The following is a 72,089-nucleotide window of genomic DNA, read 5'->3' on the forward strand; positions in this document are numbered from 1 at the left end:
CTTACATTGCCAGAATGAAACAAGTACTTTAAAGAGGAACTGCTCCAGGTGTGCATGTTCACTACTCACTGATCCTAATGTGTGTGCACTCTACAAGATACAGGACAAATTCTGAGTATCACAATTTCTGCAGATGGTGTTTTATTTATTGGTTACTAATACCACCATCTGCTTGAACAACTTGATGTAAAACACCTAATTATAGTTTCTCTTTGAAAGATTCACATCACATTTGGGTGAAAATTAAAATCTAATACACAGCAAAACCCAGCCATTATGTAGGCATGCTTTTAAATATGTATATTTAAAAAAAGACCCAGGGAATACAATGAAACATTTAGATGAGGCATGTAGCCTGGTTTAAGGCTGCATGGCACCTGCAGCAGTGAGACTGGGGTTTAAAACCAGTGTAAAAGGGTTTAAAATACCACAGGAAACAACATTCCCATTAATGCAATTTATTGATTCAAGTTACATTTATAAAAAGCACACCAGATTTATGACATTTAGCACTGACATAAGTCCAAGGTACAGATAAATGTATAAGACAGTCCATTAGCCCTTGACAGATAAAAAGTCTCTCCAGGAGCGCCGGGAAGGTTTCTGGCCATGAGTGGAGTCTGTGGGGTGTTGAACAGAACCAACCAGGCTAGGAGACATTTGTCTACTGATAGAGCCTGAAGCAGCCTTTGAGGAGAGCATAGAGGGTCCGAGTCCTACACCAGAGAGGCTTGAGGTCCTCCAAGAATTAGAGCTAGAACTCTGGGCCACAGAATCCACAGGAAGGCTCAGGGCTGCCATGGAGGAGGAACCACTGGTAGATTGTCTAGAAGAGTCAAGGAGTGAAAAACCACGCTTGGCATATGCAGGAGACCCAGGGTTATGTTGAATTGAGGTACTTTGAGACTGGCTGGACAAGCCACTATATCTGACAATTCCATTGTGTGTGGAGAAAGTGTTGCCAGGACTCACTGCTGTGGTAAGGGTAGACAACCTACTGGTAGACTTGGAGCCTTGAGATGGAGAGCTACTCTGTGATGCCACTGTACCAGAGGCCTGAAAACCTTGGGACCACCTTGAGGTGGAAGGCTGCCATTGAGACGGTTGGCTCAGAGACGAGGATCCACTTGGAGCAGCCGGTTTATACGGAGGAACTTTGGAAACCAAGGAAGCAGGAACATACTGGCTAGAGGCACTTTGAGACTGGCTAAACAGACCACTATATCTGCCACTTCCATCCTGTGTGGAGAAAACTTTGCCAGGACTTGCTGCTGATGTAAGGGTAGACAACCTACTGGTAGACTTGGAGCTTTGAGTTGGAGAGCTACTCTGTGATGTCACTGTACCAGATGTCTGAAAACCTTGTGATGCCACTGTGCCAGATGCCTGAAAACCTTGTGACCACCTAGAGGTGGAAGGCTGCCATTGAGACGGTTGGCTCAGAGACGAGGATCCACTTGGAGCAGCCGGTTTATACGGAGGAACTTTGGAAACCAAGGAAGCAGGAACATACTGGCTAGAGGCACTTTGAGACTGGCTGAACAGACCACTATATCTGCCACTTCCATCCTGTGTGGAGAAATGTTTGCCAGGACTTGCTGCTGATGTAAGGGTAGACTTGGAGCCTTGAGTTGGAGAGCTACTCTGTGAAGCCACTGTACCAGAGGCCTGAAAACCTTGGGACCACCTAGAGGTGGAAGGCTGCCCTTGAGAATGTTGGCTCAGAGACGAGGATCCACTTGGAGCAGCCGGTTTATACGGAGGAACTTTGGAAAACAAGGAAGCAGGAACATACTGGCTAGAGGCACTTTGAGACTGGCTGAACAGACCACTATATCTGCCACTTCCATCCTGTGTGGAGAAACGTTTGCCAGGACTTGCTGCTGATGTAAGGGTAGACTTGGAGCCTTGAGTTGGAGAGCTACTCTGTGAAGCCACTGTACCAGAGGCCTGAAAACCTTGGGACCAACTAGAGGTGGAAGGCTGCCATTGAGACGGTTGGCTCAGAGACGAGGATCCACTTGGAGCAGCCGGTTTATACGGAGGAACTTTGGAAACCAAGGAAGCAGGAACATACTGGCTAGAGGCACTTTGAGACTGGCTAAACAGACCACTATATCTGCCACTTCCATCCTGTGTGGAGAAAACTTTGCCAGGACTTGCTGCTGATGTAAGGGTAGACAACCTACTGGTAGACTTGGAGCTTTGAGTTGGAGAGCTACTCTGTGATGTCACTGTACCAGATGTCTGGAAACCTTGTGATGCCACTGTGCCAGATGCCTGAAAACCTTGTGACCACCTAGAGGTGGAAGGCTGCCATTGAGACGGTTGGCTCAGAGACGAGGATCCACTTGGAGCAGCCGGTTTATACGGAGGAACTTTGGAAACCAAGGAAGCAGGGACATACTGGCTAGAGGTACCTTGAAGCTGGAGAGAGGAGCCATCAGCAGATGCAGAGGACAGTGAAACAAACCTACTAGGATATTGAGAGATGCTCTGCGATGCACCAGATGTCTGAAATCCTTGCAACACTGCTTTACTAGATGGCTGAAAAACGTTGGTCCTAGAGGTTGAAGGCTGCCACTTCTGAGATGACTGGCTTAGAGACTGAGAGGATCCACTCAGAGTTGCGGGATAGGACTGACTGGACACCGGCACTTTTGCACCCAAGGAAAAAACTGGAGCATACTGGCTAGTGGTACCTTGAGGCTGGGAAGATGAGCCAGAACTACTTTCCAGTGTAGGCACATATTGACGGGAAGCTGCCAGCAGATTTTGAGGCCAGGCCCAGGAAGCAGAAAGAGAGGAACTTGGTGCACTTTGGGTGGGAGACATAGATGCATGGCTGCTGGAAGTGCCACCTTTTACATACTGACGTGAAAGGGAAAAGCGAGACCTGCTGGCATTCAGGCTTTTCTTAGCAAGCACATTAGAGGCCACTTCTTCAAAAGGAATGCTTCCAGTCACTGGAGCCTCCAACACTGAAGACTGGGCTCCCCAAGGTGAGGCAATGTTGTGGTCATGCCTTTTCTGGTGAGGCAGAACATCATGAGAACTCCAACCTACAGAACATGAGCACAGCAAATAAAGAGAAATTAGGTGACATCTTAATAAAATAAAATTCATTAAAAGGATACCCACCTTTCTCTCCAAATGCATGTTTCAAGAAGATCAATAAGATCAATAGCATAGGGACCCTTGGGAGAAAAAAAAACAAACAAAAGAAAGACATATATAGATATATAACATTTGCACATTCAACATATGAACATCAGAAACACTTCAAATAAAGATTTAACTCACCTTTTCCACCCCACGTCCATAGCAAAATAATACATTAACAGAACTACTTTAACACTAACAATTGAGTCTGTTGCTCCAACCCAAACCAGCAAAACATCTATGTATACTTTCAAAATCAGGCATTTGTTTTTATAGGCCTATTTGTCCAATCAGCTCACATTTATAATTACATAAAATACTGTTCACCTGTGAACACTTAGTTGGATATTCAAATTTGTCAAAAAGTAATTATAATCACCTGTCTCATCCTATACCAGCAATTACTTATCCCATCAGGCCTGCACCATAAAGCATATTTATGTGGCTAACTGTAAAATAAAATTAAAATGTGAAATTAATGTTATACATTGTAATGTTTTGAGTCATTAGTGCAGGAGATTGCACACACATTGCAGGTAACATGGAACTGATTCCCTCTGAAAAATGTACACCTATTTCAGCTTAAAAATGCACATTTGTACCCAAAAGTTTTATTATGTGTTGCTTAAAAAAAAAAAAAAAAAAAAAAAAAAATTACATTTCAGTATCTCTTTAACATATTCCCCTTTATATTAAAACACTGAAAATCCATTAATTGGCAATCCAGCTGCATGGCCTTCTCAAACAGGACATTGAAAGTTTATTTTCACTTGAAGTAAAAATAATGTACTGGTTAGAATTATATTGCAGGCTAGGGAATCACACAATGACAATGGTTTGTACAACCACAAGGCTAAGCTGCATTGTTTGTTCAGGGAATAGTTGAACTACTTTTTTTTTTTTTTACCTTGAATATGGTGGCTTGTCAATAATCCAATAAAAGAATAGACAGACATAAAGGTAATAAAGAGGGCAATGCATTTTCACATTCAAATGTCTTTCATGCAAGCAAGACTGCAGCTAGTAAACAAATAAGGTACTTTAATTAATATACTGCTAAAAGCAGGTTATTCTTAAAAATTCTGTAAACAAATTTGTATTTAAACTATTGTAAGTGCAATTAATTAATCTTAAATGCTATCATAGTAGACCTATATGCATTGAACTATGCATATGAAGATATTTTTATAACCTTTATTTTCAGAATAGACAAGAAAAGGCACTTTTTTTCCTAATTATGAAGTGTCTGACTTAATTTTAAACACTTGAAATGACAATGTGTAATACCGCTATAGTTCAACCATCAAAATTTAACCACCAGACCAAGAATTCTAAAATAATTTAAATAAGCCAAAATGTCAGTAATAAATGCGAATATAAAAGACACATTTTGGAGACCTACTACTGTCATTACTGATGCCTTATTACCCACAGAAAACAAATCAAATTTAAAGTATTTGTAGTAGTGCGCATTATATTTATAATGACCTTCACAATGTGTGTACTTATAATAGTGTTGTCTGGAATGCGTTCCTGCTCTTTAAGGCAGTGTGATGAGCCTGTGCTAGTGTGTACCTGCGGTGATTATGCGTGACTATGAACAGTGGTTGCCATATGTTTCAGTTCATGCATCAATGAATATTTGAGCTTGTTATTGTGGAGAGATGTGTTGAAATGTTTAAAAGGTTTCCTCAGCACAACCATCAGGTTATCAAGGGAGTGCAGCAATTACCCAGAACCACAGGTGCATGTGTGTGTGTGTGTAAGAAAGAGGAACATAATGGCCACTTTACACTCTCGGCTCAAAGCCAGATGAGGTGTGGGTCGACTCCCCCCCCCCGACCAACCGACGACTGCTGCTGATTAATATTTATGGATCTTTAAATCACAATAAGAGAGTTCCTCCTGTCCCCAAGAGCTTGGCAGTCACTGTCTCAAAAGCTGAAGAATCACATTAATTAAAGCAAGTGGACGTGATCGGGGTACATCCATCATTCCCGTACTCATTAATGGGGTCACATATCCAGGATTAAAAACTCAAATAAAGGCGGAAAAATTGGCGTAATCTAACAACCTGCAATGAAAAGCAGTTAGTTGAGCTCTTTAATTAGGGCACAGATTCACACAAGATGGTTTTACATGCCAAATCATTGACTCTGAGACATTAAAGAAAAACAGGATTTATGTTAATGGAAATGCACACTGCCGCATCCCAGAAAACAGCAAAGGACTAACACGTAATCATTGCATTTAAATAGTAAATTACTAGCAAATTTGAAAGAAAATTCCCATACATAGACATGTCTATGACTTGGATCATGCCCAGTGCCATTTTTATTGAAAATGGTTGCAAGGGAAGGGACATTCTCATTCAAAAAGCATTTGATTGGGCTTAACTTGGTCACAGGAGACACAGACACGTCAATATCAGGTGTACATTTTAATCTGTCTCGACTGACCACTTGTAATCAGATCACCAGAGACGGACATAAACACCAGGTGTGCACAAGGTCTAAAATATGTTTGGAACACAATTGGATTTATTGGATTTACTACAGCAAAGTTTCAAACTTGGATGGAATAAGTCTAATCCGAGTTCTCCAGTCCTGAGGTTGTGCAGGTTACAGGTGTTCTCCAGTGCTGGAATAGTTCAGTTTTCTCCTTTCAAGACAGACACCAGCTCGCCGTTCTCTTTCAGCTCCTGTTTAATGAAATAAACACATTTTCCATCCATTCATCTGGAAGTATGATACAGTAAAAATAAAACAGAACAAGTCTCAATTTGCATAGTATCCTTCCCCTTTAGCAATGGTTCCCCACTGGAGTGTCATGATCCAAAAAGTACTGTGTACATTTTATGACAAAATATCCAAATACAAGTCACCAAATACAAATTTTTAACAGTAGGGTGGTCCTTATCAAGTCCATTTTTTTTTTTTTTTTTTGTGCAAAATGTTAGTGTCTTAACATCTTAAACTGTTCCTTTTAACTTCAAAATTGGAAATATGCAAAAATGTTGACAAAAAAAAGATATTTAGAGGTAGCTCAATCATGTGGAAGATTGCCTATGTTAAGCTGTGCGGCATTATTGTGATATGCAAGTAATATTAAAAGTTGCTGCAAATGAACTACATTTTATTGAAATCAGAGCAACACTGACATGACAACAATCTCAAAAAAAGCACAAAGTTTTCAACAATCCCTCATTTCTGATGCTCAGCAGCCAGTGTTGACTTTTTGCAGTCTGGATCGATCCGTCAGTGATCTTCCAACACATGAAGGAGAAACTGCAGTTGTTCTTCAGAGTGTGTGAGATAGCCATTGTATTCTTGAATCAGAGCCACTCCTCTCTCGGCGTGATCATTGACTACTTTCATTGCATGTATAATTGCCTGTGCCTCCTGATAATCTGCTTGATTCGGCCAAAGTTCCGGGTCAATTTCAAGGAACGTAATGTAATTTTTTAAACCCAAAAATGTGCTCTAAACCCAAACAATAACCAAGGTGATCATCAATAGAAATATGTATTGATTCCACCAGGAAAGGTAAATCTGCTAAACCGGGTCATGGATGGATTAATTTGGATTTAGTTTCTACAATAAGTAAACTGAGATATGCATCTAAAATACATATTAAGGAATACATGGAGCATATGGAATATGTGGAGATTTTTTGGGAATTTTACTAGCCAGGTACAATACCAATTCAAATGATCGTTTGTTACGAAAATCATGAAAATCTCAGAAAGTTTAAAGCTATTGAGCTACCAGTAATTATTATGTTACTGCCATAAAAATTGGCATGCTGTATTTTCTTATATAAAGGAACAATTTGAAGGGTTAAGAGCATGACAATTGGAGACTTTAAAAATAAGGACCACCCTATTTAACAGTTCAACAACTTTTACTAACTTCTTTATGTAATGCATTTGTGCTATATTTTGTGTTACATTTATTTTAAATAAATATCACTTTGGAGGATAATGGATCTAATGCATTGGCCAACAATTGAAAAGTTGTTTTGTTTTTTTCAGGTTCAGAGATAGCATTGGCTGTAGAGCTCATTGTAAGCTTTATCTGCCCTCTGCTGGAGAAAAACACCCACTGCAGCACACAGTATATCTCACTTTTATAACGTTACAACAGTTCTATAGAGTGGGGCAGAGATGAGTATTTTTGTAGGCCAAAACCCGGAAACGAGTTAGCATCGTCCTGGAAGTTTTGCTTGAAATAAGGTCTGTGGTGAACAACTCAAGACATTATCATGTTTTATTTTACAATATAAAATACATCCGTAATACCCTCTTGTGATTTTTTTTAAAGCTTCTACTTGTCTTGTAACAGGCGGTTGCTAACAAGTGACAATGGGACTACAGAAGTTGTCGGGGGGCATTAAATGTCATCAGCCAAACAGGTAAACTCATCTACTCATTAGATCCCTTTCCCAGCCTTGTTGTGTTGAAATGACATAATTTCCTCTTTTTCAGGACGTCTATTCTTGTTTGGTGTGTGCACCAGGGTTCAGATGGCAGTTCACACTTATTCAAATGAACCGCACTAACAGAGCAATCAAACCTAACATGACAAGTGTGAACACACCCTAGTACTATATTATTGGAATCTATAATCATTTACATTCATTACAAATGCAAGGCTATTTTTAGTACCTAATCCTACATTTATTTGTATTGTTGTTGGTATGCGTTTCACCTTGACTATGTCCAGTCCTCCGATGAGATCCCCTTTAACATACAGCTGTGGGAAAGTCGGCCAGTTGGAGTACGTCTTGAGTCCTTGTCTAACCTGTGGAGACAATCAAAAGTACATGTTTTGGCTAAAAACACCAACAAACAAATTATTAATTTAGGGACATGTCCACAGTAAAAAAAAAAAATCATATTCGAAACATAATGTTTACATAGCTGCCAACTTTTGAGTTTTGCTTGGAGTGAGATTTAAGATATAAAAAAAATATTGCATCACAGTAAGTGTGTTGTGATTAGTGACAACATGGAACCATGTTTACATGGTTCAATTTCTGGTAAGCTGCGCTTTTTTATTATTTCAATTCAATTATTGTGATTTGATTTAATATTGGATAAATATTAGGTAGGCTACACAAGATAGGCATTCTTTTTGCTCAAGAAAAAAACAACTCACCTAATGCTGTAAACATACAGAGAGCCCTATTAGCTGACCTAATAGCTGGCAGTATTATTTAAGGTTAAAAATAACACAAATTAAATATATTTGCGTTTTTTTTTATTATAATAACAACTTTATTTAATGATATAAGTAAAAATATAATAAAATATGCAATATAGTACACATATTTAGCAAAATACTCTATAGCTTTTTTCTAGCCAACTAACGTGCTATAGCATATTATGGTCATTAAATGGCTTTCCTGAGGTAAATGTTATGTGACATAATTGTTCTCCAGCTGTTTTATTGACCCCTTTGTTTGATTGATTGGTCTGGCTAGGGATCTGTTGCGTCACATTTACAAGCGCCAAAACGGTATTTATTGTCTGAATTTCGTAATGAAAGTGACAGAATCTGAGAGCTGAGATTTTTTTTTTATATCATAAGTAACCTGCTCTGTCTAGTCTGTCAGTCTCCGTGTCCTCTTTGCTGCGCGATTTTTCTGTGCACGAGAAAATGGATGTGTGGCGTGAGAGCGTGTGAAAAGTGTCAATTGCGTGTCTCACGGTGAATGCTGAGAGTTGGCAGCTATGTGTTTACATTTTTGTTCAGTTCTCAGTATATAGGGAGCTCACTAGGTTTTTCAGTTCTCAGTATATAGGGAGCTCACTAGGTTTTGGAACACAGTCTTTCATGAAGTATTTTCCGAGAAAATAAATAGAAATACAAACTGATGGAACTCTCACCTCTTCATCTTCCAATATGTCAAATGTATTATATTCAACACTGAAATGTTAATAAAAAAAAAAAGTTAGTTTAATAACATGCATTTAGGCTTTTAATAATTCCTAAATGTTAAGAACATTCTCTAAAAAAGCTTTGTTAAATTACACTGTATGTGTAGACTAGTGAAAAGTCTCTCACCCGGAGCTGTTCATTATTTCAAGTATCTGACGGCTGAATCCACACTTGGCAGTCTGAGTATTCACAAAGACATGAGTTAAGAGGGTAAAAAAAAAAATGCTAGAACATTTTTCATCTCATGAAAGGCTGCAGTGAAGTGATGCCCTGCGCTTGAAAGCCAATCAGAGGAAGCAAGGTTTTAACTGCAAAACACACGCAGACTACTGGAAAAGCTCAAAGCACAGAGTACATAAGACTCGACTGGCTCCTCTGGGCCCAAACCAGCACAGAACCAAACTTTCATTTAGAAACTTACAACTGCAACCGCCTAAAAAAAAAAGATATTCTGAAGTGCGTCTCAATAACTAGGGGAGAAAGAGGAGTTAATAGAACAAGAGAGACAGAGAGAGAAGCCAGTCAGACGAGAGGAAAGGGAGATCTCATGGGGAAAGACTTTAAACTACTGCAAAGAATGTCTTTCATGTGTGAGTGTTAAAAGATCAATACAGTTATGAGGAGAGAGGTGAGGGGTCTTTCTCCTCCATTAAAGAAAGACAAGTAGCTCTATCAGTGCTGGAGACGCCTGACATCGATTTCCAGAACCTCTTTACCCCTGCACGCCTTCGCTTACTGTACGCTGAAGGAAAAGATCACCCCAAAAACCGTCTCTTACTCACCTTTATGTCATTCCAAACCCACATCATTGGAACCCACTAACTAAAATTAAATTAAAACTCAAATAAAATAAACTAATATTTAAAAAAAAAAAACTAATAAAATGACAAAAGCACATAAAATTACTAAATCAAAATATTAAAAAGCAAATCTAAAATATTAATAATACTATATGAATAAAACTAAAATAACACTGAATAGTAATAATAATAATACATTTTTAATATGATATTTGCTAAATAAATGTTGCATAAATGTTCAGTTCATCAAAATTTACCTTTACTTTCGGTTGAATAAATAAGAGAATTTTTATTTTTGGGTGATCTATCCCTTTGACAACCTCTGCTTTCTCCTCACTCTTTTAAACTGTGTTTCTGGAGAGAAAAGATGAGAGAGAGAGAGAGAGAGAGAGAGAGAGAGAGAGAGAGAGAGAGAGAGAGAGAGAGAGAGAGAGAGAGAGAGAGAGAGAGAGAGAGAGAGAGAGAGAGAGAGAGAGAGCGAGAGAGCGAGAGAGAGAGAGAGAGAGAGAGAGAGAGAGAGAGAGGAGAAATTTAAAGGATAAAAAAAAAAGGAGTATTTAAGTTCACCCACCTCTTTATTGCCTTTCATGAAGAGCATGACGGGTGATTTATTGATTAGAGATTTCAGCCTGTCAGAAGAGAGAATGGTTAAACAAGTCCAGTCATTCAGAAGCAGGCGATTGAGCGTGCATGTATCTGTCTTTACCGGTTTTCCAGCGAGACGGTCTTGGGGAAAGTATTCTCAAGTTCACCAGACTCGACCAGCTCCTGTGGAGGATAGAAAATATCTTTGAATCCAAACTCCCTTTCAACTCGACACACACGTCCACGCTCAAACAGCTCCCTGCTGAGATATTTTACCTCTCTGTAAAGGTAAATTCACTATCTTAATGAGGAAGGGCCTCTAGGACTCCTGAGAGAAGATGGAGGCTAATCTAGCCCTCCTCTCTCAGCAGGGGCGCTCTGCTTGCTTTAAGCAGAATGAGCTCGCTGGGAATGTAAGCAACATACAGCTACTAACGGCTAGCCGAGAACACACACACGCCGTCAAAAGTCCTGCAAACACTTACCATAATATACACACGGGATTAAACGCATAACATCAAGTGATGACGAAACTGGTGTTGGGAAAATCACGAAAATATCTAAGGGTGTGTTCAGACTTGGCGTGTTTTGTTCGATTAAAACAAACTCTGGTGTGATTGTTCTGTTAGCGCGGTTCATTTGAGTAAGTGTGAACGCTGCCAAATGAACCCTGATGCGCACCAAACAAGCGGACTGAGACCAAAGATGGGTCTCGATACACTTCCAAACGAACTCTGGTGCGGCTCGACTGAAATATGAACGTAACACGGAACAAAGACATGTAAACGAACCGAAAACAGGGCATGATGTCACAAGATGCAACCCTGCTAAAGCATACCTGTCTTTTTCTCGTCATAGTCACAATGTTGCCTGTTACAGTTCGGCACAGGCATCAGAACCGCAGATCTTCGTTTGTGTGTGACGGAGGGATTCCTGCCACTGGTTTATAAGCACTCATGAGTTCTCAACTGGTCAAAATACCATCATATGTCGGCTACACGTATACAACGAGCACATTTAGCCCAGCACACAGCATTGTTTTGGGTGTCCAGTAAGTTCTCTCGTGAAATATACTTAATAAAAGCTGACCAATCAGGTTGTGAACATATACCTATGCCTTTGAATTCGGTGTTAAAATGCCAATGTGAACACTAAGCGGACCAAGACACAGACCAAGAGTATCGAACTACAAATGTGAACACACCCTAAAAAACTCTACTATGCTCTTATTTTCATTGAACGCAATCATATTGTCATTGGTATATGATTGTTCTCATATCGCACCTTCATGATGTCCAGTCCTCCGATGAGATCTCCCTTGACGTAGACTTGTGGATAAGTGGGCCAGTTGGAGAAGACCTTGAGTCCCTGTCTGACCTCTTCGTCCGAGAGGATGTCAAAACTGCTGTACTGTACACTGTGGTCCTTCAATATCTGAATAATCTGACGACTAAAGCCTGCAAATAAATACAAAAGTTAAATAAAGACAACAAAAGGTAAAACAAAATATTATTACAGCACTTCATCCCGTTTAGTTTGTGTGATTTTTACTAGCTTACACTTATTTAGAAGCTTTGAAGAAACTAAAAATGATTTAATGAAAGCAAAAAGTAAATAAACCTATTCATATTATATTTGACAAAAGTTGTCATTTGTCACTGCAAAAAAAAAAAAAAAAAAATTGTATATAAAACAACATTTTATTAAAAGCACTATTTTAAAGTTTTGAAGAAACTTGTTTGCTTTTATAAAAAAACGATACATTTAAAGTAAATACATACATTTATTCATTTAAATATTTAATATGATAGTGTTAATTTAGTATCAAGGTACTACTAGTGGTTATTAAAATTTTGACTATTTTTTATATGAATTTTAATTTGTTAAATTTTAGATTTATTATTGCTTTTTTGTCCATTTTATTCGTTTTTTAAATGTCTATATAGTTTTTTATTAAGTTTTATTTCATTGTTAGTTATTTTAGCACATCAAGTTAAATTAAATGAAAAAGAGAAATGTTTCCTTGCCAACTAGTTGAAATAAAGATTTTTTTTTGTTTTTTATTATTTCAGTCAATGTTTATTTCAAATAACATTTTAGTTTCAACTATAATTGTAATACATTTAACTATAATGACAACAAAAACGGCCATCCATTACTGAAAATGTAAAAAAAAAAAAAAAAAAAAAAAAGCCATACAGTCACAGTGGGTTAAATTTTAAGTGAAATCATGATTACAAATTTTTAAATACTACGCAATATTGGGCAACACGACTAAAAGCTGGAACTCGCAGAATAAAATTATGATTTCTGAATTTTAAATAGAAGTTCTGTTCATATGAGATGACTACAAAAAATGAGAGAAGATAAAAGAAAAAGAGAGAAAGAGAGAGAGAGAGAGAGAGAGAGAGGGAGAGAGAGAGACAGACAGAGAGAGAGAGAGAGAGAGAAAGAGAGAGAGAGATATTAGATGGGAGGAGACAAAGAGAACAAGACACAAGAGAAACGGCACACAGGGAGGAGGAGTGAGCGAGAGAAAGAAAGAGAGAGATAGATGTGCAAGGTGATGTGTAGAGTCTGTGTAGCCCCTGCAGTAAAACACCCATTTTCATCTTGTGTGGCTCATGAGGGAATTCATTATAAAACAGCTTCAGGCGTCTCACTTGTGCTTATGCATTTGCTGGTATATTAGCTCGACTCTATCAGAGCGGGCAAACAGGCGGGCAGCTGCTTTCTCTGGCTCCGGGCGAACTCCACCAGACATGCTGCATTGATTGCCGAGTCCTTTACCCCTCTCTGCCTGCACCTACAGGGGACGAAGACCGCTCGCTTTGGCCCGCTCTGCTCCAGGAGAGGGGTGATGTTACAGCCTCGTTCCTCTTTTGAAGGACAGCCCACTCAGAGCGAGAAAGGCTAAGAGATCTGAATTGCTATACGGACCTTTAACCTTTTAATTTGACATGCATAACTGCTTTAAAGTTAGCGTTAGCCGAACACTTGTTCATTTGGCTCGACGCTCTTATAGGAACGAAAGAGCGCGTTTACGTTTAGAACCCAATGCACGCCACCGACAGGCATGGCTTGCTCTCTGTGCATTATTTCTTGATTTGGATATCAGCCAAGCGAATGAGAACATCAATAAGTTCCAACATTATAATATCTCCGAGCCGGGCCGACCCACTGACACCTAGCATGGCTTCAAATAACATCAACGGCGCCAAGCAACAGGTTTCGGGCTCAGAGACTAAGCAGCGTAAACTCCGAGGATCTTCTATTAATAAAGCAGAGCTGGAGGAGCTGGCAGCCGTTGAAAGCCCAACATCACGTTTGAGATTAGAGTTCGATATGGTTTTTATTTTGATCTCAGGATGGCAAGCGCCAGCCTTCCCCCAGACCTTCCTCTTTACACAGCCAAAACGTCAAACGCTAAACTGCGCCTCAGTCCATGACGAAATATGCTCTTTGAACTATCAAAAGTATTTTGTTTTGAATGGGTGAAATTAATATGAGGATATTTTCCAATGCTGAACCACACATCTTTGAAATGAGGAGGAAGTGTTAGTAGGAGGGAAAAATCAGCAAATCAAACAGGACAGCCTGAAGTTAAACACAAACTAAAGACTAACGTACTATTAAGTTATTAAGCTGTCACTGTGAAGATTTAACTTGGATGTAAAAAAGCAGAACGAGTTCCTTATTTGGAGTGACAGCTTATCGGCCAATTGTTGATTAACCAAAGTGGTTGTTCACTCTTTTGACAGCTTCAAAATGCACCAGCATCCTTTTCAACAGATTGTTAAAAAAAAAAAAAAGCTAATAATTAAATCGTGAAAATGACAAATTAAAATCTGCTGTAGCTCAAACAGGGAATGCATGAACCGATAAGGCGTGCACCTTGAATGCAATGCAAGTTGCTTTGGATAAAACACATTAATGCAATATTTGAGAAATATTTTACTTGTTTAACTGCATGTCGTGACATAACCGACTTCAGTGAACAGTGAACATGTGAATGTGTTGTTGAAATATCAACTTAAAATCTCAGGGGGGACTTCAAATAAACATTTTAGGTAAAAAAAAAATTGGGAATCCCTGCCACACGCACAGCGCGAAACACATAAACCGTGGAAGTAGCTGTGCAACGTGACAAAAACAAAACTAGAACGTATCCTGTCAAGATCAACAGGTTAAACAGGCTGTTTTTCAATTAGGGATTTGAATATGTGGACTCATAAAAAAATGAATATTCGATTATTTGTCCATTTGAATGAACTTTAACGAATTTTTTTATCATTACGTTTTTGTCACCATTCCTAAACAAGCTTATGTTTAGGCAATATACACAACAAGCTTACAATATATCTTGAGTTTTTCTTTTAGACAATGTGTGTGAACAAAAAAACAAAAGCATTAAAGCTCAAGCTCAAAAAAAAAACACACTAATAAAGATGGGCCAGTTATCACACAGAACGTACATACACTTAAATCGGTATATGGTAAATATTGTTTCACATGTTCATGTTGAGAAAAACAAGAATATCCACATGCTCGGGTGAAAGTCGGCTCCTCAGTCTGATAATAATAAGACAAAGATAGCAGTGTGCTAAGCTAAGTTTCTTACAGCGCTTACTATGTGTTTTCTGTTCTTAAACCCATGTCCCTCGACGAAACTTAAAGGAGGAATGTCTCGAGATCAGATAAGTTATCTTCTCGGCCCGAGTTCACCTGTCGTGATGGACAGCTGTCTTTCCTTATTCGACTGGTCAATGACGGATGGTTCGGTGTTTGGATTTTATGTGATTTCTCATTGTGGTTGTGATATTATAGTAACTCAAAATAGTTTCACTCGACAATGTTTGCACACGTTATCATGGATTCACTGCATTTAAAATATTACAGATTGATTCATTCGTGTGCATCCCTATTTTTAATCAGTGAAAACTTTAGGCCAAACCGAGCCAGATTGGACACCAGCCTCAGCACTCTTTTAGTATAAAAGGGGTAGCTGGGATATAGCGGCACAACCAGACACGTGTCCTTTGCGCTCAAAACAAGTCCGTCCCGTTCACTCCACCACCAGCGGTTGGTCTAACTAACCCCCTGACCCCGTGTTAATTTATGCGAGTGTGTGTTTGCGGGTGTGTTTACCACAGCGAGGCTCCTGGGGCGATCCCTTCATGAAGAGCATGCAGGGTGCGGCGTTGATCAGCCTCTTCAGTCTCTCGTTGAGATCCTCTTTAGGGACGTCCCCCACCCCTGCAGCCCCGCCCCCACTGGACCCCAGCCGCTGCACCTTATTGGTCAGCTCAGGGGCATGCGCACCATCCAACCTGTCAATCTTCTCACCGCCCTGAGGGGTGACGGTAAACAAATAAATAAATAAATAAAAAACACTCAAGAGTGAGTAGTGATAGATTGAGAGGAAAAAAAAAAAAAAAACAGCATTAATTTTTTAGGATGCTTGCCAGTTTGTTTAGATTGTTTGCAGGGAGAGAGAGAGAGAGAGAGAGAAAACAGGCCGCAGGCTCTCCTGGTTCTTTGACATGTTACGCCAAGAGAGGGAAAGTCTTGCCAAGCCGTGTGTTTGTTTAACCTCCGATTATTTATCAGTTGCTTGATTCTAACACGAGGAGATTTTGCAGCTCACATTACTTGATCGTTAAACTCAACCTTCCCAACAGACTCCGTTTTTCTAACCTCGCCTCCCTCTGCTAAATAAACACAAATAACTATCGCAGCACACCTAACATAAATGAAAGCTGTGTGTACAGAAAAACCTAGACGAAATCTGGCACAAATCAGCGTGCTTTAAGAAACATAAAGAACACAGTGTATTAGTGGACTTCATGCTGTACAGAAATGAAATAAATTCTGAAATTAAGACACTTACTTTCTTAATAAATTTAGCTGCTTTTATTTATTCATGCGTGGTTCATCAAGTGCACTTTATTGTAAAGAAAACAAATGGACCACTTGGCACTAATCTTTTTGAAATAGTACAACTAAATTTGTTTCCCGTTATGTATCTTTTCATTGCGCTGTAGTCACCTAGTTGACTAAACGCCACCTAAAATGATTGTCCGCAAGATTAATGAAAAATCCTCCTACTCATATAATCATTTTAGGTCAATATGAGCCCAGTAGACGTCAAATGTGTGAGTTTTACCTTGAAGAAGAGGAAGGTGGGAACTGAAGTGATCTCATACTTCTCAGAAACCTCCGGGACTGCCTCTGCCTCCAGCTAAAGAGAGAGAGAGAGAGAGAAAACTACTGTACTAATGATTCTTTATAATTCACATTAATAAAACATCACACACATCAACATGTCAAAAATAACACACACAACTGAAAGTTTACAAGGAGAATTTTTTTTTTTTTTTTTTACATTGAACTGAGAACTAAAACTATCTAAACTCAACTGCTTCAGCTCTTACATGTAGTGATGACAGCCGAGTCAAAATTTGGACACGGTTTATGTTGATTTTACGTTTCTGATGATCTTAAAAACATTATGAACTAAAAGCTTATGGTATAATGGTTGAAAATAGTTTTGTAGACACATAAATTGCGCATTAATTTCTTAAAAGAACTAAAACATTAAGCAAAGACAAATGATCATATTCCATGCTTATTTTTAAGGAATCCAACATAATTTATACAGTACCAGTCAAAAGTTTGGAAACATTACTATTTTTAATGTTTTTGAAAGAAGTTTCTTATGCTCATCAAGCCTGCAGTTAAAAAAAAAAAAAAAAAAAAACAGTAAAATTATGAAATATTATTACAATTTAAAATAATGGTTCTCTTTTTTAATATACTTTAAAATGTAATTTATTTTTGTGATGCAAAGCTGAATTTTCATCAGCAAGTACTCCAGTCTTTGGTGTCTTATGATCCTTCAGAAATCATTCTAATGTGATGATTTGATACTCAGTTATTATCAATGATGGAAACAGTTGTGCTGTTTAATATATTTTTTTGGAATACTTTTTTCAGGATTCATTGATGAGTAAAACGTTAACAGCATTTATTCATAAAAACAGCATTTATTCAAAATAAAAACATTTCTAACAATATAAATCGTTACCATCACCTTTTATCAATTTAACGCATCCTTGTTGAATTAAAGTACTAATTTCTTTAAAAAAAAAATAGTTATTGTTCCCAAACTTTTGAACGGTAGTGTATATTGTTACAAAAGATTTCTATTCTAAATAAATACAGTTCTTTTTAACTTTTTATTCATCAAATAATCCTGAAAAAAGTATCTCAGGTTATAAAAAAAAATATTAAGCAGCACAACTGTTTCCAACATTGATCATAAATCAGCATATTAGAATGATTTCTGAAGGATCATAAGACACCAAAGACTGGAGTACTTGCTGATGAAAATTCTGCTTTGCATCACAAAAATAAATTACATTTTAAAGTATATTAAAAAAGAGAACCATTATTTTAAATTGTAATAATATTTCATAATATTACTGTTGTTTTTTTTGTTTTTTTAAACTGCAGGCTTGATGAGCATAAGAGACTTCTTTCAAAAACATTAAAAATAGTAATGTTTCCAAACTTTTGACTGGTACTGTATAGAGTTGTTGCTTAAAGAACTCTTCTGCTCTGTGTGATGAAAGACAGTATTAACCCTTGACAGAAGGTAAAAATCCTCTCTGCTGGTTTGAGAGCCATGAGGAAGGTAAAGTCATTCACAGCCTGAGGCAGTTCAATGCACTCCACTGGGAAGCGGAGCAGAGGGAGGAGAGCACACAGGAAAATTTGCAAGAATAATGGCCATTTTCAAACAGGTATCTCAAACACTCCCTGCAATCTGTGGTTGGTCAGTGTAATGGATTTTATCTAGCGTCTGCAAATCGACACTTAATAAATAAATCTTTCGCGTCTGCTGATCGACACCGAGCGTCTACAAATCGACACTTAATCGACACTCTCTGCGTCTTCCGTAGACAACTGGCCGAGTCTCTTACCCTAACTTCTTTGCTGCGCTGCATAAATAACAAAGAGAGACGGACTTCAGTAAATGTCCCTCAGATGGTTTATTCAAACGGCCGGGAGTTCTCGAGCAATACTCAGAGAAACTCGACCCAACAGAAGAATACAACAGGCTTTATAGGATAAAGCCAGACACATCCAAATAGAATCATCATGACTAACATGTCAAGCTCTATCAATATGATTGGTTAAATTGTTTAAAGGGATAGTTCACCCAAAAATGAAAATTCTATCATCATTTACTCACCCTCAAGTTGTTCCAAACCTGTATGAGTTTCTTTGTTCTGCTGAACACAAAGGAAGATATTTGGAAGAATGTTTGTAATCAACAGATCTCAGTCCCCATTGACTTCCATAGTAGGAAAAATATATACTATGGTAGTCAATGGGGACCGAGATCTGTTTGGTTACAAACATTCTTCCAAATATCTTCCTTTGTGTTCAGCAGAACAAAGAAACTCATACAGGTTTGGAACAACTTGAGGGTGAGTAAACAATGATAGAATTTTCATTTTTGGGTGAACTATCCCTTTAAAGCAAGTTCGTCTGATGGCTACATCCTAAATAAAAGGAAGTAAGAATTATTTTGTTTCGTTGTAAGATCTGGAATGGAAAGTTAGTCACCATCAGACATAAAAAAGGGAAGTGTGATAAAAGTTTATCATAAGTTTAAAATCTAAAGTCAGATTTCCATGGTTAGTAACATAATTAATCTTATCTATAAAAAAATCCACCGCATCAGTCAAACAGAGAGTTCTAACCCAAACCTCAGCCATTGGTTGAGCCATTACTGGTGGGCTGGTTTAGATGCTCAAACAAAAAGAGCAACATTTTGAACACAAAAAAAAAAAAAAAAAAAAAAAAACCAATTCCACTGGAGCCTGAGATCAGAGAAAGCATTTAATTTAATAAATACATTTAAAAATAATGAAATACTAAATTATTTCCGAAAAAAAAGAAATTAAAAAAAAAAAAAAAGTCAGCTGTGAGCATCTTATCTTCAGTATTGTGACGCACATATGAGTGAAATGGCTTCTGAAAATGACGGAGAAAACCGTAGGTTGGGACTTGATTGGATCGTTATTGTTTGCTAATTGCTGCAATCTCATTTTAATTAAAGATTACAAGTGCATATGAATAAAAAAAATAAAAAAATGTTTGGGCACGGATAAATCCTTTATAATAAACACAGTGATATTCCACAAAAAAAAAAAAAAAAAGAATGATCACTTTTGATTTCATGGTGACTTAAAGATCTAATGGAAATACTTTATATCTAATTTATTATCTAATTATTATAATTTATGCGAGAACTAAGTCATAGGTGTACCCATTTAAAAAAATAGACCTTGAATGTTATTATATGAGCATTTTTGGTTTGAAATTAAAATAAAATGTTTACATTACAATTTCATTCAAAGCAGACTTCAGTTTAGAGGTGCAACATTTGCCTTTCTGCAAACTGGCCAGATAGCAAGCAAAAAAACAATAACTTTGCAATGAGAAACAAAATGCATTATAACAATATGGCATAATCAGAATATGGTTCTGTTGCTTACAGCAGCCAGACATGTACATTTCTGGCAGCTATTGGTGTGAGTTTGAGCCTGTTATTTTCTGGCGAAAATATTGCCAGACAATAGCAGCTATTGAACTACATTGCTGTAAGAGTCAATGGTCCCCTTTACCTTCACAAACATGGTGTGTTTGTGCTCTTTGGCTAATTCTGCCATCACGTCGTTCATCTGTGAACACTGCGGAGCCCATGGCGCGTGGAAATGGACAACGGTGAGGGACCTGAAAGGTAGAAACGAAAATGAGCTTTCAGGAAACCTGGATCACAGTCTTTGAGATCTACATTTAGGAAGGATTGTCTCAGGGAAATACACTTTTAAAGCAAATCCATGAAGAACTGAATTACTAGTTTCATTTAAATGTGCATTTTATACTGTAACGTTGAGAAAATGTTTTTTGTTTTTTTACATGACAGTGAAGACAAGAAGCTAAAAAAATACCACAGTAGTAATGACCAATCAAATAAAACATGAATACTTACTTATTTGTCTTTTAGCTAACATTATAAATGTCCTTTTAGAAACATTTTCGGTTTTAATGGTACAATATGTAAGAATTTTGTATCAAAATATCCAAAAACCACTTGCACAGTGTTATATTTTTCTTTCAATCGTGTGCTTACATTATCCTTAATGTTTCCAAGAATTTGTAAATACAGAAATTCACAATTTTAAATAGTGCCCGTCCTTTGTAACTTGTCGCCTGTCAATGACGTAATATCCGCGTTATCCCTGGTTTCCGCTTGTACTGCCATAGTAACCATGGCGACAGACGTGGACAACTGCGTTACGTCTAGCGGCACGCTCACGCTGTTGTTGTTTCGTTCAAACATTATGGACCACGGCAAGCAGACTTTGGGACAAAAGGAGAAATAAAACGAGGATCAATATCGGCGTGGCGTTTTCGAGATGCCGAGAGCTAGCGTCCGCGACTAACTTCGACTTGACAGAGACGCCACTCTCGCATGTACTTTATTAGACAGGTGAGCAAATGTACATAAAACGAATCAATGTTATATAGCTCAAAATGATGAAACGTTAGAATATGATCAGTATGTTATTCTAATGTTGATCTAGCTTACTGCTAGTCTCATACAGCCAACAAACTAACACATATAATAACATTATAACTTTCAACACACTCAAATGCAGTTTAGTGTGATAGTTTAGACCAAGTGAAACAGCGCTGCGTTACCTCACAAGTTTAATTTGTCAAATAAACTGACCTGTGCGAGTAGTAATTCAGCACTTGCGGGTAGTTCGGTAGAATTAAACTCATCCATAAACATTATTAGATCCATCGGCATGACGGCAAGTTCCATGATTCCGCTTATCACTGCGTCATCAACCGACGCCTTTGTTATTGTAAGAGGTTAGCGACCCCTAGCGGCAAAAAAATATATATATTGTAGCTTTAAAGCTACACTGTGTAAGATTTTCTAGTGGTGAAATTGTATATGACTACCAACTGAATATTACTTTCTAGCCCCTCCCATTCCGAGGGCGTTTTAACTCCTACGGTGGCCGTATTATTCCAGTCGCGAGTAATCGCCCCCTCGCATTCGTCACGGTGCCACTGAGTGTAAAAGCGTGAAAGGCGAAGCTTGAATCTCCAGGTATGTCCCTCTTTGGCTAATGTATTTTCAAGATGGAGGCGCAACATGGCTGCCGCCATTCGAGCAAGGGGATAATCCAGCACCCGGAAAGCATACCTTCCCTGGGGGCCGCCATTGGTTAGCAAGCCATCTACTGTTAACTCCCATTCATTTTGGCATCACTTTGACAGTGAATAACTTTACATCTGAGGCGTTTACAGACTCTATTTGTCCATTGTTTATTTCTAAAGAAACACGACAATGTATAAAAGGCTCCATTACCTTGTATCTTACGTAGAAGCCCCACAGAAGCAGTTTTTGTAAAAATAGGCTAACGATTGCGTCATAACCACACGACTCTCTGTCGCACAGTAGAGAAATTACCGTATAGACAGGAGGAGAAGAACGCAGGCAATCGGGGGGACGTGGAGGCAAAATGACAAAATAATTAATCAGAATTCTTAGCAAAAGTTGCTCCTGCTCCTAGCTCATGGACAGCTCCTACTCACGCTCTCCGTCTCTGCACGTTTGGGAAGGGAATGATTCAGATTTCTCTTGGCACAGCTACTAGAAGACAGACAGGTTGCTCACGTCACATCTACGTCATCAAGCTCAGTTTGAGTCTGCACAGTACGCTCAGCCATCAGGAAGTGAGAGCTTCTAATTGACTTCACTTTTCTCCGTTGAAGTCTATGGGGTCGCTGAGTCCATTTCTTTTACTGTCTATGCATTCGAGCGACTCGCTCGTATGTATTCTGAATGGCAGATTCTACGCTTACGAGAATACTTGATTAGTTGGTGGAAGTAATTACACATTAATGAGCACATATCATTTTTAAATAAAGTGTTTTTTGCTAAGAATCAACTTAAAAAAAATTACACAGTGTAGCTTTAAGTGCTTCACACAATGGTGGTAGTTCATGTATAAACACTTGCAAGGTTTGAACCTCCTCCTTTACTGAAAACAGCAATTATTATTATTATTATTAAGTCGTATTCGCTGAAAATATGTCAAATACCCATTGAAAAATTAGTTTTGGCATACAAGTTTGGAATGACAGGAGCTGACATTGACAACAAAGTACAAAATAATTAATTGAATTAGTATGTCAAATACTGTCAAACAAAATATGTCAAACTCTGACTAATAATATTATCCATACTCTACCACCACTTCTACTAATAGTAATAATAATAATAATAGACTGACTGTAAATGAACAGCATGAATTTCTCAAAGCTCCCACAAACCAAGCAGAAAATTATAAAGGACAGCTGACACAATATATTGCTATATTAAAGCAATTAGTCGATGATCCTAATCTATCTAGATCAGAAAAATCCATTCATATGGATTTACATTATATGTTTTTGTGTTTATCTAAACAGGCCATCGGTTATTTAATTCTGTTCGTTCAAAAAGGCCTCTATAACCGATCTGTGCCCGTGTATATGTGTTAAATTAGCTAAAGAGCAGTGCGAATTGGATTATATTTAACGAGAGACTTGACAAATTGCAAATACTTCACTTACTTGCTGTTATTTTTTAATAATTCCTCAAACTGCTTCAGTGATGTCGCGTCCGTGAGGTTCGCCATGCTGCCAGACGTTATTAAGCGATCACCGAACTCTCCATCAGGACATTCTGTAGTGATGCAAGACTTTACTAAACGATAAACGATACCCCTAACATCGAACACATACCACACAAAGTTATATGATAAATATTGAGTTAAATATAAGATATTAGTTTAACATATAAACGTTTTTGTCATATGTAACATATTAAGTTTTAAGTCACTTTTCTTACACTTTCTTTCAGAGGTGAAATTGCAGTATGTGGAAATAACCTAATAATATGAATCAGTACTGCATCTTTCACTTGAATATTTGTATTAATAATTACAATAATCACACAAAGTTATACATATTACCACACACAGGTATCTTATTATTTAGAATACTTGAAATATATCACATGAATCAAGTATGAAAACTACTTTTATGAACATTTTGTGTCATTATGCAACTTGAAAGTTTACTTTAATTCACTTTGATTTGAATCAAGAATGAACAATGTTTTCATACGTACATTGGGAAATCCAACAGTGAAATGCAACAATAAGCAGCAAAATTAAGAATGACCCTAGGTTAACAAATGTAAGTGCGAAAAGTCCAAGGGTGAGAATAAACAATAAAAGTTATTATTTTGAGTGAACTATTCCTTTAAATTACATTGGCCGACTCATTCGCGCTCAATACTCTCTCGTCGAATAATAATGCTCTGTTTGACGTAGCCCCGCCTCTGTTCAAGCGTACTGTTCATTGATTGGTTGGCCCACACTGTAAGTCACTCATCTTGAACGATACAGGAACTATATTTCGGAATAAAAGCAGGACGTGAAGAGTCACACTAGGGAACTACAGCATTGTTTTGATTTTCGAAACCGGTATTTTTAGAATTTCTGTTTGTGTTTATTATATATTTTATAATACTTGTGCAAGAGCCTCGATGTGCGATGGATAAAAGTACCCGGCTTTGGCTGGTGAAAACAATGGGATTTTGATTTTGCACATTGATTCATATGGGAGTTCTGAGCGGATTCTATTAATTCAGTGTTTTGAACTAAAACTCTGCGAGCTTAAGTACTGTAAAATAAACAATGGATTGCATAAGTCCCATGCAGAATAAGAGAAGACATGGTGGAGAGTTTGAACAGTTGCACAAACAGGCGGTAAATTGACTTATTTACTAACGTAAAATATTTTACTAACCCCTAATTCATGCTTTAAACGTTAAATATGCCTGTAACAGTTATGTGTCTGCTTTGGATAGCATTTGTTTGACCTTCTGTCTCATTTGCACAGACTGTTGCCCTTTACAAAAAGAGTTGTATGAGTTATTATTAGTACATATCTATAAACACCCAGCTGATCATCACTGAAAATAGCTGTTATGATTTATAGAAACAGTGGGCACCATGGCATGACAGCTGCTTTTGCTCTCATTGCCATCTTGTTACACAATTAAGCTGAATATAGTTTTAATGCATCTCTCTGGATTTCACAGAAAAGGCCGTGTAATGGACTAGGAGGCAGTGGGCATGTTGACTGTGGTGTGGTGGTGGTGGACACTCCAATGGACACATGGGACGCCCCAAATCACAGCCCTCAAAATGGACACAACGCCAACGTCCCCGGAATGGTATATGTTCTCACACGTGCCTGTTCTCTGCCTAGTCGAAAATCCTACTGGAATTTATAACGTAATTTGGAAGCAACTCTTGACGGATCCTATGGGATGGTTATTTTACCGCTCTTATAGGATTCCAAATGCACTTAAAATAACAACTAGCTATTTTTGACACATAGTTCCCAATAGGGTTTTATTTCTCCAGGAATTTAATGAAACATATATAGCCCATTATTCCAATTTAAAACAGATGCAATATCCAGTTTGATTAAAAAAATAATAATACTAATAAACTTCCTTCTTTCCTTTAGGATTGGTTCCAAATTGTGATATACTGTATATATATATATATATTTTTTTATGCACTAGAGCGCTCTCTCTCTCTCTCTCTCTCTCTCTCCTTCTCTCCCTCTTGTTTACAGTGTTGTGATGAACATGTATATTGCTCTTATCTGATGTTCTTGTGTTTATGGAGCATGTGGAATGCAGGGGTTAAAGGTCACAGTTTATTATGTGGTCTGTTTTACGGCACTGTAGAGACACAGCGAATATTTGTATTTTTTTATTTCACTCAAGAGCTAAAGTTTACCGTAAAGTGATGTTTTTCATTTAAAGTAACATTGTTTTGTACCAGTATCCTTAACAAAAACATATCGTTAGTCGTATTAATCTTATGCTCATTAATGGTGCAATCTATTTGCAAATCTTTATCTCAATCTCTAATGTGCTTGGGCTTGTCAGCAGGTGTTACCCGCCCCGGGACGTGGTGCAGGACAGCATTGCCCCAGATGTATGGCGGGTGAACCTGTGAGTAATATTTGATATTGTTCTGTGTGGGTTGCAAATAATATTTCCCTCTTCTTTTATGTCATCTAAGGGTTTGACAAGGGAAAGAATGTGTGGATAACATGCCACTTTTTTTATAATATGACACATTCATCAATTTCTTGTGCAGTTTTTTTCATGCGCACACTCAGTCTACCTACAGCACTTTCACTGGACGGCGTTGATGCAAGCAATATGATTGCCTTTGGAAATTTTGTACTTCCTGCAAATCAATATTTATTCATGACAAGAGAGAAATGCACATTTTGAACGGTTTTCCCCCAGGCCAGAGTACCTACCAGCTGATCTAACCACTACGACACGGGAACAGTCAGCATATATGAATATCAATTTGCGTAGGGTTAATGAACATTATACATACAATGCATTGGGTGTTGAGTGAAGCTGACCTGTGTCACATCAATGTTGCTCTCTGTCTCTGCCAGGGCCATATAAACCACATCGTGAGGTATTGATCAGCATTGCCGATGACTCCTGGAGAAAATGAATTGACTGAATAAACGGGGAAGGGAAAAGCGCTGCAGAGAAGCAGTCTGCGGTTTATCCGGACCGTGTGGGGTTTTCCCGCGTTGCTTTGTGCCTTTCATGCATTTTCCAAATCACCTCACCTAGTACTGTTTTATCTACAGTAGTACCTTTTTTTTTATTTTAGCAATGAGGTTTAAAATAGCAAGAACATGCACTCCAGTGACAGAATGATGGTTTAGATTACACTGCACTGAAGTGTGTCGACATCTTTGCACTGTACATTTCCCAGTGTTGCTCGGTCTCGATTTTCAAGAAGGAATTACTGCTGTCGTCAGTGAAACTATTGCATAAATATTTTTTTAGACTATTTTTCTAAAAATTTAAATAATGAAATAATTCTCAATACGTTTTAATTCAAATGTAGATTTGTTTTCTTTAATTATATTCATGGTTTAACATTTCAGTTTAATTTTATTTGGTTGTTAAATGTTAGAAAAATGTACTGTATGTCAGCTTCATTTGAAATGAAGGATATTTTTGTGAATATATTGTCTAGGTTTTGTTTTATCTCAATAGATTTCCCTTTTCTTGTTTTGTTTCCTTTATTGTAGAAAACATTTCAGTCTATTCACTGATGTATAATTTTACATCTTTCTCCTCCTTTTTAACATAATCCAGAATATTTTGTATTAAAGTCTAATTTGGTTAAATGTTTTGTATGTTCTTGGTATCAATTCAGGCTCTCTATATACAGTATATATATATATATATTTAAATATATGGTTGCTGTTCTCCAAAGTGAGCACAAGATGGCAGTGTCCCATTCCGTTTCTTTTCCAGAGAAACTGGGACCAGTCACTAGTGCTTAAAATCCAGCTTTTGAATATTAGATACCACTATACATGTTTTTGTGTTTGATCCATTTGAAATATTCTTGGCGTGTTTTTATTTCAGAATATATACAGTTTTATTAGTCCTGTTTGCATGCATATACACTGCTTGGCCAAATTATTATTTTTTTTTTAATGTCTTCGCTGTTTGGATTTAAATTGGCAAATATGATTGGATCATTATTGCAGTGATTATTATGTTTCTAGCATGTTATACAGTGTGTGTGGCAACAGTTCTTCTAACCCTAATTGATGGAGTGTGTAGCTTTTCATTTCTTACACGTCTATGTAGGAAGTCACATCATGGCCATATTCCAGGATGACAAAGTCAAGATTCATCAGGCTCAAACTGTGAAATAATGGTTGGTAGGAGAATGAAGAATCATTTTCACACAAGAGTTGTCCAGCCCTTTAATTCATTGAAAGTTTTTGGGATGTGCTGGAGGAGACTTCACAGAGTGCTGGACTCTTGCATCGTCAATACAAGATTTTGACCAAAAATGTAGGCGCCTCTTGATCAATTAGGGTTAAAAAACTGTCCCCAAACATATAACATGCTAGAAACACACATGCTAAATCACAGAAATAATAATCCAGTAATAGACTCCTAAGTATTTGTCTATTTAAATCCAAACAACAACTTTTTAATTGTATTTATTTTGGCCGGTCAGTGTTTAATGTAGGCTACTTAAGTTTTATACTCTAAGTAATGACTCAGATTAATAAGAAGAACACCTGCACCACATATTGATGCTTTTTCCATGAGGAGCAAAGACCTGTATTAGCTATTCCCCTCAGACGGCAAGTTTTAATACTCATTTTGACATGAGCGACTCTTCCCGCAGATATGACTTCCTCATGCTGCGGCCCAGCTCATAAAACAAGCTTCTCCTACAAGAGACTTATAAGAGTGGCCGTGTATTCATAAGTCATAGTTTCTGCTCCTGTAAGTTATAAAGGAATTACCTCAGCTCAGGAGTAGCCGTGGGGATGGGTCGAAGTTTGTGCTAAGTCAACCAAGATGGATTTAAGTATATTACCAACTCAATCTTCCTCACCCTCCCTCAGTGTTAGCTTTTGTCGGTGGAGAAATGAGAGGCAGCGTTCAGACAAAGCTTGACCTCTAGGGGCCAGCTCTCAGAGCCTAGATTTTCAATAATGTAGGACAATAAAGCTTAGTCCTATAACCAACTGCAATATGCTACAAGTGTAAAGAGCTTAGCTGCTAATAAAGGAGGCCGACGAGGAGTGAGAGAAAAACAACAACTCATCTTCCGAACTCATATTTGGAGATCAAGTGCGGCCCATAAGAGCATTTCATAAGGACAGTAATGAGATGCTGCAGAGGAAGACGAGGAGATCAGACCGGTAAAGCCTGACAACTGCTATCTGACACAGTGGATATGAATGCGGGATCTTCTTCTAGTCCCTGCGACACTCGTGACAGGTGCACATATATGTTTGTTTAGATGTTGGTGCTCTCGTCCTCGTAGATGAATTATTATTTTCCTCTCTAGCCCCAGCCGGTGACCTGCCGCTGCGTGGACCTGCTCCTGGTTTCCCGTAAGTGGCCCAGGTTGCCTGTGTGTTCTCCTCAGGGAGACAAAGGGCTATTATGGGTTTATTGTACAGATCAGCGGGGTCAGGGTACGCCGTGTGCGCATGCAGGGGAAATTTCTGGTTCTCGGTCGTTGTCAGCAGGGAGGAGGAAAACCAATCGAGCGTTCCACCGTGCTGACTGGTTGCTTTCTTGATTATGCGTATTAATGATGAAACTAACATGTTCGCGATGGAATATGCTCTTAAAAATAGTTTCAAAAGTGGATTTTCAAAGCGATGCCTATAGAAGAAAAATTCAACAACCTTTCAGGTTTAAAACTGTGAAAAACATTTTAATTATCTGAAGAATCTGAAGGCTCCTTGGATGTTAAAGGTTCTTCATGAAACATAGATGCCAATAAAAATCTTTATTTTTTTAAGAGTGAACTAGCTTGCTAAGTAGGAATTACACTATAGCTACTAGCCACTATTTTTTTTTTTTTAAATAATGCATAAAAGTGCATGTGAGTGGTGGCAACTTATAAAAAAGAGATGTTAAACATAATTGCACTACTTCAGATTCATCCATTGCACTGGAAATGGAAGGCAACTTTAAGCACACTGCATTGTGGGATAAAGTAAAACCATTTAAAACCTGTTAAAACCATATGAATTCGCAGCATATACCATCCTACTATATAGTATGCGAAAAACAGTACGTGACAAAAGAAGTATGTCCAAATTCACAGTATAAAAGAGCAGGCAAAAAGTACCCGGATGACCTACTACTTCTGGTGAGATTCTGAAGTGTGCATATGGAGACTTTACTATCCCATGAGCCCACAGGAGAGGATTTGACGCTGGTATAGGTCACATGACAACATGGCAAATACAGTACGATTACATTGACACACATTCATAGAACATACTTTTATAAGCAGTCACAAAATAATTACTTATGCAAAATAAGCATCTACTCAAGAAAGTATGTGATTTCGGACACAGTCATTGTATGCTATATTGTTGTCACATGCATTCAGTTACCATTAACAAATTTATCCATTTTGAATGTAATTTTGTGTAAAAATCGGAACAAATAATGATTAAAAAGAGATGCTAAAATCACGGTATGCCTTTCATTTATATATATTTTAGCATATTATTTTCTCCTCCCTTCTAAAAAATACGTTTAATAAAATAAAACTTTTTGGGGGGGCTGCATCCCACTGGTTGAGAACCACTGATTTATGCATACTGAAAATGAGCATTCAGCGTAGAAATAGTTTTTATTGCTTTTCCGAACTTAGTCATTGTCTGGTCATTAAAGCTGTCGTCCTTCCTTAGACTTGAGAATCTCATAAAACAGGAAACCTTTGCTCGTTGAGAGATCTCAGTTAAAGAGTCTAAAGGCCGAAACCCAGCAGTGACAGAATTTCCATCTTTCCTCTGCCTCTTCCTGAAGTTTAGGCCCGTCTCTTTCATGGCTGTGTTCTTTTCTGGATCTCATATACTCTTACACCATTTCCACCTACTTTGTTTATGAGGCTTTGATCCACAATATTCTAGGCTAAGTTACACCCATGCTCTGCAAGGTGAACCTGTCGGCATTGTTCCCAATGGGAACCCAATACTCGTGGAGTCTTTCCTCTCTCCTCTCAAAAAACTGCTCTCTTTAGTAACAGAATTCTCCAAAGATGCTGAACAAAAGGTCATGCACAAAGACACAATTTTATGCTCCTTTAATGAGTCAAATTTGCTACCTCTGCACTCACTTAAAGATACTTTGCTTGATAACGGTGCATTATCAAAACCCTCGTCAATAAAGGGCGTAACTCTGAATGCGGTTAAAGGGAGCGAAAAGTGTAAATGCACCATGCGGGTGACCTGTGTATATGTGACCATTTTGCACCAATGAGATATCTACATCTTTCGGCCTAATCTTTTGATGTTTCCTGTTTATGAATGGACTGAAAGCTGCACATTGTGGGAAAGAATAAAGAGCCGTGGAGGTGTCTGCATTATATCTGTTAAAGAGAGTCTCGGAGTCATGAATGTGGGGCACTGATTCATTGTGTCCTCACGGTTGCCTCATTCAGACTTTCGTGGAAGCCTTTTGTCCTAAATCTTAAGATCCATCCATTTAAAATCACGTCCGACAATGCTCTCATAGATGCTTAATATGCATTCATGGACTGGTGGCTTGGCTTCTGTTAAATTGCTTTCATAAATGGATGATTTGGAAGGGATTCGCTGGATTGTTTATTTATTTATTTCATTTTTATAGAATCAATATCCTATTGCAGAGAGATATTGTAATGTGTAACCTTTACCCAATATGTTTTATTCATCTTCAGAGGACAACGTGGGATGCAGAGGCCTGAAATGTAATAATCAAACCACACAAATTAGTTTGACTACAAACAATATTCTACCATTGTGGTGAAACCTCTTAAAATTAAATACCAAGGATTATTGCCTAAAAATAACAAAAAATATCGCCAGGTTTTCCTTTGTTCTGCATTAGGAACCCTTCATGGGTTGAACATAATCATATAATGGTGTCTAGGACACCTTTATCAAATATTAATGTCTCATAGTATGATGTCAAGGTCGGTGGACGATAAAAACAGGTAGAGACATGAATGATTATTGTGAAAACACATTTCAGGTCATATTCTACCCTTTTTTTTAAATAAAAAAGTGTTATATAAATAATATTTTGCATAAAAAAAATGAAGCCTTTGTGATGTTATTTTATGATAATTAAGCACAATAAATTCTAATTACTGTAATGCAATGACTTTTGTGTTGTAATCAGCAAAAAAAAAAAAAAAAAAAGCAGTTTACATTTTAAATAACAATTAATGAAAATGAGCGTTTGTACAATACAATGACTGAATGGGGGATGCCTAATTTCATTAAAAAAATAAATAAAAAATAGCCTATATGAAATATGGCCCAGACATACATTGTCTTTATAGCCATGTGACTTTAGATATAATATCATATTCAGCATTATGCGTGTATTTTGATGTTCTTTGTTTTAAATTTCCACAGGTGACAGGTTTCAAAACAATTCCAATATATTTGTATTGGTTTTATTGAATCATCTATCGTGTGTGATGATGATATGTCACAAACCATGTGCAAATTTGTAGCTTGTGCTTTGAAAGCAACACACATCAAGTCATGTAAAAACGCTCTTTTATTTCCGAAAGCCACATCTCTTATCATCGCAGGCTCTCCTGGGAACGGAGACCTCAGTGAGACCTCTTTCCCTTCAGTGAAAAAAACAAAAGCACAACTGATGCTGGTGTATTTTAAGGTTTTTTACTTAGCCTCGATCACCTCTGTGGCTCTTAGTGAGCCTTGACAGTGCTCGAAGCTCTCCAGGCGCTCAAAGCATTCCCCACAGACCCACACAACATACATGATGCCATGAAAGCATGTAGAGTAGCGCTGCCGTGTCGACCTGTCAGTCAGGAGTCAGACGCTGCTAACAGTTGAAATGCTGGAAGTGTTCGAGCACACACACACACACATAAAAACAGGCCTCTCTCTCGCTCTGTTTAACGCCAGGCTGCGTGTCAGAAGAGACAGAAGTGAACAAAAGGAAGCTAAGCCCACGTGTGACATGCAGAAAGGGAGCAAAAGCTGCTAATGCTCGCGTTTTATCTCCTCACACCCTCGTTATAAAGAATATAAAGCATAATATAGATTAATAATGCATGCCGAGTTCACAGTCTTGTTTGTATCTACGCAGCAGTCGTGGTAAATACGTCGGAAGATGTTTACAGAGGAAGCTACGCACCTGGCTTTAAAGGTTAAATCAAATCCGAGTCAAAGAGGGGCGAACGTGCAGCCTGTCCCCTGAGGAAGAACAGAAAGGTAAAGAGAATTAAGACGCATGCTGTTCTGCTGGGAAGGAAACTTTGCGGTTCCTGGCAATGACAGGCCTGTTGATTCACACTCGCGCAGATTCAATTCACATCTTTCTACTTGCCACCTTCCAGCAGCCAAATGGGATAAACATGCTGCTGGCTGTTTGCTGATTATCTTGAAATATCATTTTGACTTTTGAGGCGGCGTAAAATGCTGAAAAACACCTGCAAGTGATAGCGTTTGGCTTCCTCCAAAATATCTGCTGCGTTGACAGTTTTTTAAGTAACTTAGGCCTAATGATTTTTGTCTAAAAAAAAACATTTACAGGGCAAAACAAGGAGACAGAAAGGGATGTGTGGATATTGGCCTACTTAAATCATTAGCATGTTACATTTTTTAATAATGATTTTTATACACTTTTTGCAACCAAAATGCTATGAGATTTTAATTAGAGAGGAAACTGTTTATTATAAATTATTCCTGTTGGTTCTTTTTTCTCTATTTTATTATTTATTTCAAACAAAAAAGTTTTGAGTGGTAGTCCGAGTGCAATGGCTGACATATAGGCTATATCGCATACTTCCCTACTATATAGTGCATATGATGGACACTTGACTATCCCATAAGGCCTTTGGAGAGGATTTATGAATGGCAATGAAGCGTCCATGCTGGTAGGTCACATGATAATGACAACGTGGCGAATGTAGTATGTATGTATTACATTCATAGTATACTACACATTCATACTAATCTTTTTTTTTTTTTTTGACCATGAAATAATTATTAATTCTCAAGAGAATAGGTTATGTGATTTCGGACGCAGCCAATGTCACTTGTCATCCTAAAAATCTTTTGTAAAATCCCTTGAAATTACAGACACTCCCTAATGACATCATCATCCTGGAAGTGACATCAATTTGGAGGGAAAACAACAGTACAGACATTAGTGAGTAAAAGCGATGGATTCATTGAATTCTGATGCATTTCATTCTCTCTACAACATTTCATCATGTTTGATTAAAGTACAGAAATTGGTTTGGTTTGGAAAAAGGTGTTAAAAGGTATAAAAGGTGGTTAAATATGTCAAGCTCAAGTTGACACTCATGTTAACTGATGATGATATACTTCAGCTTATAAACAGATTACAAACTAAACTGCTCAGATCATTTAACATTTGCCACCTTCAGCAAAACCTCCATTGAAAATAAATAAATAAATATCTAAATATATATATATATATATATATATATATATATATATATATATATATATATATATATATATATATATATATATATATATATATATTCTCAATGGTGTTTTTGCTGAAGGTGGCTAATGTTAAATGATCTGAGCAGTTTAGTTTGTTTATAATCTGATTTGATCCATGAAATTGAGGTTTTGGTGTTTATATAATATTAAATCTTGTTGATTGTTCTGTGAAAAGACTTTAAAATGAAGCACATTCTGAGAACAGAAGTCATTTACTGCACATATTTCACACTCAAAACCATTTCACAATGAGTTATGAATTTATTTTCTGCTCCAAACAGGAAATAACAAGTACACATGAGTGCATCATTTTTATTTATTGCATATTTAGCCCATGCTACAGCTCAATGAACAAAATCATCATAAACAATAAACACAGTTCTTTGCGCGGTCTCTGTGATCAAAGCTTTGGCAGTCTAATCTAACCAATTAATCCATTTATCAGCGGCGCACTAACAAACATGCCCTCCACGTGCTGTTTCCAACACACACTCTTCCTCGCAGAGCTGCTCAGAAACTAGGGCGTCGTGTTCACCACAATCTCTGCGTTGTTCATTCCCTTAGATTTTTAAATGAGTCGAGCATTTCAGTGCCTACAATCTTTTCAAACTTTTGCACATACTTAGACACACACACACACACATGAAAAAAGTGAAAACAATACATGTGAAATTGGGGGTAAAAGGTTTTTGAACACAGATGCTGGATTTCACTGTTTAATTCAAAGCTCTGTGAATTTTTTTCACAGTTGTTTTCACCTCTGTGGTCCCGGTACACAGTGCCAAAATCACAGCAAGCACTTATTTTAAGCATTTACTTGGTGTGTATGTGTGTGTGTGCGTGTGTTGTTGCTGTTTTTCACGGCTGCATCTTCATCTTTCTGTCTGTTAATAATGTAGAGTTCACACATCAGCATGATCTTCACATTCTCCATCTGAGCATGGTTTCCTTTCGTAAGAAAGTCATTTCTTTGCTTTTTTTTTCTTTCTCTTTGTGAAATCTGCAGGAAATTCTCAGCTCTTAGATTCTCTGACAGCATCTGTGAAAACCTACTGCATACGACTTTACAACAAGGCAAACATCCAGTGTAAAACCTACGATCTGAAAACCACTAGATGGTCGAGCCATTTTCTCGTGTTCCATGATGAACTGATCAACTGTAATGGACACATCCTTTAATAAACTGAGCTGAATGGGGTCCAAAACTCTGAGAGCACATTGAAAATATGTTTTTACAATTTTAATAAACATTATGATGCAACATTTAAAAAAAAATAGCTTTTATGATGCTGTGATTAAAGCAAACAGATGACATTAAATACTTAGACATTCTGAAAAACTGGTCACTAAACTTTGCACTGGAAAATTCAAACATTTGGACCCCACTTTATATTTTGCCCACTCTGTCTGACAGTTTGGAGTGTCACTATTCCACTGAAGTTCCTCTAAGATATGTGAGAGTAATGCATCCCAAAAGCAGTCGTCTGGTAATTTCGAGGAATCCACATCTGATGTTTTGTGCTGCACTTAAAAATGCATAAAAAGCTGCTTTTAGGAAATAAATAATTCCACCAGCTGTTTTCATCTCCATCTTTTGAGGAATATCATTGAAGAGGCTGTTTGTTTGCCTCCTCTGTGTGATTAAAGGTTCAGTTATGCACGTGGGCGGCGTCGAGCATCTTTAGAATGAAACTGTGTGAATCTGTTCAGAACCACAGAAGACTGAGTTTTCCCAACGTGGTGTAAAACACACACGCACACACGCGCGCACACACACACACACACAGATGTTGTGTTCATGTTTTATGGGGACTTTCCATAGACACAATGATTTTTATACTGTACAAACTGTATATTCTATCCCCTTACACTAACACTACCCCTAAACCTACCCATCATACAAAACTTTCTGCATTATTACATTTTCAAAAAACATCACTTAGTATGATTTATAAGCTGTTTTCCTTATGGAGCCTAAAAAATGTCCCTATACAAGGACAAGGCTTTTTTGGATATTGCCATCTTTGTGGGGACATTTTGTCTCCACAATGTAGGGTTTTCAAAGACACATGTTTTATGGGGACATTCCATAGACAAAATTATTTTTAAACTGTACAAACTGTATATTCTATCCCCTAAACCTACCCATCACAAAACTCCATGCATTTTTACTTAAAAAAAAAAAAAATATATATATATATATGATTTATAAGATGTTTTCTTCATGGGGACCAAAAAATGTCACCACAACGTAGGCTTTACCAGGACACACACGCACACACACACACTTAGACTGCCTTCCCATCTCTACAGCCGTGGGACTTGTCATTACTGTAGTCTGTTTCCAGACAAAGCCATTCGTTCACCATCCAGTGTGTTTTCTCTTGCATTTATTCATTTGTGAAATTAAAAGTAGCCCTTTTGGCTGTGAAAACATATTTTTCAGTGCTTTAGTATTGAAACAATTCAAGCTTGATATGCAATTGACATATATGACATCAGGAAGACGAAAAAGAATTAACTACCAGACACTATCAATATTAAGGTTATACTCGATTAAACATTTATGGGCTAATAATGCACCTGGATACAATCTGACCTGCCATTATGTGGATGTAAGACACGTCTCTAAGTGAGTGTGCGCCTCCACTCTTACGCCAGTGCCACTGGGAATTTAAACTGCAACGTAACACAGCAATAAGGGGCTGTGTGAACTTTGACCTGTTGACCCTCCCTATTAGAGCTGGCAGCTGGGGAATTTCATTTTGATACAGCAAGGCGGTCACTAACAGTCCCGCTTCGTGCTACGAGTTGTCATTTCTCACATTTTCAATTTCTTTCCTCCGTAGTTTTCATTTCATAGCGTTGACCTTTTTGACTCTGTCATGTGGAGTGTTTGGGTGATGTGCTCTCAGGAAATAGCAGGAAGTTCCGAATGATAAATTGTGGACTACATTTACTAGTCTCGTTGCGTCATGGTTTGCCTCATACACACGTGAGCATAGCATGCAATTGAGTGAGATTGTGCTTCGTTTGGCAGCTTAATCTAAAATGTAACATGTTGGTTTGGTGTTTCCTAAAGAAACATCTGTAATCCTGTAGCTTTAACCATCAACAGCCACCTCTCCATAGTGCAGTTCTTGACTTAACATCATTTTAAAATGTAATGTGACTTGTCCCTGAATCATTCTGCATGCAAAGGTGATATATATATATATAGTGTGTGTGTGTGTGTGTGTGTGTGTGTGTGTGTGTTTGTGTTACATTTTACCTTAGTAGGGAATCCCTTCCTAAATAATTTAATAAATAGATATAAATAGTTTAATTAATTAGATAAATGAAAAAAGATGGAAAGGTAAAAGGCAAATTACCTTAATTGAAAAATGAATAGTTATAATGCCTATAAACAATTACTTTCATGTTACCATTTACTTAAATGTATACATGGCAGAAATATGTATTGTGATTTCATTATTGAAATTAACTTGAATATATATATATATATATATATTTTTTTTTTTTTTATTACATGTTTAGACAACTTATTTTAGAGCAAATAAAAATGTGGCTGCCATTTTTCCAAATGCCATTGTTTGTGTAGTAGGGAAGCCCTTTCTAAATAGTTAATAAATATATGATTTAAAAAAAAAAAAAAGATTAAAAAAGTAAAAGGCACATTATCTAAATGGAAAAAGGAATGGTCATAATGACTATAAACAATTACACATGCAGCATATTCTGTTGTTTAAATATTCTATTCTATTCTATTCTATTCTATTCTATTCTATTCTATTCTATTCTATTCTATTCTATTCTATTCTATTCTCCAGCAGATGCAGCCTCTGACCTCTGGCTCAGACTGCAGGGTGTTTGTTTTTACCCTTCAGGCCTGTAGGTGGGGCAATGGCACCACATAACGGTCCTTTCCGTGCCGGGAAAGCCCGGGATCGTCTCAGCTACAGGGGCAGAAGTGACCGAGCGCCTATAGAAAGGCCTGGATAGACAGACCGGTGGCTCTTCCTCTCGGTTACCAGATGTTCAAGCTCCCAACGAGTGTCTGATTTGTGAAAGTAACTGGGAGAAAGTAGGTCAATCACGTCTCATGAAGGACTTGCTGCTGGTGACAAACTCATTGCAGGGTGAGCCTGTTTAATACCGAGAGTGTTGAAATAATCTCTATCACTGTCTCTGTGTGTGGAGGGCCCCGAGCGCAGGTGCAGCTGACGGCCCCGCGCCGTTAATTACTCCGGTAAACTTTGTAATCACGAGAGTTTACGGGATCTGCTGAAATGAGGTGGAGCTGACCCGCTCTCGTCTCTTTTCAGAGCCCATTTCCACTGGATATTTTACATGTTAATTGTGTAGAATGGCTCTCCGCTCTTTTCTTTCTATAGGTGCTGCCTGGAGCTGCGCCTCGGGCTCTCTCTCTCTCTCTCTCTCTCTCTCTCTCTCTCTCTCTCTCTCTCTCTCTCTCTCTCTCTCTCTCCCTCTTCATTTCAGCAGCAGAATGAAAATGCTAATTATTATATGGCAACCTCGACATAACCAGCCCATTTCACATGTTCTGCTGTTTTCATCTAAAATCAGCTGTGAATCACGATCTTTGTTACACTGACACACAAAGAACGCACTTTAGGTTGATAGTGGTTATTATTATTTCGGTTGTTATTTAATAAGTAGGCTAACAATAGCCTACATTTTATCCATTTAGAATATAATTTATATTATTATTTTAACTTTTGATACTATTAATTTTTATAATTGTGTTTATTGTGTAATATTTTTATTTATTTAATTGTAACTATAGCAATAATAAAACAACGCTATAATTATAATACACAGGCTATTGTTTTTTATATTCATTATAAGACAAGTTGGTCTCGTGTAGTGTTTTTGAAATGTCTGTTTCGAAACAAAATCGTAATGAATCGAATAAGGATAGGATGCATGAAAGGCTAGTATACTTATAATAAAAATAATAAAAAAAATTTTTTTTTAACATAGGCTATAGGAATGGTGACCTGTTTAATGTCTTCCGGCATGCATATAAGGTTTGAAGTCGTTTCCAGAGAAGTGAAGTTTGTAATTGTCACTGGAGTTGTATTGGGACATCTGCTCGACTGTATCAAAGCCGACACGAGAGTCCCAGCGGCTGAGCAAAAATCTGAGTTAATTAGCGCGATACATGTTTAATTAAAGCCAATTACAATATCTAAAATTACCTAATCGAAACCTGTTTTCACAGTGAAGGTGCCCTCAGCACGATCTGCTTCACACACAAATAACACATGCATTTTGCAGCACATGCACTTTGTGCTTCTGTACAATATGATCCTGCTGCATATGGAGATTCTTTTTTTTTTTTTTTTTTTTCAAATAAAAGCATCAGCAGGTATTGGAAACGACAGCGTGTCTTCAAATACTTTTATTGGCGTTTTGTATGTTTTCTACAGCTAGGCTACATCATCTTATATTTATTAATTAAATGCGTGCATTTACGTAAATTTAATTTATTTTGCATGAAAAAAATCATTTTAACCGGCGAAATAAGGGTTATTAATTGTTCCTTATTTGATATATATCAGACTTTTGTTTAGTCCTTCCAATCTTGATGTTTGCAATGCACGTGATAAATTCTGGCACTCTTTAAAAGAAAATCAGAAACTGATTGGCTCATGTTTGATCGATATTAGGCTATTGATTCGAGCTCTTCTTCCCCGTTTAATTGTGCTGTGATCTCAAACGCTGTTCCACAGATGCGTCGAAAGGAGGCGCTCTTTATCAAATTTCTCGTGAAGATTAAACGCTGCTCCGCCAAAAGCTCCTGCAGTTTCCTCCGGAAAATAAATTCATTTATTTTCACGTTTTATTCATTTAGGCGGATGCTCAAAAATCATTCTTTATAAAGAAAGAGAATGAGATTGAGATATTGTTAATGATATTTTAGACGAGGTAATTGATTAAGCATATTGTTTGGCTATGTTTCTACTATTAATTTATTATTTATTCATGTATTTTATTATTTATGTATTTTTATTAGTTAATGCTATTTGCTTTGTCTATTTATTTCAACCCGCTACAAATCCACAATGGAAAAAAGATAGGCCTACATTAAAATATATATGAACTTGTAGCTGTTTCATTATATATATATATATAAAAAAAAAACATATAAAAATAGCCAACATGATTTTATGCAATATAATGGCGCAAGAAACAATAATAAACTGTTAACTGAAATGATGACTTGACACTAATAGCAATGCACATAATTCATCAAGATTTTATTTGCCCTCATTTTTCCCTTTTCTGATCATTAACGATGTAATTAGTTGTCATGATTAAGGCGAAGGGAAAATATGCAACAGTTTAAAAATGCAAAGACGAATGATTGATTCTCCCTGTTTGTCATGCACTGACGTTTACGCTGCTTTGATTTCCATCTCTCTCCCTCTCTCTCTCTTTCTCTCTCTCTCACACATTCCCTTTAAGATAAACACATTACAAAAATAATGTATATATATATATATATATATATATATATATATATATATATATATATATATATATATATATATATATCTTTTTTTCTTTTTCGAGTCTTAGCATAAGAGGACTTGGTTTTAAAAGCATGCAAATGTGAAATGTTGATTCTCGTTTGCTTCCACTCTAGAGCCCGAAAATAGCCTCTATAACATATTGTGATGAACTGGGAAGTCTGGAGCTGGCAGATGCGCTTTAAACCCAGAAACTTGAGCTCTTGGATTGATAGTCCGAAGGTAAATCATCTTTCAGCAGCTCTGCGTTAGTTATGATGAGCTGGTTCACGCCTTTCACTACATGGCGTGCTCTCTGAGTGGTCAGTTGTCCGATTTTACGCACAAGCTTTAACCCAGAAGCACTGCTAATTTAATTTCTTGTATCAATGCCATTACCAGCCCGAACGCACATGTCAACGCTTTTCTGTGATGTTGGAGACAGACAGGCCCTCTCCAAGCAATTTGACTACAGCCATGCCTCTTCTCTAGCTTCTCTGGAGTTTTGCAGGTGTCATTCTGCTCCAGACCTTTAAGATTAAAAATGGGCTTTGGAAGATCTGGCCGTGCGCAAAGATGCAAATAGGAAAGTCGTGGTGCGCTGGTATGATGCGTGGAGGGGACATCTGGGCACTGGCCATCTGACTGACTTTGCCTTGACATCTGGGAAAGCCACTGGTGTGTGGCACGCGAATCGGTTGATGTCGCTATTTAAATGCAAATTTGTTGGGGATCATTGGAGCCTCACCCCGTAAATTCACACAAAAGGAACACTTCACACACAATAAGGAGGAGGGTCGTTTCTTCGGGAGGTCTTGGCAACGCCGAACAAATCTTATTCAAACCCACACACACCTTCTGCATGACTAACTTTTCCTTTGTCCCGCGCGCTCGGTTAGTACATCTCCCCAAATAAGATCTAACATGGGCAGACAGAATAGAGCTCAATCCGCAGCGTTCAGTTTTTTGAGAAAAAATAAAGCTTTTTGTCATAGTAGAATATTTAAGGTTCTTTTAGACAGATTGTTTTCTAAAACAATTAAAATAATAATAATAAAAAGAACCCATAAACCAAAACATGGAACTGATGAACCTATAATGTAATTTTATTATCGTCAACAATTAAAGATAATATTAAAGGTCTACATATTTAATACACAAATCAAATATTTTTTTTCATTAGCCTATTATTATTATTATTATTATGCTTGCAATCATTTTTTTTGTGTGTGTGTGTGTTGACAAACTCTTTTTTTTTCCACGGAATATTTTGAATATTATTTTAGATGCGCTTTTAATTTTTAATTTTTTTATTTTTTTTGCATAACAAAAACTGACATCTGACACTTGCGAAATGCAAAACGCAATTAAATCGGTTTCAGAATAAACGCACCGGATTTTTGGTGTCATAAAATTTGTCGCGCACTTAATTTCCGAACGTCGAGGAGTGGAAGTGAAAGTTGGTGAATTAAAGAGCGCATTTTGCACGCTTTGGCTCCGGGCTCCAGATGAGCCTCAGAAATGAGCCGAGATGGATTCAGGCGAGCAGCTGATTCTCCAGTCTCCGGCCAGATGGCTTCTGAACACAGATTTGCATTCATTTTCGCCTAATATCTTCCAAAATAGAGGGGCAGCTGCATTTGTTGTCAAATAAGGTTTAAAACTCCTTTTTAGGACGGGATCGTTACCTACGCGATGGGATTGTTGAACTTCTCTAGTCAACAGTATCAGATTTAAAGGGATTTAGACTAAAACCCTAATTTGGTAATCAGATTGAAATCGCTTTGGTGTGTAATCTGTATTAGAGATACTGTAGATTAGGCCTAGAATTAGCAAACCTGAAATATTTATTATGGTAAGTTAGATAGATAGAATAGGGTTTGGAAAAATAATAAAAATAATACAAATTTGATTTAAAAAAAAAACACAAATGAAAAAGATATCACATGCCAAATAGGTCTACGGATACTTTAGATTTATTTATTAGCACACACGTAATTATCATTTTTGATAACAATAATTATAAGAACACTTCACGTGAAACAAAAAACAACTGTTTCGTAATTAAGATTCATGTATAATAATGATACAAAATAATAATAATAATCATTTGCTGCCTAGAGTGCCATTTAACATTAAAGTTCACAGAGGCATTCAGCGGATGCATGGATCAAAGTCATTGCGAATTAAAGACAAAAAGCATATCAATCTTAAATTGTCGTAAAATATAATTTTATTACTTACGTATTTAATTAGACGACGATGCAATGTGATGGATTTTGAGTCGAGGCAAGAGCAACAGCTTTGATAATTCACTTATCTTTGGCAATAGTCATTAACCCCCAACACTAGCAGAATAGATTGCTGTGTAAAACACATCTCTCTTCTCCTCTCTCCGTCCATCCATCCATCCATCCATCCCTCCCTCCAGCGCACAGGGTCCCCAGATAACCAACATCGGACTTCCATTTTCGCCCATTAATTCAAATATTAACATACATGCACTGTCTGCCAATATCACGAGCACCTTACGAAACGAAGGAAAAAATGACCCTTATTGTTCTGATAAATGATTATATTTTTATTACAAAAGACATCCTACTTCTTGCGCATAGAAGGAGAGGGTGGACGCAATGTTTCCCCCGAGTCCTTTCACAGTTTCAGATGTAATTCTGCAATAATTTACAAAATTAAGCGCGTACGCACTAGGACTAGGAGTTTGACATCGCCTCGTTTCGCTCCACGCACGCAAACTGTGTGTGTTAGATTCAAGCAGTCAATGTTCCCATAATTTAAGACGCGCATTACGCCATTATGCAGATGCCCAGGGTGTTTATTATAAGGAGCATCTAGTCTTAAAATGCCAGTACACATTCCTGACTTCAGAGCAATCAAAGGAGAAACTAGTGAATCGATTTAGTCAATTACGCACGCGGGACGTTTGGCACTGTCATTGTGATGATGATGATGGCCCAGTAAGAATTTTATTCTGGAAACCGGCTAACAGTTGCAGCGGATGGGTGGTCAGTGCCCTTTTTTTTTTCTCCCCCCTTTTGCACTCTATAAACTTGCATGGCAGTTTCTCAGAATATATAGTTCCTGCGCGCCGCGCTTTATTCGCGGGCTTTCGTTATCATTCATTTTTGTTCCTCTCTGATGGTTACTTGACATGATGTTCACTGGAAAAGCAGTAGCAGCAGCAGCAGCGACTCTAGTCTTGTGTGTACTCACGGTCCAAGCTTAAAGCCCAGCGACAGGAAGCTTCAATCCTTTCCATGTATGGGCAAAGCCACGCCTCCGTGCGCGTCATCCTCTGACAGCGTGGATCCCGTGGGTCTGGAGTTTTTGGCTCCCGGGAAAGGTTCCAGTCCTGGGGGATAGAGGGTTGAGTTTTGTATGCTTCCATCCATTCTGCAAAGACGCGCTAAAGGCCCCTCATCATCCTCTCCCGTGTCCGGGAACACCTCCACGGTGATCATTTACGCGTTTATTTGTCTTTTGGAGCCAGAAGTGGTGGATTCAGCAGTGTCCCGAAGCCTTTTTTGATGCTGTTGTTATAGAATGCCACCAAGCTAAGAGCATCATCACCATCATCATCATCCTCATCAACAGCAACAACAACCACAGAAAGTTGCGAGAAATGTTTAACTGAATTAAAACAACTCTAATATCCCTGATATTTGCGCGAGTTGTTTCGCTTCTTCCACGGGAGGATCTTCATCTATCCAAACAAGCTGCTGGAGAGGCTTGAGAATCTTTACGCACTGAATCGTTCATGTGGTGCCAACGCAGGACGGACTGAAGAAGGAGTCGGGACTGCTTTTTTCTTCTTCTTCTTCTCTTTTCGACAAATCCCAAACAAACTCTTACTGCTATCCGAAGGGGCTTCTTGGAGAAACGACGCGCCCTCGCTCACTCTCTCATTTCATCTCTTTGGCTGGAAGTGGGTTGCACGCGAACTGTTTTAATGTTTGGGATTCAGGAAAATATACCGAGAGGGGGGACCACTATGAAAGAGGAACCGCTGGGCAGTGGCATGAATTCGGTCCGATCGTGGATGCACACGGCTGGGGTGGTGGATGCGAACACGGCCGCCCAGAGGTACGTTTGCCAAATCATCCGATTTTTAATGCATTTCTCAGATCGACCCCTAAATCCCCAATATGCCATGTATCAATTACACTCTCCCCATGCACCTCTTCGCCGCTTTCCCCTGTTCATTACATCATATTACAGTTTAAGTGACAAATCAAGAATTCTCCCATGTTTTCATTCTATCTACATCTATCCAGATCTCAAGTGTACGCCTGTTGTTTTAACCCACACTGGTGTCTTGTTTTCCCCGCAGTGGAGTTGGTCTGGCACGGGCGCATTATGAGAAACAACCGCCATCCAACCTCAGAAAATCCAATTTTTTCCACTTCGTCCTGGCGCTTTATGACAGACAGGGACAGCCAGTGGAGATCGAAAGGACAGCTTTTGTGGACTTTGTGGAAAAGGATAAAGTAAGCGCCACTCTGGAATACAGCTCTGAATTTTCACCTTAAAACTTCCACATCTCTAGATCTTTGGAAACACGTGCGCCATAAAACACTTTTGATGGATATCACAGAGATAACAAAACAAAACAAAAAATAGATATGCATTATACACATTATTGCCAGGAATTATTCTACTAAAATAGCAAACTTGAAATAGAGTTGCTGGATAAAAGCTTAAATATGTACATGCATACAGACAAAAATGCATGCATTTCATAAATATATAAAAATTAAATTCTCAGCAGCCCAATAATGCCAATCTGACCCCAAACAAATGCTTATTTTCAGGAACCTAACAGTGAAAAAACTAACAATGGGATACATTACAAACTACAACTATTGTACAGCAACGGTAAGTGTAAATTTCTCTATTCAGCAGGGATAGATTTACAAGTGTTTTATTCGCTCAATGGAGCCGTATTGACTTACATTCAGTTTACTAAAATGTAGTTCAGTTTATTCCACAAATGTAATTCTAGTAGATGGCAAACCTTCGATGATGTTTTTTTATTTTTTTATTAGTGAATTTCAAGAATACTTTCTATTTTTTTTCTTCTTTTTTTTTTTTCGAGGGAACGTTGTATAGTTTTTTTTTACACCAGACTTTTTCCACATTGAAAAACAAAAAAATAATTTCCCACAGGCGTCAGAACAGAACAGGATCTTTATGTTCGGTTAATCGATTCCATGACAAAACAGGTAAGAACTTTTCTTTTCTCTTGCGTGTATCTGTGTATTTATATTTATAATCTCTCTCTGTGTGTGTGTGTGTGTGTGTGTGTGTGTGTGTGTGTGAGAGAGAGTTTCTGTTGCACGTGCTTTACATTAGGCTACATTGTTCATGTTTCTAGAAGTAAATACAGTATAAGCAAATACATCTTCTTTATATGTATTGTTTATTGGAGATGCAGTGCAATTTATTGATATTGCTGCTTTAACTTGCTATATTTACTTGTACTAGGGTACCATGGACCCTAATGTAAAGCCGTGGCTCATTTTGGGTTGCTCTGATTAATGGGGGGAGGTTATTTGGCGGATTTAATTTAATATGAATCACATTACCACGTTTTTCTTCTCTTGTAACTGCTTGATAATTCATTGCGAATTAATGAAATAGTGTGGGGCACAAAAAATGTGTTTGCATTTATATATATTAAATTACGCATTTAAAATAAAAACATATACATATTTTCTGAGGATAAAGACACAAATAACCTAAAGTGTTATAATTTACGCGGATTAGTATTTTATAAGCCACATTATAGTCTCACCCTCGAATATAAAGCATAATAGTCAAAACCCATATTTGTGTAATGCGCTCAATTAGGTTGACAATATATAGCTCATACGCGTGTACTTTTATAATGCATACATTATTTTAATAATTTTACATCACAGCATATGTAATAAAATACATATTTAAAATGCACCTTTTTTATTTGGCAGTGCAATATTTATAAATTGGCATTCAGTTACTAAATGTTCGTGTGTCATTTATATCGCTCGTGAAAACGCACTTTTGTAGTGATGTAATCAGATCTGGTTAAAGGCATAAAAATAAAGCTCCAGGCGTGAGACAGACACTTGAGTTCATATTGTGCTCTGATGTTCTCTGAAATCACTCTCAGCTCATTCCCATTGTCCATTTCAGCCTCTCATAGTAAAGAACAGGGCGGATCTTTAGCTTGATTTTGAGGCTCTTGTTATCTGTAGTTTATCCATCGTTTGGCATCACAGGACAGAAAATATGAAGGTTTTATCTGAGGCGCCTCTGAATGGAGCTGAACATGATCAAAGAGTCAATGGCGCTGAACAGACACTTTATGGTTTTCCGTATATTTTCAGTGAGAGGCAGGCGTGGAAAAATAAGGATACGTCAAATAATGTCTGATAAATTCAACCCAGTGCTCATTTTGTTATTTGCAATTTCTAGACGGTTTGTTAAATATGACCTAATAAAATTCATTAATAAAATTAATGACATCAAAATTAGAAACCAACGCTTGATTTAGCATGCAGTTGGCAAATTAAAATTCAAAAGTGACCTAATTGCGACTATACTTTATTATAAGTTCTCATATTTTTTAATGCAATTTATTTTCGCTCGGTGCTTATTTACGCACATTAAGCTTGCATTTTTTTTTTTTTTTTTTTTTTTTTTACTTTAATGTGTAGATATACAGCATGGCTTGGATTTTCATACATTAATATGTTCCAACAGTACTGTTTGTGTATTTATATATTATTTAATATATATATTTTTATTATTATTACAATGATGTACTGTGCAAGAGCGCACTCCAACGCGCCCCACGGATCCCACGGAAGGACGCGTTGGAGTGCGCTCTTGCACAGTACATCATAACGGGAGCAGGGCAAACAGGGAGGGAGGGAGGGTGAGAGAGAAAGAGAGAGTGAGACAGAACGCGCAAAAAGCACCAAGGCCCGTGCGCACCTACAGCTCCAAACGCCATCTGTTAAAGCCAATGCTCAAAAATTACTCAAGCGTACCCCCCGACACCGCTTTTTATCTAAAGAAAAATCATTGTTAGCGGCTCAAAATAAACAACAGATTGCCCATTAGCACTCTACCCCTAAATATCTGCAGATTATAACCGCGTTGATGTGTACGGTTATGGGTATTATTTACCGCGGCCATCTGCGTCGGAGAAGCGACAACTATGTGATTTCTATTATCATTCCCCAAATAAATAGCGCAAAGATCTAAACAGAAGCATATGCGACTCTTCATTTCTAAAGTGATATGCATGTGGTATAATTTGTCATCGCAATGACCGGCCAAGTGTTGATATTCATTTCAAACATCATATTTATTTATGCAAATTAATAACACAAAGGTTATCTCTATCTAGAATGTGGGCATGTGTGTTGGTTTACAGATAAAACATTGTTTAACAATGTATGTGGGCTAAATGGATTTTATTTACGCACCTTCTCATGTCAATTTTTAATTGATGAACCTGAACTTTGTACCATAAACCACATTTTATTTTATTAGGTCCAATTAATTTTTTTTTTTTTTTTTTTTAATGGAGAAATTAAGTTTTATATTTAATATTTTGACTGTTGTATTTTACCATGTGTGCAATCCTCTTGAAGATATTCACTGTTACTTTTATTTCAAGGCTATTATTTATGAAGGACAAGACAAAAACCCAGAAATGTGCCGAGTTCTTCTCACACACGAAATTATGTGCAGGTAAGAAAATATTTTCAGATAATTATAAACTATTACACTCGACTGCATAATTGTATTTTATCAGCCATAATGTCTTGTCATGTTTTCATAAATGCGTAACGCACACGATGTAGGCCTATCCAGGCCTCCGAGCATCAGCCTTACAGAAAATCAATGAATCCCTGAATAGATCTGCCTGGATACGCTGAAAAGAATCCAAATGTTCAGAATTGTCAGGCGGCTTATTCATAATGATTTACGGTTCGCTTTGCGTCCTGCTCTGCGAGTTTCAGAAGTTCTACTTCAAAAGCGCAAATTTGACTGAATCATTTGGTGACATCGGATTTACGAATGATCTCACTGGACTTTTAATACTATAGAGGATAAAATGAAATTCACACACACACACACACACACACACACAAGCACACACACGCACACACACACACATGCAGACGCGTGTGTGCGTACTCGGGCCTTTTGGAAAGTGGCTTTTCATCCTCAGCAATTTGACCGTGCGCCACTTTGTCTGTTCTGATTTTTACGCGCGCGCCACAGACTGTTAATTTAAAAGTAAAAAGGACATTAAATAAAATATCTGCACTAGAAGAGAACCCAACACGTATGGAAGCAAGCACTCAATTCCCCACCAAATCGGAAAAGAATCAGAGGTCACGCAACATCCTTCTGCGCTCAAGATAATAACGCTTCAAACTTTTAAGAGTTTACAGAGCCGTATTTACCGATAAAGAAAGTTCCTCGCATCGCACTCTGTTGCGTGCGTCAAACCGCACAGATGCGTTTCCCAGTCCCATGCAGAGGTCCATAGACATACTTTAATCACTTTAGCTGTCAGCTTTAAGGAGCTTTACATGTTTTCCATACCATATGGTGTTAATTTAGCTCACTTAGACATGTAACCATTATACAAGTGGGCTTCTTTAAATTCAAGAGGCATAACATTTTTTTTTTATTTTTATTTTTTTATCTCAGTAATTTCAACATTAATTAAAGAAAGCATAATGGAAGCATCTTCAGGGCCTCAAAATGGAGGCATTGGCACATTGTAGGAGACTGATGGAGGCTTTTTGAGCTGGTAATTAATAAGTGCCCCACAGAAATCCTGGTTGAAGGTGGCATCTTGCATCCTCTCCAGACACAACAGCTTGACAATTAGAGGTAAACAAAAGCTGGGGCTGAGAGAGAGCCCCCCCCCCCCCCCCCCCCCCCCCCCCTCCCAGCCTCCTGGCACCCCCTCTCCTCCTCTCAGCACTAAGACAAACACCAAAAACATGCTGTTTTCCCTCCTTCAGCCACAGCGCCGGGCTCCGTGTTTACCCGCCGCCCGCATCTGCGAGAACCGCAGCCACCAACACCATCAGGCTCTGCCAGAACCTACGCCAAACACCTCGCGGTTAGCTAGAAAAGAGGACGAGAGAGCGTGTCAGATGAATAAATCTAAACACACGGTGCTCGAAGACCAAAGACACATGCAAGCTGTTAGCTGATTCTCTCATATCTCATCTCATGTCTTGTCTTCTCTCTCTCCCTCCCTGTGTTCTTCTCCACAAGTCGGTGTTGTGACAAAAAAAGCTGCGGAAACAGGAACGAAACGCCCTCAGATCCCGTGATCATCGACAGGTAAGACTCTATCTGCTTCTGTGAGTGTAGGGCGCTGCGGCCCAGCGTCCCGGCCTGGGTTTGCCCTGTGTTGTTGTGCAGGTGTGTTGATGTGGAAACCCGAGGGTGTCTTTGGGGACCGTGTAATTGCTGGTGAGTTGTCAGGGAAGCACTTTCCTCGAGACTTGCGATCTAGAGAGCGTTTGGTTTTAAACTCACAACTCTTTCATCCTAATTTGTTAACAGCAGCTCTGCTTATGTTCTCTGTAAACAGTGCACTGCCTCTCGCTGGCTTTGTGGCACGACTGCGTTCCGCAACAGAGCAGGAACGTTGCGTCTGCGAGCGTGCATGTTTGAGGCAAAAAGGTGTCTTTACGTTGCGCTCTGTAGTGCTGCCGGTGGGAAATGAGTAATGTTTCTGGGCTGGCTGTTGGCGGTTGCATGTTGATCACATTAGGGAAAGCGTGTTCAAACACACCGGCTCCCGCCGAGTGGGTAATTGACGTTCTTTCTTTTTTTTTTTTGCAGCTTATGTTTCTCTTTGTGAGTCTGGCTGAAGGTTACACTTACTCGGCGAGACTTACACTTCTTCCTTTTTGTCCAATTATCCCTGTAGTGGCAGCACGTATGTGGATTACGGCAGGGCAGTTCTTGGACTCGCGGTTGAAACGGTAAATGTGACAGGGAGCGCTGGCTCCTCGAGTCCGGGCCTCTTGGAGATTAGTGAGCTAGAACAAGCCTACCTTGCTCTATAAAGCCAGGAGTCTCTCTGTTTCCATCTGCTGTAAAGAGCCATGAATAAGCATCAAGTTCTGCCAGCAGCAAGAGTCTCTCTCTCTCTCTCCCTTGTTTTCTTGCCGTAGCTGTTGCAAAGTTATCCCACGATCACAAACTTGTCTGTCCACTGAGTGAGAAATTAGATTGGAGGGTTAGATGATGGGTAAAGCCGTGAACGAAATATGCGCCACCAGTGGATAGCAATGCTAATGTTTGACTTGCTGAAATAGCTGTTTGCTTAGCAGGGAATGTTTGGTATCTGACAGAGGGAACATCTTTCTTATTAGTAATCAAATAGCAGTGACCAGTTGGCGCTGTCAGTCAGCATGCATGAAGCGTGTGAAGCGTCGGAAAAAAGGACTCATGCCCTGTGTGTTGAAGCTATGGCCGTGCTTGCGTGTTTGGAGGTCTGAGCATTTCCCGCTCTCACGTCATGTGGTCGTGAAGTGGAAACCCTGCTATACTACACAATAATGTGAGTGAATCGAATAATGTGAGTGAACGCTAACCATAGCTCTATAGTAACTACATGTAGTTAATATTACTCGGTACTTATTTGAGTAAGTACAATGTAAAAATCCTACTTTTTGATTTCAAATGAATCTTAAGTATATTTATTTATTGCCTTTCCATGAATAAGCAATGCTGCTTTACAATTTGCCCAACATATGTTATCTTAGAAGGTAGCATAAATGCTAAAGCATAATGACGTGCGCCTGTGATGCCCTAAAATGTTGCCAATGTAGGCAGCCCACTAGATCTTTGAACAGAGCCTCTATTTAACCTTTTTTGGAGGGGAATATGAGTTCCTTACATTTTCTTCTGTAAACACTCTCAAAGAGTGTGAATCAATCTCAGTAACCTTTGTTATCTCTGCATTAAATGATTAGCTTGTTCAAACAGACGTGCTGAAGAGCTCTGACAGTGTGCGAACAGTAATTAGTTACAGGACAGACATTCATGCACTCACTGTAACTCAACCGCAAGAGAAAGAAAAGCTGGAAGGGGGGAGGGAGAAAAAAAAAAGAAGAGGAGTCCCGGCAAGGTGGAGGAGGATTTGTTTTGGTTTTCTGAACAGAAGATAAAACACATATCACTTCCTTTTAGTGGATCCTGAAAGGAGTCTCAGGCAGTCAGAGTCGATTCTCCCAACTGTGGCTTATACAATGTGTTTACCTTTAAAGAAAAACATGAACACTTTACAACAGGGTTTCACTGATATTTACCGCATTGACTCTTCCCATAAATTGCTCGGCTTTGTGTCTAGGCTAAATAGAGGTGGATGGATCGGATGTCTTGGCGCTTTGTGCTTCAATCTGGCGAACAATATGTGTAACACTAGTAAAAGAGGAAAAGGAGAACAGTGCAAAGAAGCTCTGATACTGGGCAAAAAGGAGGGATATTGTGGTAGGTTGAAACGGTGGATAAAAAAGCTCACATTTTGATTGTGAGGCGTCTGAAAGACTCGAGAGGATCATTTTCATAGAGGGCCGATCCGTTCTGTCAGATCACAAAAGCAGATGTACTTCATTAGCCGACTGCATTGTCTGCATATCACAACTGTGAACAGATGATTTTATCCAACGCTCGGAGAACAAGGCGGCCGGGAGAGCCCGGAACGCACGGAAACACGAACCTCAGATGACTGAAGCGTTCGTGCAGGTGGGGTGTATGATATACAGCTAATTTGTAATCACAGAACCAATCCTGTGGGGTAATGTCTTGTTAGGTCCGTCTTTTTTCTCGTCTCTGTGGAAAAAGGGGAACGTTGCAGTACACGAGGGAGTTTAATGCGTAGCTAAGATATGTGCACGCTCAGTCACCGTTTATAAACAAGCGTTTGCGTGCACAGGAAGTAGATCCAAAGTGCAATTGTGTGAGCGGACAAGAAAGGGTCGGTTGCATTACAATCAATACATTTAACTGGGTTGGACAGAGGATAGATAGACAGACAGATAGAATGTTCTGCTAAACATGGCTATGGTGACCAGAAGATCTGGTGATCCATTATCAATAACGTTTTCAGCCACATTCTCCCAGATGGCACATGGGCCAGGCATACTGCTCGTTGGCACGGGCTCGGACAATAACTGGCACCCGCTCGCTTCTGGCATTTTCAATGGAGTTTAGGAGACTTATCATTCCAAATGTGTCCTATTTTCCTGTAGTCAAGCCAGACATCTGTTTATACTATTTCTCTTGGACTTTAGTGCAGCTTTAGGTTCTTCACGAGGAGAAGAAGAAGAAGAAAAAATAATAATATGCGAAAAACTTGGTTGTATTTCACAGCTGTTACAAAATTTCAACCTCGATGGATCTTTAAATATTTCACAACCCGACCCTGCTTCGCCATAGATTATTCATCTGAATTTTTTGAAAGATAGATTGAGCATCAGAAATGAGGAGTTCTACAGCTAGATCCTGAACTCTTGTAGGTGATGTCTTGAACACACGTCAAGAGCGAGGCGTTGGATCATTTACCGCCCCCGTATCAGTCCGAGAACTAATAATACCTCTCCGACTCAAGAGCGATGAGGGTTTTCCTAGCCAACCGATCTCCCTTTCACTTCCTGTCAGAAAGGTCAAGACATGCTGACCTCTGACAGACAACCCCCTCCCTCAACTGAATAATTCATGAGATTGACTTTTTTTGTCAGACAGTTGTGTAGCAGGACTGTTTATGTAGCTCATTTCGCTGAGGCTTTTGCACCTGTTCAGGCCGCATGATATTTGGGTCCCGATGCTGATTTAGCTAAACACTCATTAATTTTTTTTCATACCGAAGGACCTTTCCAGAAGGGATTACGCTTGGTTATTAGCTAGGTCTTCCTTGAGCCATATGCTGAAGAAAAAAAAAAAGAAAAAAAAATTGTGTACGTACTCGGCCTGTTGCAGATTTTTTTAATCTTGAAAAACCAACACAGATAGTTCCTCCGTTGTTTTGCCCTTTTCTTTGTATCTTCTCCGACCAGGCTACTTAAAAAGACCTCCTCCCTCTCATCCACACACAGGCCTTCTCTCAGAGCTGAGCAAATGCCAGCATTTAGAAGGTCAGAGCTTTTGTTGGAAAAGCGCTATGTAAATTAGCACCAGCAAAAGGGACATTAAACAAAATTCAATTCATTGTCTCCCTTAATGTCATTTACATTTTTGGCTCGGGCCCGTCCTGTCGAGGAGAATTTTGGAGATGATTTTAATTACATATCAGCGCTGGAACAGAGGGCTGTCTGGAGCGAGACGCATTTGGATCACCTGTAAAGAGAGGTTTATTTACCAATGCACTTGAATGGCAGGTTTTCACAGGCGCTTGCGTGATGTAATTAAGCCCGTGTTAAGTGTTAATTCCTCGGCCTGTCTTTTTCCTTCGCAGAAAGGCCTGTTTCGCACACACCACAGAGTTTAACCTTTAGTCCTTGTCTTTTAGATTTGAATCCTTCTGCATTCTCCTAAACATAGACAAAAATCACGTTTAGCAGATTTATTGCACCAATCTGAGCCCTTATGGAAAAAATTTGCAAAAATCACACCTTTCGGGGCACAACCGCAGTACCCTTAAATAGCATATTTGTACCTTATTTACCGCTAAAGTAGTACCTTAAGGGTATATGTTACTGCTTTAAAGTACTAATATGCACCTTTAGACGTTGTCTTTTAAGGGCACTGTCCCAGCGACAACCTGTTGTACCCCTAAAGGTAAAATTGTTGCACATTTTTCTGACAGTGTCCAAATTGTTGTCCTCTCAAATGCTTTCTGAGAATGCCCCTCACTCTAACATTGTGTGACTCTGACTTGCAATAGCAAACAGCAAACCATGCTGTGATGTAAACTAAAGGCTATTTAAATAAAAGGATGATCCCTCTGATATGTCCCACCCAAACACCCTGTTTAATAGGAAATAAACCTGCGCAGGATGTGCAAAAACAGGCCTATGACTGAGTGGTAGAGGACACTTGAACTGCTGCTTTTGCCTCCAGCCACGAGAGGAATATTTGTATTTATTTATATCTTACCTTGTCCAGGTGACATTCAACGGACCGTGTGTGTGTTTGAATGTTTTATTCGAAAAGTCCTTGTATCTACTGTACAATAGAGCCACGGCAGTCTTGGAGGATGTGCATGCACGTATATGTGTGTTTATGTTCACAGAGACACACGTGTGAGAGGAGGAGAGCGCCGGAGCTCCATTAGACCTGATTAATGAGGTTGCAGACAGCAGATATATCTCTGGCCAGGTAACAGCCTCACTGCTCCAGGTACACAGGTGTGCACAGCAACTCCTTATTTATGAGACAGTCAGCAAACCCTCTGCTAACATCAGAGAGAGAGAGAGAAAGAGAGAGAGACTGTGTTTTTTCCCTCAATGGGCCAAAGTGAAAGCAGAGTGTAGATCTCCACTACGAGAAGAAAATAACTCAGAATAGTGTTCCTTCTGTCACACAAGATGTTTGCAAGTGTATTGCTTTGGTGTAGGTTGTGTAAAAGGTTTCTTGCACAGGTTTTTAGTGAATAATTGCTGGTTACATTCTGTCTTTTTTTGCTCTTTCCTATTGTAATGCATGTGTGTGGGGCATTAGTCAAAGGTGCAGTGTCATTTCTGCACCACTAGAGGCAGCAAAGTGAATTAAAAAAATAATGACTGTTTTCAAACAAGTTTTAGAGACTCCCCCTGTTGGCCATGGGTGGGAAAAAAACAAATAGCTCCATCCCAAGATCATGTTATTGGCTGACCCAATGTTGTTATATCTGGCCTAGTCGGAAAAAACGACTCCAATTAAATTTGGAGCTGCTAAAGTGGCAAGTCTGCCTTTTATTATGTGCAATAAATTAATAAATTTCTTCCATTTCAATATTAATCCATGTTGCATTGATAAATTGAGGATTTTCTTTTAAAAAAAAAATGGTAAGAAAAAAGGCAAGTGTTTTCTAGTATGCAAATGATTTATCATTAGCATACTTAAGGTTCTCCTTATGCTGGCGTGTTTGAAATGTAGACCAAAAATCTTTTGTAATTATTTGTTAATTGCTCTTTTGTCTCTCTTCGACATAATGATATACAAAAATGCCTTTGCGTGCAGCGTGGATGACACTGTCACCTTGAAACTCTTCAGAACCGACTACGCTTCTAAACTCCTCTGTTATGAACTAGTGACTTCCGTCTCACTAGAGGGATCAAGAGAGAGAGAGAGAGAGAGAGAGAGAGAGTGAGAACAGCTGGCTCTTTCTAACGGTGAATAACTGACAGTTGTCTGTAAGAGGTTTTAATGAAGATTGCCACCTTTTATGCGAGGAACTGAAGGGATGCCAGATCTACAGGAGGGGAGAAGCAGAGAGCTTAACCTGCCCTTGGCAGCTAGCACTCAGCTCACACTCACACAGAAAATGAGAAACAGCCTCTGCGGTCAAAAAGCCAAACCTTAGCGCTGCCACACATTGCTCGCACGTAGAAGTGGGTCAAGGCCTAGCAGATGTCCGACAGCACACAACTCCAGAGCAGGCTTCTCCACAACAATGTCCTCTAAGGAGAGAGATAAACACTTTCGTATCTGAAAAATAATCGTTGTACGCTTTTAAAAATAAGGTTCCAAACAATGTTTGCAGCCTGATTACAATAGGAAATTAAGTAAAGCAAACCACATTCGCATTTTCAAACATTTGACAGATGCTTTTATCCAAAGTGACTTTTACATTTTATAAACCCCTCTAGTGAAAAATAGGGTGGAAAAACATTCGGAAGTGCTGCAAAGAACCATTTAGGAACCTTGTTTTTTTTAAAAAGTGTAATAACCGATTTTTTCTCTCTTCCACCTGAGAGATACCACCTTGTGTCTGTAATTTAACCAATCAAAAGCGCTCTCTGCCTATGACATCATTTTGCACATTCAGGTTTGATGGCATCAGGTGGCTAAGTAAGAAAAAAAAAGGCAAATTGTTTTGATCAGCTTTTTCTTTTCTTCTAGAGACTAGAGCAGGGACAGTAATGGTCTTGATTTAGCCGCTACATGCTAATAGTACTTGGCAATGGCAGTGTGTGCATTTCCTTCTCTTTTTTTTTTTTTGGTGCCATGTGGGTCTGTGTGTGAGAAGGGAAGGGGGAAATGGCTCTAGCATGTGTAGACAGGAGGGAACCCTGCACTGTGTTGTTGTAAGACGTGTTGCAAAGGCCCGGAAGACGTCGGCTCCGAGGAGTCTATAAGTGAGAGACAAAATCCATGCACACACTTAAGGGTGAGAAAGCTGAATCGAGGCAGAAGTAGAAGAGAAATGTGAAAATGATAGTTTTACTACAACAACCAGTGTCATTGTGTGTGTGCGTGTGTCTGGTGGAGATATTGAGAGTCTAATCAGGACTCCGTGGAGGGGACATATGTGCTTTAAAAAGCCCCTTTTATTTGATTGAGCGCACAAAGCAACGACACTCCCCTTTTGTTGGGCTATATGAAACCCCCCGCTGAGTGTGTCAACACGCGCACACACATGCATATGCACGCATGGATTCACATGCAACAAATATTCACGTGCATAAAGCGCGATTATCGACAGACACGTAAAAATGTGATTCCACACATGCATGCAGACGCACACAAAAACTCACCCCGGGCAGTTGGAGAGGGTGTGCGGTCACACAATAGCTCGGCGCGGGTGCACGTTCCTTTTGAATAACAACCGGGAAAATTGAATCAGTCGTGGTTTAGGGAGGACTGAATGGAATGCATGTCCGAAGTTCATGACGCTTCCCTCTGTGAATGCGGCCAACGTGTCCCATTTCCACAGCACAACCTGTTTTGCTCAAACTTCACACCGTGAAAGAATTCAAAACAGATCTGCTTTATGTGCACGTAGCTGACAATGCTTTAAATCGAATGTTTATTTTTTATTTTGACTACTTCTGCAGTTGTTTCTAGTTCTCGAGCGCTGCGGTTCCGCAGAATGTTTTCGTGCTAAATTAAATTGACGTGTTTGGTTTCCTTTCGGCCACATTGTCTATTTTACATGTGCGTGTTTATGGAGCGTCCTGTTTGATTCTGTCAACACTATGTCAGTGTGTGCGTGTTTTAGGCTGTAAAAGCATGATAACTTGCTTTTGGTTTGTGGTGGATGTTGGCTTGATCCGTACAGTTCTCTTTTCATATTCGCGAATACCCACCCACAACATTTGTTTGCCATTAGGAGCAGTTTGTAAATCAGATCAGGGTGTTGAGTACTCGCCGTTTCCCTTGGAAGAAATATCCGTTCCTTGTCCCTCCAAACTCTCTCTTTTCAAAGAACACAAAGCTCCCATGTCTTTTCTCTTTTTAAACCACCCCCTCCCAGCTACCCACCCAACCTCCATTCCCATTTTTCCGAATGTGGCAATCTGTCGTGTGACACCGCTGAGATTAGGTTAGGAAACAGTGTGAGGATTGTATTGGACATGGTGCTGGTCGCGCCAATTTGAGGTCGCAGGACAGCGATCTGGACATTGGGCACACGCCATCAGCATCTCTCCGCGAGAGGCACTGGTCCTTGGCCGTCGCCCGTCCCATGGGCCCCCGGGAGGGGCCATCGGCTCCGAAACCTTCAAAAAAACTGCAGCAAATAACTATCATTTATTAAAGCTGACAAGTTATCTCTAAATATAGGCCCCTCTGTCAAAAGATTATCAGCCAATGGCCCGTTGTGCTGAAAACGTAATCGTGTTTTTCGAATCGCACATGAACATTCGAGGGTAGATTGCGCTCGCTTGCACTGTAGGGGATGTCTTTGCTTGCACTTGTGTTTTACTGCCCTTTGTGAAGTTCGATAGTATGTTGAATTACATTTTAGGTTACCAGACGAGAAACAGTCAAGTCAAGAAGTCAGCAGCGAGAAGTGTATTTGAGAGGTTAGGCTGCGTTTCACCCACTGGCTCAAGGCTATTTATCATTATAAGTGAGTCTCTGCTTAAGTTTCCCAAACCCTCATTATAATCATTCCCAGCAATTACAGCGTCCAGAACTCCGTCTGCCATCCAGCACACATCATCAGCCGTTTACTCTGCTCAAAGCTGCCATTAATTTACATTGTTTTAAATATGGGGTGCGATGCTGATTGATTGTTGTTGCTGTGAGTCAACTTGATAGAATACCATTAGCCATGCTAAATATTTGTATAACTCTTAAATTGTTTGCATGCACAAAACGAGGCCGTTTAGCTGCAATATCGTACGTTTTAATGATAAATCAAACTTTGAGATAAATCTTAGTCTCTGTCTTATTGCTGACAAATGCCGCAAGCATTTTTAATTTGCATGTTCATTAGAATGTCATTATGTAGACTTGCTCTCGGTCCATTCCTGTAGTCTGCAGCTTAATGCCTATTTTGCTAGTAAAAGATTAGTAAAACCATTGTATTCTGTGAAGTGCTTTACCATGGTATGCATGCAACATCAGACCTGTAAAACACTTGTGTTTCCAAGGCAGTCGCTGCATAATTATCCTCTTGTGAAGAATGCACAATGACGCCAGGATGATGAATCGATGGCAGATTGGACGTGTGGTTTAACTGTCATGTCCCTTAGATAAGGGGCTGCTCGGGGATTGCTCATTCTCACTGCTAGCCTGCTAGCTTGCCAGTTTATTAGCGCAAATCCCAAATGTTTAGTAAACTCATTAGGCCCTATCTAATGCTAATTTATCATCATAGATGGACCACGAGAGGAGCGGGACACCGGGGCGGTCGGGCCAGGGCTTTGACCGCTAGCTGATCAATCAGTGCTATAGGGGCTAGCATGTTTCATTAGATCCGCTAGCCTCGGATGAGTTTTATGGATTTCGCTCCTGAAAGTGGGATTTCAGGGGGCTTAGCAAAAGTGTGGTGGCTGACAACACTTATCTACAGGAATACATGGCGGGCCTTTCGTCAGAGCGCTTGCTATTTCAATGGCCGCAGATAGATAAGGCAGCTTTTTGAAGACGGAGAGCAACATTTAGGATGAGAAAAAGAGTATTATGGATTCTGTTATACACCTCAAAGAGTAGTAGAAAAAGGCAGCTGAAGTGCTGGTTAAGTTTTTCCTTCAGTCTATAATAACTGCTGCCCTCTTTGTAGCACAAGATCTCTGATCTGTGTGAATCAGGAGGACTAATTCAGAAATGATGTGATCCTTATGATCTTCTGGTCGGGAAGCGTTCTGAACTTAAGAACTTCATCGATCTGTCCAGTCTCTCTGAATCAATCATTTAAGGAGAGACAAAAAAGGAGGCGTTATTGCAGGTTCCCACTCCGTCAGAGCTGAGAAATAGGATTTTCTCGTCTCGCTCTTTTTTTCGCGTGCTAGTCTTTAGCGACAGCTTGTATCTCTTTCTCGCACAAATGAAACGGAATAATAAATAAATAAAAAAACGTAGGTGGTGAATAAACCTTCCCAGACCGTGATAATAAAATATGACTGGCGTTTCCTAGTGCTGGGAAAGGAGTGTTGTAATTCACCTGACTTATGTTCTCCTGTCTGATTTAGCTTCAGATTAAAACCCACTGCTTGGCCAACCAATTGAAATCAGATCCAGTCACAGCTTGCCTGTATTGATCCCTATTTAACATCAAGGCTGGGAATGGATTGGTATTGATTAACTATAAAACCGCTGGCTGGCTTGTCCAGAAACCTGCTCAATATGCTGAATGAAAAAGTATCGTACCTCTACCCTTCAATGCATGAGAAAAGGAACAGTAGCACATGTGCTTGGCCTAGGAATTGGCAGGCATGCGGCAGACATGGCAGTCCATTCCCTTTTACCGTTTCCTTGCATGCTGTGTATGTTATGTGATGCAATATTTGACTGTTAAATGACATTTTTGCTCTGAAATTTAACCCAAAATGGTCCTAAATATAGTCCAAAACATGTTTTGAAAGAGAAATGTCAAGGGTTAATTGCTTTTCTATTACACTCACTCTTTCTCTACCATTAAAAAGCAGTAAAGGCCCTAAAATATAAAAGTTGACCACAGACTTGATTTTTGGGCCTCTTGTCTGGGTGTGTGCAAAGCTCAGCACAAAACCACATGACTACATAGGTATTGTATGTCATGAACAATTGTGTTTTATAATAATAATAATAATATAATTTCCAGATAAGCCTGTGATGAGTAATATACACCTGTGTTCAGTCACAGACGTGTATACAATGACTCAATCGTCAGAACTCGTCCACCCTGATTTGGGACCAGCTCATCCTGGCTGGATCTCCTTTCTCCCCAAATCTCCGTGTCGAGAGCCAGAGGAGGCTGTGCATCTGTAAGAAATTACTTTCAATCTCCCACATCCAGGAGTTTACACTTCTGTAATGACAGAGGAAACCACTGGCCTCAGTAGGGTGCAGATTTTAAGGGATGTCTTTAAAAATGCCATTCTTCTGCCAGACCTACAGGATTACTAAGTGGAACGACCCCAAAACACACACTGGCTCGGCGTCCACCTCGCATACTGATGCAAGAACATCGCGTATTGTATATTGGCTAAATTTTAGTTTATACTTGCGTTGGCTTGTTCAAACTCCACTTTGTTATGGGGAAATTCATAGTGATCAATTTGTTTTTCAGAACAAAGTATCGTTCTTGGCACAATGTGCACTGAATACTGGCTGTAAATAATGTGGTGTTGTGCGATGATTTTTTCTAGCCAAGTTCGTTATTAGCATTTTCCAATGATCTTCGACCCCAAAACATTTTGAATGCAACACAAAACATGTTGTGAAAGAGACAAGTCTTAGGTTATTACTGTTTATCTATCTATTACTGCCTATCACAAACCATGCCAAAACTGATATAGTGCATTTGCAGTTTAAATATTTAAATACAAATGTAGAATAAGAATGAAATAAGAAATAATTTATGTTATTTTCTTAATTATTTATATTATTATATACCATTATCTGTTTACATTTTATATATTAACATTTAAGTATATAAATTGTAAACTTACTGTAACAGGACTGAAGCAATGCATTAATAATGGACTGAAGCCCTGTATTAGGCTTTAAGTTAGCGACGATAAATATCCGACACTCTTACAAGGAATGAGGCAGCCACACACACACACAATCTGGAGTCTATTTGTCTCTGATAGGGCAAATCCAATTTGATTCCTTAAGTGTTGATTAAAGTGGTGGGCTGAAACAGGCTGTCCCTCATTGAGTGTTTGTTGATTATTTACCTTCCAGCTGGACATAATGAAGAGCAGCCAATCAGAGCGTTGCTCTGCCCTCCAGCGTCGGGTCTCTTGTTTGGTCTACTGTATTGGTTTGCTTTCTTAGCCAGCAGCTAAACCAAACTAATCACTACTTGGGTGGGTAGAACTGAAGGACAAATGACACTTGGTTTGTGTTCGAATCCTCCAGGCGTAAACTTCCATGTCCAAAGAGTGAGACCAGGGGGAGAAAAGTGAAAGAAAATCGTTCTCAGCGAGGGTGGGTGGCAAAAGCACTTAAGATATTCACATGTGTGTAATGTGAGAGTGTCACAGAGCCTTTAGCTCTTTTGTGAGGGGTTTAGATGGAGATCACAGAGTAAAGACGAGGATGCTTGTGCTGAGAAGCAAGAATTAGCTCATTCACTTCTGGTACCTTGTATATATCGTTTACGTTACAAAAAGAGAATCAGTTGCACTCAAAAGTTTTAGCTGCCAAAAATGACAAGTATTGACTGAGTAAGTCTGGAACTTTATATCTGTTTGGGCTTCACTGGATCTTCCTGTTTTCGAGTAATATCTCAAAGCGTGCCTTAAGATGCTGAAAGAATGGATAGACATTCGGTAATCAGAGCCAGCTGCGATGGATGCCTCTGTCTCTCCTTCTCCATCTGCCCAACTCCATGGGCAGAGTACGCTTTTGAAACGTGTGCCGTGCCAGCAAAAACAACAATGTAAACAGATTTAGCCAGTTTTATCCACACATCACCACAAAAGCACAGGCAGGTATGATATGTTCCATTCATATTCATACATAATTCCTATGATATACACCAGAAAACAAAATCCATTTGTATCACCAAATGTTAGCCAAATCAAATTTCTAGATTGCTACTACAGGTTTTCCAGTTGGAAGACCTAATTCAGATGTCATACTTTTCCAGTTTTAAGATGATAAAGTTGTTGATTTAAAAAAAAAAGGTAAATAGTTGAATGGACACCGCATAATTAGGCTCACAATGTACAAATATTTTTGGAGCAAGAGTTTCTTGCTTTTTAATACCGTAATGATTCCAACAGGCGATTTGAAACTGTAATGCTAGCGATAGCGACGAGAATGTCACGGATCTGTGTGTGTTGACAAGACGTTGCTAAGCAGAAACAGGGGGAAGAGGAGGGAGAGGAAGTCCTGTGCAAGTTTTCCCGTGAGCCGAGGCTTTAATTGGCCTGTGGGAGGTAGAGAGAGAGAGGGAAAGAGGGAAAGGCAGCAAAAGAAAGACTTGGACATTATCTCCTCAAAGTGTCTGGCCTCGTGGGTCACCGCCTTAACTTCCTTCTGTTAAAGTGGCCAACCCTGACAACCTGACACAATCCAGACAGCTCCTCAACGCACACACACACACACACTCACGTCTCTCAACAGGTTAGCTTTACGACCCCTCTAACTAGGCTTAATGGCAGACCACTTCACCCTCTCTCCCGTTGAGCCCAACGCTTTAATTGCTCAGAAAACAAGTCAGGCTCTCATAGTTCTTCCGATCCTGCCGTCACCAGGCCGGCGTCCATTCGTTTGACGGAAGGACAATGAACACATTGACTTGCACTTTTTACACCTCACGGTCTCTCCTGGGATTGATAATGACGCTTAGCTAAAACAACCGCGGCCCCAGTCCAAATTTTGTGGTCTCGCCATTAACCTCGGGCAGTCCGGAACGGTTTATTAGCTTCATGCGGTAGCGATGGTGAGGAGAACCGAGTCTATATTCGTTTTCCTGCGTGTTAGCAATTCCCCCGATTTTCAAGCACACATCTTGGAAGAGTTTTCCAAGTGACGCGTGTTTGTACAGGGGTTTCACCGGCGAGCTGCGGTATTGCATCAGTTACACGTGTCGATGTGGTAATTAAACCGTACACACAGTCAGACGGTGTGCTCACACACACACACACACACTCTTCTCTCTCGCTCACAGCCGGCGCTGTTGTTAAATATCATCTCTTTAAACATACAGAAAATAATAATGTTAGGCCAAGACTGGGTAATTTGTTTCACGAAGGAAGTTATTAGCTCGATATCCAAACCCTGAATAAGGTCACACGTCACATCCATTTAAAGGTGAGCGTGTAAGCGTGTTAACCTGTTGGGGGCAACACAGTTTTTTCACATTTTCTCTCTCGGAGACAGCAAATTAGTATGAGGCACCTCGTGGCGGCTACGCTGACTGAAATGATTGTAACAAAGGCTCATTTTGAAGAGGTCAGGCTCCCCCTGCAATGATTTGTTGTTCATGAATCTACTTTGTGCCAATTTGTGTGTGCATGTGCAATCAGATGCGACTCGGGGGCGAGTTCCATCATCTTCACTTTGCTCGCTCGTACCGGGAGTGTGTGTTTGCTTGCATGCGTGTGTGTGTGTGTGTTCCTCCACAATTTGACCACCGCGCCTCAGTCGGATTCCCGTCGAATGAGATTTTAATCACCTTCTGCTATCTCGACAACAACCGGGCCGCCAGTCCAGCTCAAGCTTCCTATATTTATGATAATTTTTGTTGTTTTTTTTTTTCCTTCTGTGTCTCTCTCTCTCCCCCTCTCTCTCTCTTTTCTTTTATTGAAATCACTGTTGACTGAAGGATGTAATCCTGATTAGCGGTGGCTGTGTGTCCATTGAAGGGTGAAAGGCATCAGAACCATGTTGGTTCACAGGCACCGACTGAAATTGAAAAGGGGAGATGGTCTGAAATGCTTCATGGATTCGTCACTCCAGATAGACACCCGGATATCAACCCCGCCAAACCAATTCCTGCTCTGTTATTAGAGGACACAAGCACTACCTCGAATTAAGCAGTGTACACGGCGCGAGTATGTACTTACGTAGCAAACACAATCATATAGGTTTGAACAGCGTATGGAATTAAGGGGAATTTTTTCAGTCAGTTTACACAAGCGATCAACCAATTTATCGTCCAAACTGATTAATCGGACGATATTTGACATTTTAAGATTAAATGTGACTGTTTGCCGCTGGAAGTGTTTGTGTTCAGTTCACTGGCTATGTATAATAAACTGCTTTCAATAAGTTTTCAAAAGTTCTTAAGTAATGGTTACATACAAGCTGTATTTGACCAATATGTGGCCATTTTGGAATTGTGGCGTTTGGCCGATAAATGATGTCAATTCTGACAATGTTTTTTTTACTCAATGCTGATGGATACACATTTTTTTATTGATAAATTATATTTCTATATAAAAATAGAATTTGAAAGATTTGAAATTTTATTGTGCAAGAATTAGTAGATGATCATTTTCAGATGATCATGTCAGCTGCTAATGATAAATCAATTCATAAGTTGTGATTCTCAGATTTTTACACATTTCAGTTTTGAAAAAAATGGGGAAAATTTGGCCGTTTTGAGATTATCATTTCAGCTGATAATGATAAATCAATTAATAGTCACTATTTTCCGATTATAAAACATTTCCAAAGTATAAAAACAAATAATAAAATTTGACATTATCATTTTAGCTGATGATTAATCAATTAATAGTTCTGACTTTCCAAAAGTCCAAAAACATTTCCTGTTTTTAGAAATGTGGAAAAAAAAAATCATGAATATTAAAGATTTTAGTGTGCTAGCATTCGTAACTAGACAAAATGTGGCCATTTTGCGATTATCGATTAATTAAAGAATTTCAATTGTATTAAAAAAAAAAAGCCTAATGGCTAATATTCATAAGCCTGAAAGTATCTCATCATTTTTTTGTTGTTTTAATTGAAATCATACACATTCTGTTTATAAAATAAGCTTTTCATGCGTACATTTTGGAAGTGCATCAGCCTTCGATCTCCATTGACATCAGCATTGATTATTGATTAAACCATTGTGTTCAAGCACACGTTTCGGGCACTAAAAATATAAAAGAAAGGAAGGCAAAACAAATGTGATGTTGTTTCAGGATGTGCAGTGTTGAAGCCCCAGTGTTTGACTGGAGAAAAACGAGATGGCCACAGGCTGACGGAGGGCTGATGTCTAAGCAGAGAGCAGACAGGCAGCTCGCGGGGGTGACGGGGCGGGAGAGAGGGGTCGAGGTTTAGTCCTCCACCAGCGCTGAGAGAAAGTGAAAGGGGAAGAGAGGGGGAGGGCAGGGCAATCTATCATTAGTGACCGAATCAGACAGGGTAGCGGCCTGTGAGAAGCTTAAGAGATTCTCTCTTCCCAACACACACACACACATTTGGGGGTGAAGAGGAGGAGGGAAACAAGAGTACGAGGAGCACACAAACTCAAGGCTCAAAACCCGATCAAAAGGGCCTCTGCCGTCTCTATATTGCAACGTCACCGATTTAACCAAAAGAGTGTGAGGGAATTAATCTGCTTACGTGCCCTGAAAAATACATTTCGTAAGAGGATTCAGAAACCTAGGTTTCGTTCCCTTACAGCAAACATTAGTTCATACATAAATCACCGGGCTGAATGTATCCCATAATTCTGGTGGTATAAATTGAGAGAGGAAGGAGGAGTTACAGCTCGTCATATTTGTTTTGCTTGAACAGGCCTGCTACATCCGTATTGATCCCATCGCTAATGATGCATGTTATTAAACATGATTGCTCATAGAAAATACGGTGACATTTGTCTTTGTTGCGCTCAAGAACGTTTGCCAGCGAGCTGACGTCCCTATTAAAGATCCGTATAAACAATCTCCGGCATGCAAATTAAAAAGCGGCGGCTTACACGCAACACACACACACACACACACTCGCATGCACGCACACCTTCTGCATTCAAATTAAATTACTTTATTCTAATATCACGTCTTGACTGACACCTGCAACACTCATAAATGTTAATGACTGCGTTTTGTTGTCTTTATATTGCTTTTTTTTTCACCTGCTTGTTAGCAGGAGGAGTCAGCGCTTTTCAGATCCCGTCCTAACAAGTTCCTTCTAATCAGCCTCAGAATCTCGCATGTCAGAGAAACGAAAGATTGTACGCCGAAATAAACCTTAAGAAAACTGTTCTGCCTTTTGGAATCGAGCGCACAAAGACGTGCATATCTTACAACGATCTCTAAGATGCACGTTACTTTGCCGTGTCAATTTATGAATCAACGCTCTCGCGGTTTTATCATTATTTACCAGGACGGGCCTGTATTTGTAGTCAAGGGAAGTAAACTTCTTCAGAAGAGAGTATCAGATGCCACTCCGAGCAGAATAAAATGCAAGACGCATTGAATTCTTTCCTTTGGGGCTCGAGGGAATCCGAAAAAGAAAGCACAACAACTCAACCCTGCTCCAGTGCATCCGTGAAAAAGAACGAGAAGTTTTTGAAAAATCGGCAACGTATTCAAATATTGATATTCGCGCTTGTCAGGAAAAGGGGCCTTGAAATTTCCACCGTGCTCTTGTTGTCAGAAAAAGTGTCAGATAATTCATAAATGCAGTTCAGAGTCCACAGGGAGGAACGTGGTAGCGTGGATGCAAAGAAAAAGAACAGAAAACAGCCCTGTTTTTTTTTCCCCATCATGTCTGGCAAATGTTCAGTTTGGGCTTGCTGCATTTTCCCCATGTCTCTGCCATTGTCTTTCTCTTGCGGTTTGCGGGCATGTTAAAGTGTTTTTGGGTTGGATGTGACTATTTGTTGTTTCTGATTTCTAGTTTCCCCCCCTCTCAGCTTTCCGTTTGAAGGGCCAATGAGAGCGCAGCTGTTTTATTAGCCTGAGACATCAGCACCACTTATACATGTGGCCTGCATTAGTAACCCGTAGACTCTTTCTCACACGCACACATACACACACACACACACACACACGCGCGCTATAAAGAGCTGTGAGTGACAGCTGTAATGACGTGACTGTCTCTAGTGTAGTGGCAGTCATAAGAGGCGTTTAAATATGCTTAGAGCCTCATCAAACTTGACTTCAGTCCTGTATGCCAGCAGCACAAAATGCCAGAGAAATAAATCAACACATTTCCGATGAAACGCACCTCACATTTGGCGCCGGCACGCATATTTCGGAGGAAATGTGTGTGCAAATATTTACAACTTGAGAATGTATATGATTTATCTGTTTATAGTTGCTTCATTTGATTCCTTCTGCAATTAGAATCTAAGCGGATGCTGTTTTGTACCATTTAAAGTCATTTGTTGACACTTTTAAAGTGGAAATCAGCACAAATGATATCTCATTAATGTCTTGATTGATTCTCCTTGACATAAATGAGATTAAATGGGGATAAATTGGAATCTATGAATTGGAAAAATGGCCTGTAGTCTCGCGGGTTTCAGAAGGTTTCAAACTGTGCTCCACATTATCTCAGAAATCAAAAAGTCAGATATTTTAAATGAACTCAAATTTTCTCACCAAATTCTACCAAGAGACCAAACAGCAGACAAGCATGAATTTATTTATGATTTTACACATTTTAGATGTCTCAAACTGTCTGATAAAGAATGCAATCAATCAAAATATCAGATATCTCACTATGAAATCAAACCTTTCTCATCAGATTCCTCTAAAACCAAATTATTTGTGCCATGCTAATCACATTTGCATCTTTTGTTTATTTATTCAAAGCCATAGGAGAAACGTCTGAGACAAAGTTGCCCAAATGAACCATAATTCAAAACTCCACTGAGCTACAAAAGAGCAACCTGTAAGCAATAGCAATTTTTTTTTTTTTGTCTGGTAAAGCCAGAAATGTGTTTGTCTTTTCTTCCGTAATCTCATGCTAGACGCGTGGGAGAGCTTTGCGAAACATTTGGGCCCGCACCCTTTGCTCAATTATTTTATCAAAAGTGGTGTATTCGGGCCTGGTGCCGGCTGCTCGGCGGAGCTGTTGAGAGTCGGACACGTCCCTTTATCAGAGCCGTACGAGGAACTTCCTCTCGCTATCGCTCTGACAGCAATATTCGCCCATGATGAATTGGACAGTCAGACGACAGCGGAACTCTGAAACAGAAGAGATATAAAGACCTATGTCTTGTCGCCATATGATCTCATAGTTCAAGGCTGTTGACAAGACGCTTTTTTGGCACAGCTTGCGGAGGCCATCTGGGAAGCGCTGCTCGAAAGCGGCAGAAAGTATTTCGAAGCCGTAGTTAAATAACGCTAGAGCGTATGGCACCGCTGTGGGGAGAAGTAGGACAGTAGATTGCGCTCCCTCTTTGTGGAAGGAAAAAAAAAAAAGAAAAAATATCACAGGAGACCAAAGATGGATGTGAGAAGAGGAATATGAGATTCTCCTATGAGAAATATGATTAATATATTTAAAATAAATTAACGATGAGTGATCGGCTAATTTATCATCTGGGGGAGGCGAAATACACCAGGGTTTTGACACAGCACGCGTGGGTGTGTGGGATTGCGTTATGTATGTGCATTCCTGGTTTTTAATGTTGTTGTTTTTGGAAGACTAACAATAATATAGTGTCCATTTTCTGGTTGTGGCCATCTCAGGACTAATAGAGAGAGAGAGAAAGAGAGAGAGAATGCCTTGGAAACACGATTAGAGAGTCTGCCAGCATGTGCTACCCAACATGCTTCCTCTCTCTCTCTCTCTCTCTCTCTCTCTGTTGGTTGGCGAGTGGACACTCGTAGCGGCTGACATCTTTGGCTCGTTAGAGCCTGCAGGAGTTGACGTTTTCCACGCCTGCCTTCAGCCGCCTTCCTCTCCTCTCCTCCGCTCGACACTGTCTGCTACACGTCCAGCAGAATCTGTCATCAGCTCTCGGCCGTCCGGCCTGGCCACTCACACCCTGACAGAGAGAGAGAGAGAGAGAGAGAGAGAGGGAGAGAGAGGGAGAGAGAGAGAGAGGGAGAGAGAGAGAGAGAGAGAGAGAGAGAGAGAGAGAGAGAGAGAGAGAGAGAGAGAGAGAGAGAGAGAGAGAGAGAGGGAGAGAGGGAGAGAGGGAGAGGGAGAGAGAGAGAGAGAGAGAGAGAGGGGAAGGTGAACGGCTCGCCATTACCTTTGTGAAGTGTATTGATTTCTTGTAAAAATAATGATATTGACAGGCTTTCCAGAAATAATTGTTTCCAGAACAAAGAGGTCATTGCGGAGATTGAGGGAGAGCTTGAGTGGAGTGGTTGAGTTTTCTTTGGGAGTATATATATATATATAGGTGGGAGTCAAGTTATATCTATAGGGGAAAGTAAATTATTATATATATATATATAAATATAATTAATACATTTTCCCCTATAGATATAACTTGACTCCCACCTTTTTCCCCCAGCCAATTAGTTGTGTGCATTTGAAGTCCAATCACTTAGAAAGGTAACAGCTCTCCTAGGGACGTATTCCCAAAGTTTAACACTAGGGTTAGAGGTTTGTTCAAATCACTAACCCCAAGCATGAGCGAGCACCACAAATAAATACATCCAGAGCTGTCTATACGCACTACAATGACCTAATCTAACTGACAAGAGCACATAGCTGTGCCGCCACTTGCTTTGCACTCCTCTGCTGTGTACCTTGACAGTCGTCAGAGAGAGAGAGAGAGAGAGAGAGAGAGAGAGAAATAGAGCCTTTATTGTGTAATGCAGGCTTTGACATGGCAGTTTCCAAACAGATTTTCTCGCTGTCTTCATTCATTCGCTGCATGGCTGGTACAAAGGGAAATACGCTGTTTACATCCAGGCAGGGAACACCTGTAATCATTTGTGAGGTTAAGAAGATACATCTACATTCCCGTAGAGGTCTTGAAAGCGTCTCGTCTCTCCTCTCAGGTGTTGTGACGCGGACGGGGTCTCAGCCGAAGCCTCTAGAGGTGTCTGGGAGTGGCGTTCTCCACAGAAAGCTTCAGTTCCCCTGTTGTTAGTGTTTTGTCACATGCTAGCGTGTCTAGCTCACACAGAGTTGTTGAACAAACAGCCGTTCGCCAGTCAATAGTGTTTCAGGCGGCTAATTGCGCCTGTGAAATGAACTGCCCCTCTTCTTCCAAGACAATCGCTTTTGAAGCTCTGCAAGACCCTGCACACCACTGTGAGGGATTTTCTGCTTTTTTCATCTCTCCATCCATGCGCCCCGCTCTTGTTTTTTTTTACCTTTAGGATGCAAAATACACAGTGCTGTCTAAAGAAACATCTCCCACATTCTATAGACATCCAGGACATTTTTCATTTTGGTGTCTTCTGTTAATTATTTTGTTCCCATAGAAACATACATTTATTTATTTATTTAGTTTTATGTCTTATTTCACCATATTTTCACCAATCTTATAGCTCTGTTTTTTCTCAATTATTTGTTTGTTTGTTTATTTTTTATAGATAGATTTTATTTTGTATTTTTCATTTCATGAATTTATTGTATTCATTTCTATCTTTCTTATTTTTTTAAAAGCAGTTTCAATCTTATATCTTGGATTTTTTTTTTTATGTTTTGTTTGTTTATTTTTTATACATATTTGCATTGTTAAAATTATCATTTAGAAGAAAAATCATTGTTTATTTTATAAATTAATTCTATTCATTTTTATACTTGAGGACATCCATGACATCAGATGCAGATTTTTTTTTATATTTGAACAACTATTTATTTCTTTCACTCTTTTATATAGTTTGAGGAGGACTATGCATAACACTATGGCACTGAATGATCATCATATTCATGTACCACAGTATACTTCCAAGGTATGATACCACCACTACTTTTTTGTAATGCTAGTTCTGCTAGTGTACAGATGTGCTTCATCAATAGTCCTGGTACCACAGGTTTTGATGTGCGTGTAGGGAGAGTGACTACATGACTGGTGGTACAGATTAATTAAACGCTGTATTGGGTGTCTCAGATTAACATATCAGGCAGAGGGCCGCACTATTGTCCATGTGACTGAAGCCGATGCGTCTGTCTAATGAACTGCAGGCCAAAACTATCAATTAACCTGACAAAAGGGCCCTCACCGGCAGGGACAGACCACTTAACGACAACCTCTCCGCTGTAGTCGCCATTACCCTGTCACTCACACACGAACGCACGCTCTCTCTCGCCTCAAATTGGGTCCTCCGTCTCGCACACTCCGACGCAGAGATTTGTGTTAACTGTAATCCAATAAAGCCGGGGAGCTCTGTGGAGTAGCGTCCCTCCGAGAGTCCGTCCGCGGGGCCCGAAGCCGTACCTAATGGCCATTTAGGGCCAAAGTAGCTGTGAAGTGTTAAATATTTACATGTAAAATGCCAATAGTAATTGCAGGCTATGTCTGAGGTTGTCTTGGGACAAAAAAAGGCCATTTGTACTCAAATATCTCCAATAAGAGCGCAGCTTAGTGTTTACGGTTTATTTAGCGTTCGACTTTACCCGTGAGCACGCTGTCAAGTTTTGCTTATATATATATATATATCTATATTTGGCTTTTTTTTGTTCTCTCTCTTTTTTTTTGAATGATTGTTGGGTCTCGAGGCGGCTAATGTGGTGTTGACTCCATGTGGCCTGTCTATTAGGGGTGACAGGACTGCCCTGGCAAATAATAAAGAAATATTTATGCTTCTCTTAGCGATGCTAACAAGGTAACATATCAAGCCGGT

The 72,089-nt window shown here is 39.1% G+C and overlaps 4 protein-coding genes and 1 long non-coding RNA gene across 23 annotated transcripts in view; 3 read left to right on the forward strand and 2 right to left on the reverse strand.

The window, feature by feature from the left end:
• Nucleotides 1–442: 442 nt before the first annotated feature.
• LOC311306569 (uncharacterized protein) lies at nt 443–3,429 on the reverse strand. Its single transcript, XM_084435056.1, has 3 exons — nt 3,304–3,429; nt 3,142–3,197; nt 443–3,062 (listed from the first exon to the last, which is right to left on the reverse strand). The coding sequence occupies exons 1-3, from the start codon at nt 3,336–3,338 to the stop codon at nt 556–558; spliced, it is 2,598 nt and encodes an 865-aa protein (XP_084291182.1). The 5' UTR covers nt 3,339–3,429; the 3' UTR covers nt 443–555.
• A 1,897-nt stretch (nt 3,430–5,326) lies between these two features.
• On the reverse strand, nt 5,327–23,914 carry glrx3 (glutaredoxin 3). Its single transcript, XM_084435057.1, has 12 exons — nt 23,760–23,914; nt 23,201–23,312; nt 20,188–20,296; nt 16,656–16,730; nt 15,638–15,839; nt 11,774–11,946; nt 10,611–10,672; nt 10,476–10,533; nt 9,231–9,283; nt 9,053–9,092; nt 7,872–7,964; nt 5,327–5,863 (listed from the first exon to the last, which is right to left on the reverse strand). Exons 2-12 carry the CDS (start codon nt 23,263–23,265, stop codon nt 5,813–5,815), a joined length of 981 nt encoding a protein of 326 aa, XP_084291183.1. The 5' UTR covers nt 23,266–23,312; nt 23,760–23,914; the 3' UTR covers nt 5,327–5,812.
• A 105-nt stretch (nt 23,915–24,019) lies between these two features.
• Nucleotides 24,020–26,884, forward strand: LOC311306427 (uncharacterized protein). Of its 2 annotated transcripts, none has more exons than XM_084434822.1 (4): nt 24,020–24,402; nt 24,738–24,872; nt 25,602–25,667; nt 26,132–26,884. In XM_084434822.1, the coding sequence occupies exons 1-4, from the start codon at nt 24,331–24,333 to the stop codon at nt 26,159–26,161; spliced, it is 303 nt and encodes a 100-aa protein (XP_084290948.1). In that variant the 5' UTR covers nt 24,020–24,330; the 3' UTR covers nt 26,162–26,884. The 2 variants fall into 2 exon arrangements, with proteins under 2 accessions (XP_084290948.1, XP_084290949.1); XM_084434823.1 differs by having other exon boundaries at nt 24,063–24,402; nt 25,605–25,667.
• Nucleotides 26,885–32,136: 5,252 nt separating this feature from the next.
• LOC311306440 lies at nt 32,137–35,416 on the forward strand. Its single transcript, XR_014630164.1, has 3 exons — nt 32,137–32,491; nt 33,362–33,431; nt 34,764–35,416. It is a non-coding gene; the product is annotated as an uncharacterized lncRNA (long non-coding RNA).
• Nucleotides 35,417–43,354: 7,938 nt separating this feature from the next.
• The window catches only part of ebf3a (EBF transcription factor 3a), a 91,988-nt gene continuing 63,253 nt past the window's right edge, over nt 43,355–72,089 (forward strand). For 14 of the 18 annotated variants that reach the window (XM_084433924.1, XM_084433939.1, XM_084433928.1 and 11 more), the window contains exons 1-6: nt 43,355–44,394; nt 44,642–44,798; nt 45,123–45,186; nt 45,478–45,533; nt 47,981–48,054; nt 49,606–49,674. In XM_084433924.1, the coding sequence (XP_084290050.1) occupies nt 44,261–44,394; nt 44,642–44,798; nt 45,123–45,186; nt 45,478–45,533; nt 47,981–48,054; nt 49,606–49,674 (554 nt within the window). In that variant the 5' untranslated portion in view covers nt 43,355–44,260. The remainder of the gene's footprint in view (nt 44,395–44,641; nt 44,799–45,122; nt 45,187–45,477; nt 45,534–47,980; nt 48,055–49,605; nt 49,675–72,089) is intronic. The other 4 variants (XM_084433927.1, XM_084433932.1, XM_084433933.1 and 1 more) reach the window with 2 other exon arrangements.

This window comes from Rutilus rutilus (assembly GCF_951802725.1).
Source record: "Rutilus rutilus genome assembly, chromosome: 16".
Classification (NCBI taxonomy): Eukaryota; Metazoa; Chordata; class Actinopteri; order Cypriniformes; family Leuciscidae; genus Rutilus; species Rutilus rutilus.

Bases quoted from the DNA above. Each gene is read 5' to 3' on its own strand.
- LOC311306569 (XM_084435056.1), bottom strand. From the start codon at position 3,338: ATGTATTATTTTGCTATGGACGTGGGGTGGAAAAG. The intron at 3,198-3,303 runs GTGAGTTAAATC...TTTTCTCCCAAG, and splicing joins ATGGACGTGGGGTGGAAAAG to GGTCCCTATGCTATTGATCT. The intron at 3,063-3,141 runs GTGGGTATCCTT...CATGTTCTGTAG, and splicing joins ACATGCATTTGGAGAGAAAG to GTTGGAGTTCTCATGATGTT.
- LOC311306427 (XM_084434822.1), top strand. From the start codon at position 24,331: ATGGATTGCATAAGTCCCATGCAGAATAAGAGAAGACATGGTGGAGAG. The intron at 24,403-24,737 runs GTAAATTGACTT...TGGATTTCACAG, and splicing joins AACAGTTGCACAAACAGGCG to AAAAGGCCGTGTAATGGACT. The intron at 25,668-26,131 runs GTGAGTAATATT...TGTCTCTGCCAG, and splicing joins GATGTATGGCGGGTGAACCT to GGCCATATAAACCACATCGT.
- glrx3 (XM_084435057.1), bottom strand. From the start codon at position 23,265: ATGGCGAACCTCACGGACGCGACATCACTGAAGCAGTTTGAGGAATTA. The intron at 20,297-23,200 runs GTAAGTGAAGTA...TCTACCTTTCAG, and splicing joins TTATTAAAAAATAACAGCAA to GTCCCTCACCGTTGTCCATT. The intron at 10,673-11,773 runs GTGCGATATGAG...TATCCTCCACAG, and splicing joins GAGGACTGGACATCATGAAG to GAGCTGGTCGAGTCTGGTGA.